The following is a 72089-nucleotide window of genomic DNA, read 5'->3' on the forward strand; positions in this document are numbered from 1 at the left end:
CTTAATGTAAGCTCCAAGCCAATGGAGTCTAATTGAGGAGCCATGAAACTATATACTGCATTGCACCAGTTAAACCTAGATATGTTGTCAAAATCATCTACACAGTCAATGAGGGAGAGCACAGGTATTCTAAGAACACTGCTGCTACCACAAAACAGAATAGTTGTAAAAAAATATAGGATATACAGCTGACAGTACAACTTCTCATTTGATCTCGACTCCATAATCAGTTTCTCCAAATGTTTAGCAGAACAATCCGAATCTTGGAAAAATTCCATGTACAGTGCGCTGGAGGCCTCATTTAAATCGAGACGAACTATCTCTCCAGAGTTTGGTAGGCCAAGAATCAGTGCCACATCTTGCTTTGTAAATTTCAGTTTCTTTCCATGGAAGATAAAGTTTTGTTCCTGGTGATCCCAATTATCAAACATATTTTGGACCTGAGTGTTAGAGTGTATACTAAAAGCCTAGCTTTTGTATAAACATTTATTTAGAAATAAAGAATCACAGTAGTCAATATCTACATTTATTTGTTAAATGTAATTTGTTCAATTAATTTATATAGTAGACAACATGGTGTGTGGTGTCACACACAGAAGATCATGTTGTCGGTTCTTTATAAATTATAAACAGTTGCTCGCGGCTAAGATGGAAAGGAACAAACCGTTGAAGTAGTCGTAGTGTAATTAAGTATTAGTTTATCTTAACTAATAAATTACACTGATACACTCCAAGTGTATTGAGTAGGACCGTTTTAGGTAAGTTCTTTTTGTACTGACTTTATAAAAGAACTAGACCTTAGTTATTATGGAAGTGTGTGCTCTTAATCCTAAAATAATAACAAACACATATATTTAGTATTTATTTCTTTGACTTATCAATGGGTGAGATTTAACTCGATAAGTCAATAAGCCCGATAAGTTGGGAAATGATATTACTTATAGTGTGTGTTGTTGATTATAGAAGGAATCTGTGTCCTAGTTATCTAAGTTGAGAATGCCCCCAAGAGGAGCTCATAAGGATTGTCATGTTAAACTCTACAGGTGGACTTAGTCTGACATGACAATGAAGTTGAGTGGTACTACTCTTGGAGCTAGATATTAATTAAGTGAGTTGTCAGTAACTTACTTAATTAGTGAACATTCATTATCTTAAACACAGAGAGACTAACACACTCATGATAAGAAGGAGCCCATAATGTAATTTGGGATTGGTGCGGTAGTGCGATAATAACTCTCTAGTGGAATGAGTTATTATCGATGAACTTGAGTTGTGTGTTCGGGGTGAACACGGGATACTCAAGCTCATCAGAAGGTCAAAACCAATTTCTCCTCTAGGTCCCTGTCGTAGCCTCATTAAACCCTCAAGTCCATCCAAAGAAAGGCCTATCTTGGTGTCCAAGAAGGGGGCCGGTCCATTGCTAGGTGACCAAGCAATGGCCGGCCACATCTCCTCTCAAGAGGGCCAGCCCTATGCTTGGTGTCCAAGCATAGGAAGGGCCGACCACAATATTTCAAATAGGAAGGGGTGTTTTGAATTTTTTTAAAAAAACTTCTCTTTGTAGAAAACTATAAGTTTTAAAAGAGAGATTTAAAATTTAAAAACTTTCCTTATTTGAATTAGGCCACATGTTTTAAAAGAAAGTTTAAAAGATTTAAAACTTTCATTTTTTAACCATCCTCATGGTTTAGGAAAAAAGGAAGAGAGATTTTAAAATTTAAATTTTCTATCACCATGTTAAAAAAGAAAATTTTATAAGAGAAGTTTTAAATTTTAAAACATGGTTTTAATTTTTAAAACTTTCCTTTTTTAACTCCTACTTTAGCAAATTGAAAGAGAGCTTGTAAAATTTTATAAGAGGATTTCTTCTTGTAAAATTTTATAAAAAAAAATATATTTTCCTTCCTTATAGGGGCCGACCACCCTTGCTTGGTACCCAATCAAGGGGCCAGCCAATAGGATTAAATCATCATCCAATCAAATTAAAACTAATCTATGATTGGTGATTGATTCAATCAAGAGGAAGGAAAAAGGAAAAATTAAAAGGGAAAAGGAAAAACATAAGGAAGATTTTAATTTTTGTAAAAAGTTTTTCCTTATTTGCCTTGGGCAAGTATTATAAAAGAAGGGGAGGAGAGACTTCATGTGTTAATGAATTCTTTTTCTCTCTTCTCTCTAGTCTCCTTCTTAAGGCCGACCCCTAGCTCTTTATCATGCTGGGGCTAGCCACATGTTGCTTGTGGTTCTTTTAAGTGGTCGGATACAAGAAGGTGGAGAAGGAGAAGAAGAAGAAGAAGAAGAAGGAGGAGGAGGAGGAGGAGAAGGAGGAGGAGGAGGCATCTAATTCTAGTCTCTTGCTTGTGCTCTCTCATGATGGCCGGATCTCTTCCTTTCCCTTTCCCTTGCTCTCTTTGGTTCCTAAATTGGTGGTGGTGGCCGGATTTTAGAGGAGGAAGAAGAAAGCTCTTTGGGTGGTGTTCATCTTGGAGGATCGTCGCCTACACGATGTCCAAGGTGAGGCGAGGAATACGACAGAAGATCTCGAGGTCATTAGCATACAAAAAGAAGGTATAATTAGTAATTATTTTCTGCATCATGCTAGTTATTTTTCTTTGTAAGAATTCCAAACACGCATTAGATCTAGTTTTTCAAATTTATTTTTCGAGTTTGTGTTTTCTTTGTTTTTTGATTTTGTGATTCGATTGTTCCTTTTGGTTAACCTAGAGTTATTTAAGGAAATTAAATATTAGCTTTCCTTAAAAGGCTTTGTCTAGGCGGTGGTGGTTGCTCCCAGATCCAAGAAGGCCATGTGCCTCGCCATGCAGTCCTGGAAGCCAATTTTGAAAATTAATATTTAATGGAATTAATAACATAGGTGGATTTGAATCAATAGTGTTAAGTTCCGTTTGCGATTCAAATCTAAACCATTAAGAACAGATAAGTTAAATTTGGAATCAATGATGTTAAGTTCCGTCTGCGATTCCTAATTTAACTTTTAAAGAACACAATAGGTTATTTAAGGAAAGGTTCGACACTTGTACAAAATTTTTATACAGTGAAATTGGTACGATTTTCCTAGGACTAACCAACAATGAGCTCTTACAAAAGAACTATTAGGGAGGTCGAGTATCCATGAAAAAGGTGTGCCTCGAAGCCTCTGTTCTTGTTCTATTGTCGGTTTAACGGTGGAAATAAACTTTTTGAAGTGACATATGGTACTTTTCCAGTTCATTCTCTTAGTTCTTCCTTTGTTTACATAACTTGGATAACTTGGTCGATCAGCAGTCACGCTTGTCAACGCACCTTTGTTAGTCATTTCGTACCTAGCTACAGTATAACCACACCCAGCAAAACAACTCTTAGCTTCTGTAATAACGATTAAACACTTATTCTAACATGGCCATAACAATAACACAAACCCTAGGTGAAACCCTATTAGAAAGAACCACTAACTAAGGAACGGAGCTACGTACGAAACTGTAGAACACCGGTGATGGTAGAGTCACGCCTCGAACGGAGCTACGTAGAATGCCTTCGAGAAGAAGATGACGGACGGAGGTGGAGAGTGTGCGCTTTTGCAGTGATTGAACCCTAGGCCTGATATCCCATATTTATAAATTTATTCGACTCGATATTTATTTGTATGATTAAGTATTATTATTTTTTATTATAATAGTCTTTAGTATCAGGCCCCACATTGGGCCTGATATGCTCGCATATCAGGCCCAACGGAGGATGATTTTATGTTTTTTTCCAACAACTACAGAGGTTTAAATCAGGATACAATTATCAGCATTGGAGTCCTTGCAACTCCAGAATCCGAATCGAACTGAAATGTGTCCAATCAGAGGTGTCTAGGTCCATCAGTGGGTTTTGACCAAAATCCACTGATGTCCCTCCCCTACTTGGATTTACCTGAAATCACGTTCCCTGTGAAGGTCTGAATGGAGATAAGGTATATCTGGTGTCCAAATGTATTTAGACACTATGGGAAAGAAGTTATTGCCTCGTGCCAGTTGACACGAAACAGTGCACAGCTTCTCTTTTCAACCCTATGGAAGCACCTTTTAAAATTAATCTTATTTTATTTTTTTGATCAGGCCCCTTTTAGTATATTTGGAGTTTATATTGGTGGGAGATAGGATCAATCTTTATGAAATGATACGATACCAGGCCCACGTTGGGCCTGATATGCACTCATATCAGGCCCACGTTGAGCCTGATATGAGAGCACATCAGGCCCAACGGAGGCTGATTATATTTTATTTTTTCTCCAACACCTAAAGAGCTTTAAATAAGGATTTGCCAGCAGATTTGGAGTCCTTGCAACTCCAGAATCTCAGTCGAACTAAAATGGGTCCAATCAGAGGTGTCTAGGTCCATCAATGGATTTTGACCAAAACCCACTAATGGCCCTCCCCTACTTGGATTTACCTGAAATCACGTTCCCTGTGAAGGTCTGAATGGGGATTAGGAATATCTGGTGTCCAAACGTATTTAGACACCATGGGAAAGAAGTTATTGCCCCGTGCTAGTTGGCACAGAACAGTGCACAGCTTTTCTTTTCAACCCTATAGAAGCACCTTTTAAAATTGATCTTATTTTATTTTTTTAATCAGGCCCCTTTTAGCATGTTTGGAGTTTATATTGGTGGGAGATAGAATCAAGTTTTATGAAACGATACCATACCAGGCCCACGTTGGGCCTGATATGAGAGCATATCAGACCCAACGGAGGCTGATTATATTTTATTTTCCCCAACACCTAAAGAGCTTTAAATAAGGATTTGCCAGTAGATTTGGAGTCCTTGCAACTCCAGAATCCCAGTCGAACTGAAATGGGTCCAATCAGAGGTGTCTAGGTCCATCAGTAGGTTTTGACCCCACTGATGACCCTCCCCTACTTGGATTTACCTAAAATCACGTTCCTTGTGAAGGTCTGAATGGGGATAAGGTATATCTGGTGTCCAAACGTATTTAGACACCACGGGAAAGAAGTTATTGCCCCGTGCCAGTTGGCACAGAACAGTACACAACTTTTCTTTTCAACCCTATGGAAGCACCTTTTAAAATTGATCTTATTTTATTTTTTTAATCAGGCCCCTTTTAGCATGTTTGGAGTTTATATTGGTGGGAGATAGAATCAAGCTTTATGAAACGATACCATACCAGGCTCACGTTGGGCCTGATATGCACTCATATCAGGCCCAACGGAGGCTGATTATATTTTATTTTTTTCCCAACACCTTTGGAGCTTTAAATAAGGATTTGCCATCAGCGTTGGAGTCCTTGCAACTCCAGAATCTCAGTCGAACTGAAATGGGTTCAATCAGAGGTGTCTAGGTCCATCAGTGGGTTTTGACCAAAACCCACTGATGACCCTCCCCTACTTGGATTTACCTGAAATCACTTTCCTTGTGAGGGTTTGATTGGGGAGAAGGTATATCTGGTGTCAAAACGTATTTATACCCCCTGTCTAAGAAGGTATTGCTCCGTGCCAGTTGGCACGGAACAGTGCACCTCTTTTACTTTTCAATGACCGAGAACTATTGTCCTATCTTATTTTGCAAGGATTACTACAATCCCTTTGTGCGAGTTTTAACTCTTTTATATTTCACAACATATTTACGTGACTTTGAAATTACTAACCCCTTTCTGTTGAATTGAAATGTATCACTTTTTTATTTTAAACAATGGAGATATAGTGTGAAGTATTATTTCTGCCTTGCAGGTGATGGTTTACATTTCTCATACCTACAATAACACTGTAACACAAAATAAATACTCCATAAAGCTATATAACAGAAACATCACTTTCCACAACTGTTTTTCTTACAACCCTATATATGTACTTCATACAAAACATATGCCTCAACTCCTCCAATTTACAATTCAGTCAAGAACCAGGGGCTGGCGACATTCTACAGGTCCTCCGATTATGGCCCAGTTGTTTGCACCTGCTACATTTGATTTTGACCTTCCCATTATGTTTTGACTCGATCCTTGCCTTCTTTCACCTACCAGGCTGCACAAGGCTATGGGGACATAGCACTATAATGTTGTTTACTCCCCTAGGCCAAAATTCCTTGCTTCGATAGGGGTAAATACGATCCATGTATGTCGTTTTCCAATTCTATGAATGAAAATAATGCTCACAATATGGGAGTGTATCCATGTTCCGGTGAATTATGACGTCAATTGTATGTGAGCAAGGCAATCCTGAAATTTGAAACTCCCCACAGTTACAATATTTTCTCTCCAAATCAACAATGTATGAAGCACCCCATGTCTCTACTTCGATTTTGGATTGAGAGTAGGGGTGGACTTTATATTGTCTAGCTTTCTCCCTCTTTGATTCCATTTCTTTGGTAGCATGAGGTGTCAACGCAACATACCATTTCGAAGCTTCGTCCATACGGTTAAAGAACCATTGAGCTACTTTTCTTCTGGTATTATCAATTAACCTATTTTTGGGAAGTTCACACGTCTCCTTGAACAAAGCATTTAAACTCTCTACACAATTAGTGGTTAGCATTGTGTACCTTCTGCCACTAAAGTGTGCATTAGCCCATCTTTTAAGGTCAATGTTCTGAAGCCACTTATGAGCATCTGGATTTTTCAAGTATAGACTGCATTATGAGATCATATTGTAGTGTTGTGTTTTCTCGAGCTGCTGTCCAAAACAACCCTAAACCTGACCTACTGCCAGTATCTGTTACTATATTGCAAGACATGTGGTGGCAACAAAAAGCATGATGGGTAGTAGGGTAGACTTTCCTAACTGCTGATATAATGCCACGATGTCTATCTGATACTATACTCATTGACTCTGGATCAACATTAAAGAATCTCTTCGTATGATCCAGAAACCACTCCCATGAAGACACACATTCAACTTCAGCGATTCCAAAGGCTACTTGGAGGACATTGTCATTAGCATCTATTGATGTAGCCATCAACAACACACCCAGATATTTGCCTCTTAGGTGTGTGGCATCAATTCCAATTATTTTATGAAGATAAGACCTGAATACTCTTCTACAAGCTCCAAAACCCCCAAAACAGCATTGGAACTGATTATCCCCATTCCTGTGTAGTGCCACATAGGTTTCAGGATCCCTTACTCTTAACTCACGCAGATATAGTGGAAGATCTCTATATGCTTGGTCATAATCTCCAATAACTTTCTTCATCGCTTTCTCTCGAGCTATGTATGCTTTTCTGTAGGATATGGCCACTCCAAACCTAGCTTTTATATCTGCTATAATCATACTTGACTTGTATTGTTTATTAGCAAGAAATTGCTCTTCAACAAAAGAAGCTACAAAGGATGAAGAACATGCTTGATGATCAACACTTTCCCTAATGATGCCACATTGGTGTTCCTTTATATATTTCGTAACAATGAACTCTACATCCCTCCGGGCAACTACTCTCCACTTACACGGTGGATTAAAACAGACAACTTTTACTTTATTTTTCTGAGTGTCAACTGAGTTATATCTCATATGTTTAACCATGACATGCTTCACAAGTTCATTCTTGAACTCTTGTTGAGACGAAAATATCCGTCCTACAAAAAATTCATGCTGATCTGTTGCCTCTTCAATTGCCCTTTGGAGCAATCGAGAATTTAGAATATATGGATCATCAGCTATTGGGAACTCCTCCTCTAAGTCACTGTACTGCTCTTGAGATATTTCATATTATTCAATTTGCATATCATCAGCAAAGAATTCTTGTACATTTGTATTGCATTGCATTTCCTCTCCATTTCAGTTATAATACCCTTCCTCCTCACTCTAAGTAGCCTCATAGTAATCACCAAGTGTTGTACACGGGTTCAGAACTTCATCTTCTTGAATACTAGCTTCTTCATTTAGATCAAATGTGAAATTACTGCTTGTATTTTTATTTGTGTTAGGCACACAACTGTACTACGAATATGATGGAATATTTGTTCTGGCTACTCCTACATTAGCTCCATGTCCAATGCTAGAATTTGCATCAAGAGTATTTCATATCTCAGAGAGAATTTCTTCAATTATATGATCATCCCTGATAAATAAATTACAAACTAATTTAGTAAATTTGCAACTACATAATCTATTGTTGTAGTTAAATTATAATTTTGCTCAAATGAAACCACTAGGAAGGGTTGAGCGAGGAAAAGAACAATCTGATGTACAAGTAAAGTTTTAACCACATACCATGTTGGGCCTCATATCGATGATATCAGGCCCAATGTAGGCCTGATATCTATGATATCATGCCTCTTTTGAAGCAGATACTTCTTGTAAACTAGGACCACCACTGACTAAACCCTAAACCATAAATAAAAAATGTTTAGCCCAACTTAACTATCAACGTCAGAAAATAACAAGACTTAAATCAATTAAGTCTTCTATTACATCATATTTCAGATGTTGTTGAATATTTATTCCCCACACTACCAAAATAAACCATAACAACACTTTTTGCCGCCACCCTTCCCACCAATACTGTAATTTTTATTTACCATCACTACCCTAATTTACAGTAACGAAATCAATACATACATGTCTGAATCTTTAAATGTGTGTTTCTACTAATTTCCCTCTTGCAAGAAGTTTGTCCTTCTCGGCTAACGTTCTTAACTTAATTTGTCCTTGGTCTCCTCTATCAACTCTTACACCATTATGCCATAAACCGAACTGGTCTATTGCAATCCCGCCAATCAGCACGAGCAGTAATGGCAAGCGCAGGGTTCATATTTCTTTCAAATTTATAACACCACGCAGAGGAATGGAGGGAGAGAGACGGTGAGAAGATGTGCATCCGAACCACAAAATATTTTTCAATTCGAATTTCGGCTTGGATGCTTGGAAAATTGTGTTTCAAAAAGGCGATTGCCAGGTTAGCCAGAGGGATAATCTGAGAATTGATTTTCGTAAACTACGTCTTTTAGTAAATATCAAACGGTGATGCACCTTTTGATAAATATAATATATCACGTACATCTTTTGGTAAATTACCGTTTATTCTTCAATTTAAAGCTTTTTCAAAGTAACACTCTTATCGCTAAGCAACGAATTAGATTCGATGGTGTCTGACTCAATTATCTTCTTGGTTCCTCTACTCGTCTTCTTGGTTCCTCTGCACATCTAACAGGATAGCATTCCAGCTCTGAGTTCAGCTTCAACAGTTAATTAAACCATCTTTCTTTTCTTTAGCAATTCTTCTGCTCTGGTCGTCGCTTCTTCTTTATTCATTATTCTCTGGCCAAACAGACGTGATATTTTCCTCTTTATTGCTCTGTTTCTTTTTTTTTTTAAAATATATATATATACAAATCCTCTAACTAACTCGACTAGCTAGATCTAATTAATTAGCCAAACAAACTGAAAAAATCCAAGTTATTAACAACTTTTACGAACCCAGAACCCCACCATTTTTGCCCACAATACCAACGATACTTTCATCCTCTTCTCCTCATCATCTTCCTCCCCGTTATCATCTTTGTCGCCATTGTCATCATCATCATCATCCATCTCTCTGCAACTCTCTCGATCCACAGCCAACAGATGGGGAGGAGGAATACTGTTGGACTCCTGGTCATCCAAATCTATGCCACTCTCCAAATAATCAACGCCAGCCATGGCCAGAGCTTCAATCGAAGAACCCATAGATCAGCTAGCCTTAATTAGACTTTATATATATATTCTCTAGCTCGCTTTATGGAATCAATGCAACTCCACCGATCGATCGATGATCGAAGAATCAAGGTGTTAAAAATTTTGCTCAATGAAACCAACTGATCACGAGGTAGGATTATTTATAGGCAAGGGTATTGATTAGTTGCATGCATGCATGGCTGACCAAAAAATACATATAAATTTGTTCGCGGAGCTGAAGACATGTTTGACTTGACGATTGTCTAGTGTAGTATTTTTTTTTTCAAATTCCAAGTCATCGTTCAATTGGAAAGTGCAAATTGTATAAAATGGGTATGTGAATCATGTGAACTTGTGGATAATATTAGTTGATCGATTATGTCATTAACGATGCACGAATGGAATCAAGTAGAATTTTGTGTGAACGTGGTGAAAAGATGCACTTAGAGGGAGACGCATCGACACAACTCGATCTCTCTCTCGTGTGCAGTATTTCAATGTAATTTACCTTTATGCCCTTGGAAATTAAGTAAAAATTGATTCTGAATAAAATCAAGCGAAATATTTTCTCACCGTTTCATGATTTAGACTTTTTAAAATCTGGGTATGTGACTCCTTACCTGTTCTTGATGCATCAAGTATTTTGAAGAAAATTCTGGATTCAACCTGCCAATCAGATGACTCCTCAACTAATCTCGATGCATCAAGTCTTATGAAGAAAATGTTGGATTTAACCCATCAATCTGAGCCATCTGAGCTAATACCGGTGAAGCTCAAGGAGAAGTTAAGTTCCACAAAATTTTTACTTGTCCTAGATGATGCTTGGGATGACAAAAACCAGACAGCGTGGAAGAGACTATGTGATCCACTGCTACACGGTCAAAAGGGTAGTTGAATACTATTAACAACTAGAATGGAATCAGTTGCGAAGATGGTTTCAAAAGTAATCAAAGGCACAATGAAATCAATGATGTTGCAGGGCTTGTCAAAAGATGAATGCCGTCCACTCCTCTATGAGCATGCATTTGATGGTCAAGACCCGATAAATTTCCGCAGCTTAAAGAAATTGGAGAAGAAATATTGGAGAAATTGAAAGGTGTACCTCTTCTAGCAAAGTCAATTGGGGGAGCGTTAAACAGTAAATTGACAGAAGATCATTGGACTAGCATTTCGATAAGTGAATTATGGAAAACACCACTTGAATCAAAATATGAATTTAGGCCAATTCTAGTACTCAGTTACTTGATGCTTCCACCACGCTTGAAGCGGTGCTTTTCTTACTGTTGCATATTCCCTCAAGATTATCAATTCAAAAAACAACAGCTAGTCTGCATGTGGGTGGCAGCAGGCCTAAGTTACTCAGAAGGATCAGAGGAGGGCTCAGATGAGGACATAGCTAATCGTTGCTTTGATACGTTATGCAACAAATCTTTCTTTAACAATTGGAATATGTCTTGGATGAAGAAAATATTGTTCTATGATACAACAGAAGAGATTTACACCATGCATGATATGCTAAACAGTCTTGCTTGTCATGTCTCACGCTATGAATGTTGTAGAATTGTGCATGGTACTCCAAGTCGTATTTTGGATTCTAATGCCATCCGCCATATATCTATTACTTGCAGTACCAATGCTCAACTCCTTGATATAGCTAAAATGGTGTGCAAACTCAAGCACTTGCGAACCCTCTGGAGACAGTATAATGGGGATCCTCAAAAACTTGATTTTATTTGAGATGCGTGTAAATCACCGAGAAAAATTCGAGTATTGATTGTTCGGTCTGATGATTTCAAAGTATCTAATCAGTGTTTGAAAAGTATTAGTGACTTTGTTAAAATACGATTTCTTGAAATTCCGACAATCCTACCATCGCTATCAAAGCGTAAGTTCTACTTTTTACAATTTGTAATTAGTGCCCCACATCGTTCCTGTATGGGCTGTCTATCAAAAGACGCAAACAAGTTAACCAACTTAAGACATTTATACGGAGTACAAGAGGATGCACTTCTATCAGTTGCTGAAGTAGGAAAGTTAACATCCCTCCAGGAATTATGCTTCACTGTGAGCACAAAGCCCAGATATAGAATTGATGAGTTGATGAATATGGATAATCTTCGTGAATTAAAGATTAAAAAACTTTCCAATGTGCGGAGTCTTGAAGAGGCTAATATGGTCAAACTTGGTCAAGAAACATCATCTCATCGGGTTGGAGCTGCACTGGACTGGAGTAAGTAATCCTGACCTTGATCAACAGGAGATTCTGGCGGCTCTACAACCCTCTACTACAATTAAAAAACTCATCATTAGATGGTACAAAGGTGGTAGGCCTGCACCATGGATGGATACTCCATGTCTTTCTCGGCTCGAATTTCTTGAATTATATGTTTGTACAAGTTTGGAAGAGCTGCCTCCTCTATGGAAGTTGCCCTGCCTTAAATTTCTAAAATTGAAATACATGGAAGCTATAAGAAGTTTGGGTGGTCACTTCTCCAATTGGATGGACATACAATTTCCAGTTTTAGAGGAACTTGAATTTCGTGACCTTCCCCTCTTGGAGGAATGGAATGGTGCGGATGATTATGTATGGTTCCCTCTTCTTAAAAGTTTTCGAATTGAAAAGTGTCCCAGACTAAAGAAAATTCTTGACCTTCCATTGTCTATAGAGAATCTCATAATAAAAGATTTGGGGTTAGAAGCTCTTCCATGGTTCTACAAGTGTTCTAATGGTTCTAGGACATTTGGAGGATTTCAGCGGCTGATATTTCTCAAATTCCTTGAAATTTATAAGTGCCCGGGGATTGTACAGCTTGGATCAATTGGTGAAGAGGATGATAATCTCCTACTATCGTCACTGGAAACACTTGAACTTGAAAATATTGACGAACACAAAGATTGGGCAAGTTATCTACGAGGTCTCACTTTGCTCACTAAATTCCATTTACATTGTTCTCCCGGCTTGGAATCATTTCCTTTAGCAAGTGAGCTGGAACATCTGACTGTACTCCAAGACTTGCGTATTTCGGATGGTGAATCTTTGACTTCACTTGGAGACTTATATATTTTAAAATCTCTTAAATCTCTAGAGATTTTTGATTGTCCAAAATTCCTCGTTGCTGAGGTTAAGTCAGAGGAATTTTTAAAAGACACGACAAGGAAGCATGCATGCAGTATCATTTTCCTCAATTTTTGATAAGTCTGCAAGTAATAAAGCTGCTAGAATCCTTCCCTCCTCCCTTGAATCCCTGGAATTTAAAAACTCAGACATTTCACAAGAACCATTGGGTCGATGCCTTCAAGGCCTTACCTCCCTCGAAAGGTTGATAGTATCAGGTTGCCATCATTTGGTGTCTCTTCCCAACATAGAGTGTCTGCATAATCTGACAGCGTTGCAGACATTAGATATTTCTGATTGTAAAGAATTATGTGAATTGGAGTCCTTGACGACAATTGCCTCACTCAGATATTTGCGTATTGAGCGCTGCCCCAAATTACTCGCTACAACATTTTCCGCTCTACAAAATCCCTCAACAGCAACAGAACATAGCGCCACAAAGAAAAAGAAGGGAACATTACCTTCACTTGAAGAGATTGATATCGATGATATCTTCTATCTACCAATTTTGCCGATTTCAGAAAAGCTAAAGACCCTTTCTATCAAAAGTAGTGACAAAGAGTTCACTTGTTTCCCTTCTGAGATAGAGGAGTGGTTGTTGCAATATCGGAAATCTCTGGAAAATTTAGGTTTGGACGGAATGCCTCATCTGCAATATTTACCCGCAATTTTGGAGAGCTTGTTGGTGCAGCGGAGGCCGGCAAGAGGGGGGTGAATTGCTGAAAACACAAAATAAAAATACCCTCCTCGGATTTCAACTCAGAAAAGCAATAGTAAAATAATAACAATTAAATTAACAGAAGTAAAAAGAAACTCAGCAATTAACCTGGTTACAACCATGGAGGTTGTTAATCCAGGGTGATGAAAAAACGCACTAGAAGAATCTCCTTTGCTGAAGGCGGAGAAGCCTTTTACACACTAACGGCTCAGAACTATTGCTAGGAATTAAGTACAGAGTTGATTGTCAAAGTTGTTATTTAATTCCTAGCTCCAGGGGCCTTTAAATAGCCTTTGGAAATTCTATCCCGAGGGTCCAAGGCGCCTCCAACAAGGTTCAAGGCGCCTCCAAGGCTCGGTCAGCGGATAGAACTCTATACGAACGAAAACGGTCATTTTGACCTGTTGAAGGCGCCTCCAATCAGGCTGAAGGCGCCTCCAGCCTGGCTGAAGGCGCCTCCAGCCTGGCTGAAGGCGCCTTCAACCTGGTTGAAGGCGCCTTCAAGCTGGAGGCGCCTCCAGTCAGGTTGGAGGCGCCTCCAAGCTGGCAGCTCAGCTCTTTTGAGTTCGTTTCCAGCTTGTAGCGACTTCCGATGCTCCGATCTTTTGGGTGATTGTGGCCAACCGAAATAGGGCTCACCCGAACCCAATTTCCGGCCTTCCTCGAGCAGCCTTCCGTCCCGGCTTAACGTCCCTCGAACGTCGCGCACGCTCTTCACGCCCATCGGAGTACTCTTCCGCAGCTCTCTCGTCGACGCACCGAGCCCGTCGGCTCCCTTCCCGTGCCGTCCTTCTCGCTAGCTGCGTCTTCCGCTCGACTTCCTGTGTTCCTAAGCTCCTGCACACTCAGACACAGGGATCAAACACAGCAGGACCTAACTAACTTGGTTGATCACATCAAAACTACCATGGGGTCCAACAACCTCCCCCTTTTTGATGTGCATCAACCCAAGTTCAAGTTAGGGTTAAACTAGACATAAAAAGTAATTTTAAAGAAAAATTACTAAACTAACAAGTTATGCATAATTTTTGCAATTAGTAAAATTACAACACTTTTTATAAAAATAATAACAGAAATTGTAAATTTTTTTAACTCCCCCTAAACTTGTACTTTTCTCTCCCCCTTTGATCACAGCAAAAAAATGGGGTTAAGAAAATATGAAACAAATAAGTTAAAAAAAATCTAAGAAAAAAATGAATTCAAAAAAAAATCCTAAGTTATAAAAAAAAATAATCTTGTAGGTTCAATTTTTGAATTTTCAGAAAAAAATTTTCTGGGGAAAAAAAATTTCTCAGTCAAATTGAATTTTTCTAAAAAAAATTTTAAGTCAAATTTTTGAATTTCCAGAAAAAAATTTCTAAGTCAATAAAAATTTCTAAGTCAATAAATAATTTTTTTTTATTTTCACAATCTGACGTTTTAGAATTTAAAAAGATTTAAAAACTTTTAAAGCATTATTTGATTCTAGTTTAATGCTTTTTCAAAAACGTTAATTAAACATTTTCTTCTAATATTTTAGCTTCCAGGTCGTGGCGAGGCACTAGGCCTTCTTGGTTATTGGAGCAATAACCACTTCCTTAGACAAAGCTTCCATAAAGAATTTCAATGTTTAATTCTCTCATTATAAGCTTTTAATTTTTGAAAAATTAGTTAAGCACAGATTTTGGAACCCAATAGAGGTTCCTTCCTACAGGATTATTCAAAAATCTAGGGGGTACATAGTTTCTTGGTATTTTTCTAAGTTGACCTTGATGTTTCCTTATATACCAATTTAATTTACCATAAGTCCTAATTTTTGACTTTGGAAATTTCTTTAAGTATGCATCATTTTTCAATTTTTCAATTTCTAATTTTAAATTTTCATTTTCTGATTTTAGATGATCATACATTTCTAAAAGGCATGCTCTTGCTAAGTTCAATTTTAGTTTAGCATTCTCTTTTTCTAAGTGATCTAAATCTTTAGAAAGAGACTTGATAAATTTGAAAGATTGAGTTGAGGTTAGATTGCGTACCTTACTTACCTGGTTTGGTGACGCTCCCCCTTCACTGCTGCTTTCTTCTTCTGATGTTCCTCCCCCTTCATCAATGCTCATCTCTGAGCTGGACGTTTCTTCTTTCTGATGGTTGGCCATCAGTGCTAGTCCCGAGAATTCTTCGACTTCCGATTCGGAGGATGACGAATCTGACCAAGTAGCCTTCAGATTCTTGTGCTTGGAGGGTTCTGGTTTCTTGTATTTTGGCTTTTCCTTTTCTTTCTCCTTTCTCTTCAATTTTGGGCAGTCCTCCTTGATGTGCCCTTCTTAGTTGCAGTTGTAGCAACGAACTGTCCTCTTCTTTCGGTGATGCCTCTGCGATTTAAATTTATTAGAATTGAAAATTTTATTGAAGCGTCTTACTAGTAGTGCCGCTTCGGATTCGTCGACTAAGGCTTCGGAGTCAGAACTGTTCATCTTTGCCTTTAAGGCAATGTTCTGACTTGTCTTCTTTGCTCCGTTGGGTTCTGAAACTCGAGACTCGTGAAGTTGGAAAGTGGAAAATAATTGTTCTAACGTACTTACCTCTAGGTCCTTAGAGATGTAATATGCATCTACTAAGGAAGCCCACTCTGGAGTTCTGGGGAAGGCGTTGAGCGCGTACCGGATTGAGTCCCGGTTGGTTACCTCTACTCCAAGGTTTGTTAGTTGCGTTATCAGCTCCTTGATTCTCGCTTGGAGTTGCGCTACCTTCTCGCCTTGGTTCATCCGGAGGTTCGTTAACTGGTTCCGGAGGATGTCGCGCTTTGCTAGCTTTGCTAGCTTCGCTTCGGAAGTACCTTCGTGAAGCTCCAGGAATTTCTCCCAGAGATCTTTCGCTGAGTCATAGCTTCCGATCCGATTTACCTCCTGCGGTGGCAGCACGCTAAGCAGGTGGAACTCCGCCTTTCCGTTGGCGACGAAATCCGCTTGCTCCTTCTTGCTCCATGTGTTTTCTTCTTTATCTTTCGGCGCTGCAAAACCATATTTCATTGTAATAAGAATATCAAAATCCGTTTTAAAAAATACTTCCATTTTGCGCTTCCAAGTGGCGAAGTCTCCGTCGAACTTCGGGGGATGGATGTTCGCTCCGGCCATCGTCTTGATCGTAGTGCTTCAGTTGGTGGTTAGTCCTTCTGAGGCGATCAGGCTCTGATACCACTTGTTGGTGCAGCGGAGGCCGGCAAGGGGGGGGGGGGGGGGAATTGCTGAAAACACAAAATAAAAATACCCTCCTCGGATTTCAACTCAGAAAAGCAATAGTAAAATAATAACAATTAAATTAACAGAAGTAAAAAGAAACTCAGCAATTAACCTGGTTACAACCAAGGAGGTTGTTAATCCAGGGCGATGAAAAAGCGCACTAGAAGAATCTCCTTTGCTGAAGGCGGAGAAGCCTTTTACACACTAACGGCTCAGAACTATTGCTAGGAATTAAGTACAGAGTTGATTGTCAAAGTTGTTATTTAATTCCTAGCTCCAGGGGCCTTTAAATAGCCTCTGGAAATTCTATCCCGAGGGTCCAAGGCGCCTCCAACAAGGTTCAAGGCGCCTCCAAGGCTCGGTCAGCGGATAGAACTCTATCCGAACGAAAACGGTCATTTTGACCTGTTGAAGGCGCCTCCACTCAGGCTGAAGGCGCCTCCAGCCTGGCTGAAGGCGCCTTCAACCTGGTTGAAGGCGCCTTCAAGCTGGAGGCGCCTCCAGTCAGGTTGGAGGCGCCTCCAAGCTGGCAGCTCAGCTCTTTTGAGTTCGTTTCCAGCTTGTAGCGACTTCCGATGCTCCGATCTTTTGGGTGATTGTGGCCAACCGAAATAGGGTTTACCCGAACCCAATTTCCGGCCTTCCTCGAGCAGCCTTCCGTCTCGGCTTAACGTCCCTCGAACGTCGCGCACGCTCTTCACGGCCACCGGAGTACTCTTCCGCAGCTTTCTCGTCCTTCGGACGCACCGAGCCCGTCGGCTCCCTTCCCGTGCCGTCCTTCTCGCTAGCTGCGTCTTCCGCTCAACTTCCTGTGTTCCTAAGCTCCTGCACACTCAGACACAGGGATCAAACACAGCAGGACCTAACTAACTTGGTTGATCACATCAAAACTACCACGGGGTCCAACAGAGCTTTTCATCGCTCAAGGATCTTAGTATATATTCTGCTCCAGCACTCAAGTCACTGCCCAGGATGCCTGCCTCACTGGAGCAACTGACGATTTTTGGATGCAGTGAAAAACTTAAGAAGCGTTGCCAAGAGAACATCGGTTGGGACTGGCCTAACATCAAGCACATCCCTTACATTCATATTAGAGCTGCCAAAGAGGACAAGGCCGAGGTGTGTTAATGCTAACAAGGAATCGCCACTTTATTCATTGTTTGCTTATTGAATTACCTAATTATCACTTACCATGCCATCGACTAAGTTTTCTCAAATCGCTTGTGTTCATTTTATTCTCTGAGTTATTTAATAATTTTCATATTACTTATTTTGTGTTTTATACGTATCACCTCAGGCTCAAGTCAATTGCAACTGTGTCAGCAGAGGCTATGGAGTTCTAAATGATCATATATATATATATATATATATAAAATACCAAGCACATCACCTTGTCATTCATCAAAAGGGCAAGTTATCAATTTTGAACTCAATCTCATTGTGCTTTAAGTTTTTGCATCCATTCATTTTGAAAATAAACCATGAAGAGAAGAACCCATACCGTGATAATACTTACCTTGGGTGCTGTTTCCACATTTCTAAAACATAAACTGATTTACTTGATGTATTCATTAGAAGGGTCACACTTCTAAAACATAACTGATTTACTTGATGCATCTGTTAAAGTTGCAAAAGAATTATTGAAATTTGATGATGTTCTTGAGAGACTAAGGGCATGTGTGAACAATTTGAATACCACTGCTTCAGATGTTATTAAATTTGAAGAAATATAATCATGGCTAGCTATACATACTATAATCTCAGTTTTTGCTTTTTGATGTTTTCCTTCAAAAATGTCCCGAGTATATTTATCTATTCAGCTTTATATTATTTGTTTTCATGGTAAATTAAACTTCTTGTCCATTTTGGAACTCTTGAAATGTTTGCAGAGTGACTTATAGTCTTGAAAAAAAACAGCATATGCATCATCAATCTCAGAGGTAATATATATCTTCTCATGCTAATTAAGCGAAAACATTCAAATGCTGATCTTTCTTGACTGTTTCTATCAGATATATTGCTGAGCCAAAATCTATAAATGAAATCAGTGATGATCAAGACCACTGGAAACTTGGACTGATCTACCCGATTGAAAAATTGACACCCCCAACCAAACTGTTGAACACAATCAAGCCTAGCAACAAATTTCATTATTTTTCTCTTATACTAGACGCGCTCACTCTAATGTATTGTTTCATTGAAGAGATAAGTCAAAGGGTGGATGGTCTGTTATTGGAAAAAGAAAGAGATGAGTTATTGTGTCATCATACAAGATCTTTCAAAAGACATGCATCTTTGATGTATTGGGATTATCCACTGAATGATGGAAGCCCTTTCATCCAGTCTTTAGATTTATATCATCTCATTCTTTGTATGTTTTAAGAACCAATAAAAGATACATTATCAGCTAGTTGGTGCGGTATGTTTCTGATAAGAACTATGCTTCTTGGTATATGTATTGATGTTCTGATTTTCATTTTCTGAAAGCTTTTTTTTATAGTATGATCAATAGAGGAATGGAGGAAGAAGCAATCGGATGTAATGCGGTTCTTGCAGCGGGTGAGGTGCTGGGAGTATCGCCAGCTGCCATCGATTGTTCGCGTCACCAGGCCAACGCGCCCCGATAAGGCTCGCCGTCTTGGTTACAAAGCTAAGCAGGTAAACTCGAAAAAAGAGGAAATTTGTTTCATTTACTTTTTATTGCACATGAAAATGCTACATATTCTGTTTGTGGTTTTGCATTGATTGGTATAGTTTTTCCTAGGATTTCTACCTTAAGATTGTTTCAGAGGTTGTCCTTGAATAGATGTAAATGAATAAGATGGATTATTATTTTTTTGTATGAACAAGTGATGATCAGCTTTCTATCTAAACTTACAATTTTGAACATATGAGTTACGAATGATCACTGCTTAAATTTATCTTTTCAAATATCCCCTTTATTTTTAGTTGTCAAAGGAACAAGTGATGCAAAAACAACCACTGTCTCTTATATCCTGATTCTTGAAACTGGCTGATGTATTAAGGTTACCTGTTCCTGGAAAATTTTATATATAATCAATAAAGATATAAATATATAGTGTCCACTTGTAGCATCTGTGTCAATATCTAACACGAGTAGTGGTAGTTGAAGAATCCAGGTATCAAAGCATAATAGCTTAATTCAGCATATAACTCATAAAATAAAAATGAGATCACTTTCATTGCGAGTGATAGAAATTTTTTTAGATATGTTGCTGATGCCAAAATCAATAAATGAAATGACAAGTGAGATCAAGACCACTAGTAAGTTGGACACCTAACAAATAGTTCTTAACACCCCAACAAAACTGTTGAACACAATCAAGCCTAGCAACAAATTTCCTTATTTTTCTCTTATACTAGACACGCTCACTCTAATGTATTGTTTCATTGAAGAGATAAGTCAAAGGGTGGATGGTCTGTTATTGGAAAAAGAAAGAGATGAGTTATTGTGTCATCATACAAGATCTTCTTTCAAAAGACATGCATCTTTGATGTATTGGGATTATCCACTGAATGATGGAAGCCCTTTCATCCAGTCTTTAGATTTATATCATCTCATTCTTTGTATGTTTTAAGAACCAATAAAAGATACATTATCAGCTAGTTGGTGCGGTATGTTTCTGATAAGAACTATGCTTCTTGGTATATGTATTGATGTTCTGATTTTCATTTTCTGAAAGCTTTTTTTTTTTTTTTTTTTTTTTTTTTTGTAGTATGATCAATAGAGGAGGCCTGAAGAGCTTGAAACAATAAGATTTTGATTCTCATTACGTGCAGGGATATGTTATCTATCGTTGGGGCAAAAAGGTGAATACGCTCGCCCCCAGTGTCTCCGCCAACCCATCTCAGGGTCAACACGGAGGAGGTAAATCACGGACGGCTACTAGCCTTTGGAATAATGACTAGCACATAAGGGAGGTATTTACCTCGGCTTTTGTCGAGATTCGAACCCCAGACTTCATTGTGACAATAGCTCATGCTCTAGCCGCTAGACGCATTCGAGGGGACAATATGTTATCTATCATGTCCGTGTTAGACGTGGTGGGAGAAAGAGGCCGGTGCCAAAGGTTATTGTATACGGAAAGCCGAAGAATCAAGGTATCACCTAGCTGAAATTCCAAAGAAACAAGAGATCTGTTGCTGAAGAGAGAGCTGGCAGAAAGTTGGGAGGACTGAGGGTGATCAACTCTTACTGGGTCAATGAGGTTCAAATAACTCAGCTCTTTACCTTTATCTTTCCTGCTATGTTCACATCCTCCATATTCTGCATCTTTACCATGTGCTTTGCTCTTCACCGGATTCAACCTACAAGTACTTTGAAGTCATCCTTGTCGATGCCGCTCACACCTTGATCCGAAATGATCCTAGGATCAACTGGCTCTGCAAGGGCGTGCACAAGCACAAGGAGCTCCGGGGACTTACCTCCGCTGGCAAGAAGTATCTGTAGGAAATGGGGAGAGTGGGGATGTGGGAACATACCCACGTTCCCCATTACTCTTGATGGAAAAGACCATCATTCCCCTAGGTCATTTCCCCTATAAATAGTATGTCAAAACATCATTCAAGGTGTGTGCAAAAGCATGCAAGTGCGTGCTGTGAGCGAAACGTAGAGAGAAGAAGGAGATCATCTGAGGCGGTGGGATTTGGTTCGTGGAATCGTGGAGGGCTTTCTGATCCTGCGATCGCTCTTCCGACAGTGAGTTTCACCATTGCCGATTGCGGATCTGCGGGAGATCGCTTTAAGTTATTATCGCTTTAATTTAATTTCTCTTTTCATACATTTAGAATTATCTACATTGGTATCAGAGCTATGTTCGTTCTAAATGCATGATAAATCATAAACATTACCTCTTCGTTGAATCAAAATTATGACTTGGTTCTGTTCGTTTTTTATGGGTGAAATCATGACTGAGTCGTGATCAGCGATTATCATCGCTGCCCTGAATAGAGTTTGTCTCCGTCTAGTTTTGTCATAGCCGAGTGAAATTGTGATGTCGTATACCTCGAGGAACATCCACGGAGTTTGTCTCCGATGGTGGATGGCGGCAACGATCCAAGTCCGGCGACAACATCAAGGTTGGCTGGCGGAGTGCTCATGGACACCTCTGCGACCCGTGTTCGTCGCGGGTAAGGTGGCATGCACAGCGTGCACGACGTGCGCAGCGTACGTGCAGAAGATTGAGGTGGCCTCTTGTAGTTTCTGCCTAGCGTTTGTCACTGTGAGGCTTGCTGCAGCGGGTGAGACGACATGCGGCATGATCTGGTGCGGTCTACAGCGTGTAACGTGCAACGTGGAATCGTGCAACAAAGAAAAACGGAAAAGATAAATATTACGGGTGTGTTTGGTTTGTATGTTTTTCATTTTCATTTTCTGGAAAACGCAAGTTTTCTAGAAAAGAGAAAATGACTTTTTGTCATTCTCTATTTTTCTAGAAAATGCAAGCTATTTTTTTAGAAAACAGACACGAAAAATGTAAACTAAACATCATTTTTTAGAAACGCGCATTTTTCAGAAAATGAAAATGAAAAACACACAAACCAAACGCACCCTAAGTTTTTATTTTGACTTTTTCAAATTAAAAATGAACTGTGATATATTCACAGAATGAGGTGGAAGGAAATAGGATTAAGTTTTTTTTTAAAAAAAAACAAAAGATTGCATGAAATAATTTAAAATTTCTCATTAATTCATGCATGGTTTAAATGCGTACATGCATGTTTAGTTAATTTTATTTAATGCAATTAATTGTATTTGCCTGTGTTAATTAATTAAAAATTGAGTATAATTAATTTACCAATGATCTAGAGTAATTTTGGTCCATTTAGATTCGATTCAGGTTTAAATCATTAGTTGGTTTAACCGAACCAATTTGATCCAAACCCGAAATCAATTTGGGTTGATTAATTGGATTTGGACCAAATATAATCAAATGACCAGATTTATTCTAATGGGTCAGATTTGATCAAAACAATTAGATTTGTTCTAATTGGTTGGACTTAAACCAATGGGCATTGGTTTGATCAAATGGACCTGAGTTTGATCAATAAGTCTGAAATTGGTATAAATGGACTTAGATTAAAAGTAATAGAACATAGGTATAAAAATCTCTGTCCAATTAGATTAGTTCTAATTAAGGACAATGGACCGAGCTTAGGATCCGGATCCATAATCAATCGATCCAATGGGTCTGACCAATTAGATTAGTTCTAATTGTCGACTTAAACTCCTGAAAATCGAGAAGATTTGTTTTTCTTGATTTATTATGTTGGTACTATGCCTGTATAAATTGAAATAAGCCGATTTTGTACGATTAGTCAGTTTTGTACTGACTTATTTATTTTCAATTTTTCAGATAGCACAGACGATTACCATGTTGGTGCAATATTCCCTAGGTCAAGGTTGACCTGGTTGACTAAGCTTAAGTTGGCTCAAGTTTGAGTCTTGTTGTTTGGGTTTCGATGTTTAACAATACATGGAGACAATACATGATGATTGCAAGTGTGATTGTTCATGTAGGGAGACTGTGAAGGAGAGTCAAGTAGGTCAAGGTTGACTGGATACTTGATTGGAAAATCCTGGTGAGTGAAGCCAGGTGAAAGTCTTGGTGAGTGAGGCAGGCAATTATGGGAAGTCCTGGTGAGTGAAGCCAGACAGATGAAAAGTCCCGGTGAGTGAAGTCGGGCAGTTGGGAAATCCTGGTGAGTGAAGCCAGGTGAAAGACATAGTGAGTGAAGCTAGGCAGTAAGGGAAGTCCTGGTGAGTGAAGCCAGGCATAGGAAATCCAGATGGATCAAGGCTGATCGGATATCTGGTGTTGGGAAGTCCAAGTAGGTCAAAGGTATTGACCGGATACTTGGCACGAGAAAATCCAGATGGATCAAGGTTGATCGGACATCTGGTGTTAGGAAGTCCAAGTAGGTCAAAGGGATTGACCGGATACTTGGCACGAGGAAATCGAGATGGGTCAAGGTTAACCAGACATCTAGTGGAAGTCCAAGTGGGTCAAAGGGATTGACCGGACACTTGGTAAGGGAGTCCTAGCAGGTCAAGGGTGACCAGATGCTAGGCATGATGTATCGATAGGTCATGGATGATCGTATGTTGGTTTGAGGGACGTTTGGACTTGATTTGGCAAGTCTCACATGGGTTGGATCGATCAACCGATCGATTGGTTCATGCCCAATCGATCGGTTGATCGATTGGGTGAGTCCCGCGGAAGGAGAACCTCCCAATCGATCAGTGGATCGATTGGGAGAATCGCTGATCGAACAGAATGCCTCCCAATCGATCGGTCGATCAATTGGGAGCCTCCAATCGATCGGCCGATCGATTGGGAGCCTCCAATCGATCGACTGATCAATTGGGAGCTGCGATTTCGCGCGATGAACCCTGGATCGATCAGCCGATCGATCCAGGCAATTCCAGAGAGCACAGAGGCGCTCTGGATCGATCCGCCGATCGATCCAAAGTCTTCCCAATTGATTGGGAGCAATCCAATCAATTGGGATTCGACCGTTGGCGCAAATAAAGCTGTTGGCGAGTGTTCTTCTGCGCACTTCTTCGATTCCACTCCATGGGCGATCACGACAAAGCTCCACAGCAATCTTTTCTTCCTCACCGCCAGTTCTTGAAGGTTCTTGGAGGCTCATCCAAGTCAAGAGGCGAGTTGCAACAAGAAGAAGAAGAAGCTAGAGTTTTCATTGTAATCTTGTAAGATTCATTTGTATTTTACTTCTTTCTTTCTCATTATTGTATTGTAAGGTTGTAAGGCTTCTCCGCCTTCGGTAGTTACCGAGAAGGAGTGTTTTTATAGTGGAGGGTGCGTGAGTGTGTGGATCCTTGAACTAGTCACCTCTTCTTGAGGTGGATACCAAGTAAATCCCTAGAGTTAGCGTTGTGTGTTTGTTTTCTTGTATTTCCGCTGCACATCATCGCAAGAGGCAAGCAACGACGAGCACGAGATAGTGCCTAGCTATTCACCCCCCCCCCCTCTAGCTACATTGACTCGTCATGAAGTGCGACGAAATCAGCTCAGGGAGGAGATTCAGGAGATAGAGTATAACTCTACTTATGGAGTCAACGGACACATTGGACGGCTTGATGATCTATTTTGGAAACTTGAGCGAGAAGAGTTTCCAGTCCTAGACAGTTATAGGATTTGAACTTTGATGCATTCATTGCCAGAAAATCCAAGGATGATTACAAACTATATTTGGGGGTGTCATCAAAGACGCGTATTCTGTATTATGTGAGGAACTACTTCATCATATGACTGAAGAGGATCCGGAAGAGTTCGAAGAGGACCCGGAAATGATTGAGGAGGAACCAGAAAAGGATCCAGTTGAGGGCCCTATAGAGAATCTTGAAGCTGTCCTGCCCGAGGTTACCCCAACTGAGTCCAGGTTGAGATGGATTATTTTGGCCACTGCACTAGTGTCTGTCCTAGTGGGAGTGGTAGTTGCCTATCTAGTTTTCTAGGGTTCTGCTATTTTCATTATGTATGAACAATGTTAGTCTATTTCATTCATGTTAGTTAGTTATATGTTAACAATATGCAACATAATTTTATATTAATGATATGTTCATTTATTTATGTTGTTTGCTTGACATGATGCATGATTAGTTCATGATGCATTAAATGATTAGTTCATTTAATTAAAAAAATCATGATATATTAATTGATTAGTTCATTTAATTAAAGAATTCATGATATTAAAAATGATCAGTTCATTTGTTGGGATGTATGTAATAGAATTGATTAATATTAATTTGACTGATCACATAGTTGTCACTTGATTTTGTAAACCAACTCAAAGTAATATTGAGTCAATCATAAATTGCATGCATATGATATACACTGAATACTAAATAATGTGTTTATTTATGATAGATTATGACAACCAAAAATATTATAGCTGAACTCAACAAAGGTGAAAACTTAATGGAGATAACTATAAGATTTGGCACATCAAGATACAATATGTACTTGAGGAACAAGAAGTTCTAGAGGCTGTAAATCAGGTTATGGAAGTACCTGTAGATAGTCCCACTGCACAACACAGACGAGATCTTGATGCCTATAAGGCATGGAAGAAAAAGGACTCCACTGCAAAGGGCATATTGATAAGTTCAATGGTAGATGACCTAGCTTTTAAGTATGAGTCATATCTTACGGCTCATAAAGTTTGGGTAGCCCTTAAAGAAAAATAAAGTGGAGTAAGTCTGAGCAAGCTTCGACAGCTGACAATCAAGTTTGACAGCTACAAAAAGCGTCTGAATGTGTCAATGGTTCAACACCTCAGGGAGATGTCGAACATTATTCGGGAGCTTAAAACTGCTGGTCATGAGTTGACTGATGAACAACAGGTTCAAGCAGTTATTCGTTCACTTCCAGATTCTTGGGAGACCATGAAGCAGAGCTTAACTCACAGTAAGAGTATTAAGACTTTCACTGACGTCTCACGCCATGTAGAATTGGAGGCGGAGAGAGTTGAATCCGCAAGAATTTCTGGAAAAGCTTATGTGGTTGTAGGTTCTGCTGGATCATATGGATCTAAGAAAAAGAAATGGTTCAAGAAAGGGAAGGGAAAGAAGAGGGAAGTTGCTGGTGTGGGATAGGGTCCAATCAAGAAGATAGTCAAGAAGACTGGAAAGAAACTTAAAAACAAGTTGACTTGTTTTAACTGCGGCAAGAAGGGTCACTTCGCTCGGGAGTGCACTGAGCCGAAAAAGGTAAATCCAAGTGTGTCTTCTTTTTAAGAACATTTGTTGCTAGTTCAATGTTGTTAGCTGATTCTTAGCCTTTGTGGATTATAGATTCGGGAGCAACCAACCATGTAGCTTGGGAACGAGTTACATTTGTTGAGTTGAGTACCGTCGGGTACTAGCTGGCAACAAGTGGATCTATGTGGGAAACAATGCAAGAGTTGAAGTCAAAGGAGTCGGCACTTGCAAACTCAACCTCCGTGGTGGTAGATAGAGCCGTCAATTTGGATTAGGCCCGTCGGGTTGGTCCGCCCCGCCAAATAATTTAAGTGGGTTGGGTTGAAAATTTATCAACCCATCATCTGGCGGGCCTAAATGGGTTAGCCCGCGCGGGTCGCGGGTCCAGGCGGGCCAACCCGTGGCGGGCTCGGGTTGGCCCGCGGGCTGGATAAAAAAGCAAGCAGTATTTAAAAATTAAAACTAGATATCCAATGGTTGAGATTTCAACCATTACTGTAGCTACAGTGAACATAAAGCTAAAGAACTAAAATCCTAAACCCTATTTCTCACCGGCACCGCTTTGAGATCGATTTGAGCCTTCGACTGTTAGAGAGACTTCATCGAATCGCCGCCGCCTACCTCCACAGCTCTATCGCCGCTGCCTACCTCCACAGCTCCACTGTTGTCTCATGTCTGTCGTCGGCTCGCCGCCTACCTCCACAGCTCCACTGTCGTCTCACGTCTGTCGCCGGCTCGCCGCCTACCTCCACAGTTCCACTTGCAAAGTCGCAGCCGGAGGCACACACGCTGCAACCTGCAAGCACCTACCGTCGAATCGTCGCCTACCTCGTGCTAGCACAGTCGCACGCATCACTCATCAACGCCCACCTCCCAGCGCCTCCCCGTGGGCCATGTCTGTGGTCCGTGCCTCCGTGGAGTAGAACGAGTGACATTTCACCTCGTGCGTGTCTGCGTCAACATCTCCCCGTAGCTGCGTGAGAGTGCAGAGAGCAGAGTGCTTAAAGAAGGCAGTCCAATTTCAAATTTTCAATAGACGATAAGCTTGAATCCAAGTTCGGCAATCTCCGACTCTCCAAGCTCTTGTTTGAGACTTTGAGGTAAGATTTTTAGCTTCCTTTCCTAATTTCTTTCTATTTGCCAGTAATCTGCAGTCCCTATTCTGGTATTCTCTAATGTTTTAGCATTTGTTGATTGTTCTTCTGCAATAGCAATACTAGTTTTCTCTTTTGATACGCAACATATCTTTTGTTCTGCTGTTCTACATTTGTTGATTGTTTTAACATTATCTGGTGTGTTGATAACATTTCTTTTGTTCTGCTATTCTGCATTTGTTGATTGTTTTAACATTTCTTTTGATTGATTTGTTCTGTAGACTGTAGTCCAGAGGGCTAACACAAAAATGAATTTATGCTATTCTTCTATTGACATTTAGAGTTTTGTTTGATTGGTTTTATTAGAAACTAAATTTATTTATTGTATTTCAGATTAATTTTGTAATGGACTCTACTTCTCAAAAGCAAACTGTTATTTTAGATGATGAATTGGAAAGTGCTAAGCATGACAAGGGGTCAATTAAAAGGTCCAAAGAAACTTCTGATATTTGGGTGCATTTTAAGAAAATCAAAGGGGTTGATAGTATAGATAAAGCTGAATGTATTGGATGTAAAAAACAGTACAAGTGTGGGGGTAAACAATATGGAACTTCTACGTTGTGGCATCATCTTAAAACTTGTGACAAATTAAAGTTTAATGATGTAGGACAAATGGTTCTTGATCAAGATGGGAAGATGAGATCTAAGAAAATAAATCAAAAGCTTTCACGTGAGTTACTGGCTTGTGCAATCATCAGACATGATTTACCATTTTCATTTGTTGAGTATGATGGTATTAGAACTTGGATGAAGTACATAAATCCTGATATTGCTTGCATTTCTAGAAATACTCTTGTTTCTGATATTAACCGAATCTATTTGAAGGAGAAAGAAAAACTCAAGTATGTTTTAACTACTATTCAGAATAGAGTTTGTTTAACTTCAGATTTGTGGACAGCGTGCACTAGTGAGGGTTATATTTGTTTGACTGCCCATTTTGTTGATAATGACTGGAAATTGAATAGTAAAATACTTAGTTTTTCTCATATGCCCCCTCCACACTCAGGAGTTGAATTAGCTGCAAAATTGTTTGAATATTTGAAGGAATGGGGAATTGAGAAAAAGGTTTTCTATTTGACATTGGATAATGCATCTAGTAACGATAACATGCAAGTTCATTTGAAAGAGCAACTCTCTTTGTATGATAGTTTGTTATGTGACGGTGAATTTTTTCATGTTCGTTGTTTTGCTCATATATTGAATCTCATTGTCCAAGAAGGTTTGAAAGTGGCTACTGTGGCTTTGAATAAAATTAGAGAGTCGGTGAAGTATGTTAAAGGTTCAGAGACTAGGATGAAGAAATTTGGAGAGTGTGTACAAGCAGTTGGTAACATTGATACTAGTACTGGCTTGCGATTGGATGTGTCTACTCGTTGGAACTCAACATATTTAATGCTGGATAGTGCCATCAAATATAAAAAAGCTTTTGCTTCTCTTCAATTCAATGACAAGAATTATAAATATTGTCCTTCAAGTGAAGGGTGGAAAAGAGGAGAGAAAATATGTGAGTTCCTTGAGCCATTTTATGACACTACTAATTTAATCTCTGGTTCTTCTTATCCTACATCAAATTTATTTTTTATGCAAGTCTGGAAAATTGAAGTTTTGTTAAAGGAAAACTTATCGAATGAAGATGAGGTGATAAGTTGTATGTGTAAAAAAATGATGGAGAAGTTTGACAAGTATTGGACTCAATATAGCATGATGCTTGCATTTGGAGCTATTCTTGACCCATGAATAAAGCTTTCGATGTTGGAGTTTTTTTATTCAAAGGTTGAAAGTGATGCTCTTAAATGCCAAAAGAAGATGGATCTTGTGAAGACAAAATTGTATAAGCTTTTTGACCAGTATTCTAATACGAACAATACAAGTTCTTCACAACCACAATCTTCTACCACACATACACTTTCACAAAGTGTAGGAGGAGTTAAGGGAAAGAACAAAAGAATGTTTGATGTAAGTACTCTAATATTTTTTTTCCTTGTATTCTCTGATTGATTTATAATTTTTTTTCACTACTATTTCAATTAATGCAGAAAATGATGGCATATGAGAGCCAAACAATTACAAGTGCTGGAAAATCTCAATTGAATCTCTATTTGGAGGAGCCAAAACTTGAATTTGCTTATTATCAAGATTTGGATATTTTAGAGCATGGGAAGAATCAAAAGCATCGATATCCAACCCTTGCACTAATGGCATGTGATGTTTTAGCTATTCCTATAACTACTGTTGCATCAGAATAAACTTTTTCCATTGGTGCTCGTGTACTTACCAAGTATAGAAGTTGCACCCTTCCTGAAAAAGTGCAAGCTCTTATTTGCACTCGCAATTGGTTACATGGTTATGCTATTGGTAATTTTATTTATTTTAGTTATGTTTTTAACTTAGTTGATATACTATTTTATTATTATTTTATTTTTTAATTATCTTCATCCTTGTATATTTTATATGCAGATAAAGATAATGAAGATAATGCAAATATCAAAACAACATTCTCTAAGCAAGAATCAAATACTCTAGAAGAGGATATCAATGAAGAGAAAGGAGGTGAAGGAAGATCAGAAGAAATTGATGTGGATGATGTTATTGATAAAATTTAAAAAATGTTGTGTTAGAGTTATTGAATTTTTTGTTTCAGTTTTATTTTATGTTTTGGCAGTATTGTGGACTTGCTGATTGCTGTGGTCTGTGGACCTGCAGACTGTGACTGTGGTGTAGTAGTGCTTACTTGCTGAGTTGCTGTAAATCAGTAAATGTAATGTTGTTATGTTTTGGCAGTATGTTGACTTGCTGATTGCTGATTTGCTGTGGTCTGTGGACTATGGACAGTGGACCTGCGGACTGTGGCTGTGGTGGAGTAGTGCTTACTTGCTGAGTTGCTGAAAATGTAATGTTGTTATGTTTTGGCAGTATTGTTGACTTGCTGATTGTTGTGGTTTGTGGACCTGCAGACTGTGGTTGTGGTGTAGTAGTGCTTACTTGTTGTAAATGTAATGTTGTTGTGTAATCTCTTTAAGTGGTATCTCTTAGTTAGTTAATTATTTTATGTTGTAGATTTGTAGTTTTGTAAGTTGTAGACTGTAGTTGGAAATTAGAATCTGGATTCTGGAATTCTGGTCTTTTGGATTGAAATTTGGAGTCTGCATTAGAATTTAGAATTTGTAGTCTACACCATGGAATATGAAAATATAAAATAAGTAACCACTGCAGTTTTGCATTTTAGTCTGATGGATTTGGATTTTGCAGTCTTCAAATAGCCACTGCAGTTTTGTAATGAAGTAAACAGTGCTGGATGAGAATAATTATCACTTATCAGTGATGGTTTTTCATATTGATTAGTTTATTTTTTTATTATTTTTATTTTTTACAGGCCCGCGGGTTGGCCCGCCTAACCCGCAGCCCGCCTTGAATTGGGTTGGGTTGAAGATTTTGTAGTCCGCCGGGATGGTGGGTCGGCCCGCCCCGCCCGCCAAATGTTGGGTTTTTGGTGGGTTGGCCTGCCCCGCCACGGGTTGGCCCGTTTGACGGCTCTAGTGGTAGAGTTTTATTTCTACATGATGTCCTGTATGCTCCTGAAATTCGACGGAATTTTGTTTCCGTTACGTGTCTTCTTGATTTAGGGTATTGTATTAATTTTTACAATCGGTCTGTTGAACTTAAGATTGACTCAGTATCAATCGGATATGGTTTTTTAACAAATGATTTTATGGTTCTTGATGTAGAACCATATGTCAATTATGCTATTGATGGTTGTTTTTCAAACATTGCTTTAACTAGTGATGCAGATATAACTGATGAGCTTTGACATGCTAGATTAGGACACATAGGACAAGAACGTATGAATCGGTTGGCTAGAGAGGGTCTATTGGGCACTCGGGCTAAGATTCAATTATCTATATGTGAGCATTGTCTTGCTGGAAAAGCAACTAGGAAACCATTTGGTAAGACTATTTGATCTGAATCAACATTGCAGTTAATTCATTCGGATATTTGTGGTCCAATGAATGTGAAGGCTAGACATGGAACTTCCTATTTCATTACATTTATTGATGATTTCTCTAGGTTCGGTCATGTGTATTTGATTTCTCACAAATATGAAGCATTAGATTGCTTCATTCGTTATATGAACGAAGTTGAGAATCGAACGGAACGTAAAGTTAAGACTTTATGCACTGACCATGGAGGGGAGTATTTGTCTGATATGTTCAAGATAATATGTAATGATAGAGGGATTATTAGACAGCTAACAATCCCTGAAACTCCACAGCAAAATGGGGTAGCTGAAAGAAGAAATAGGACTTTTCTTGAAATGATTAGGTCTATGATGGCGCAAGCTAATTTGCCAATCTCCTATTGGGGAGATGCATTATTAACTACAACCTATATACTTAACCAAGTGCATTCAAAGTCAGTTCATTTATCCCATATAAACGTTGGACAGACAGAAAACCAGATTTGAGTAATCTGAGACCCTGGGGTCAGCTGCTTATGTTCATGATAATTCTCACAAGTATGGAAAACTAGGGCCTAAAGGTAAGAAATGTATCTTTATAAGATATCATGAGACCTCCAAAGGTTATGTTTTCATAGGTGAGCAACTAGATAGAACCATCTCCGAAATAGATTCGAGAGATGCGACTTTTCTCGAAATAGAGTTCTCAATCAGAGATGATGTTGATAAAAATGTTCCTCTATTTGAGGAGGATGAGATATTATCAACAAGAGAGTTGTCAAAAGGGATACCTGAGTCTAGTCGACCGAGTGGAAGTGATATGCCAAGTCATGAGTTGACTTCTCAACAACCCAACTTACGGAAAAGTGTTCGTAAGATCAAACCTAAGAAGAGGTTTGATATTGAGAATGAGGCATTGGTTACACTTCCAATTGACGACGACGAACCTCAATCTATTGAGGAAGCATTGGGATGTAGAGTTAGAGAAAAATGGAAAGCTACAATGGTTGAAGAGATGAAGTCCATGATTCATAATCATGTTTGGGACTTAGTCGATCTTCCTCTGGGTCGAAGGGCTATTGGGAATAAGTGGATTCTCAAAATAAAGTGAAAAGCAAATGGATCGATTAACAAATACAAAGCTCGTTTAGTTGCAAAAGGATATACTCAAATGGAGGGTATTGACTTTGAAGAGACATTTTCTCCCGTAGTGAAATTTGTATCAATAAGAGTTATTTTGGCCTTTGTGACACATTATGACTTAGAATTATATCAAATGGATGTAAAAACCGCTTTCCTTAGCGGTGATCTTGACAAAGAAATCTATATGGTTCAACCAGAATATTTCATTGTTGAAGGTCAAGAGCAGAAAGTATGTAGACTTAAAAAGTCTATATATGGGCTAAAGCAAGCATCAAGACAATGGAACATAAGATTTAATGAAGTTGTTTTATCTTATGATTTCGAGATGATCAATGAGGATCATTGTGTTTTCCTGAAAAGGGAAAAAGGAAAGTATGTCATTTTATTATTATATGTTGATGATATACTGATAGCTGAAAATGACATAATATATGTGAATGAAGTCAAGAAGTAGTTATCATCACAATTTGATACAACAGATATGGGAGAAGCTGAATACATCTTAGGAGTGAAGATCATAAGAGATCACCCTAAAAGACTTTTGAGTCTATCACAAGAGTCTTATATAAATAAAATGTTACATCATTTTAGCATGTCTAATTGCACATAGAACATACACCTATTGTGAAAGGTGCTATTTTGAGCAAGAGTATGTATCCTAAAACTCCAGAGGAAATAGCTGAGATGAATAAAAAATCATATGCCAGTGCTATTGGTAGTTTGATGTACACTATGTTGTGTACACGTCCCGATATCAGCTATGTTGTGGGCTTGGTCAGTCGCTTCCAGTCAAACTCAGGATTGAGACACTGAAGGCAGTAAAAAGGATATTCAGATATCTAAAGGCGACAACAGATTATTATCTCTGTTTTCAAGGATCAGATATGAGTCTGAAAGGTTATTCAGATGTAGATTGGGCTGGAGACCTGGATGATAGAAAATCCACATCAGGCTATGCATTCTTGCTGAATGGTGGCGCTATCTCCTGGAACAGCAAGAAACAAGCTTGTGTAGCTTTGTCGACTATGAAAGCTGAATATGTGGCATGTTCAGCAGCTGTGCAAGAAGCAGTCTGGTTGAGAAGGTTTCTGAAGCATCTGAAAATTGCTGAGGATAGTGGAAGTCCAGTAACTGTCTACTGTGACAATCAAGCTGCAATAGCTTTTTCCAAGGATCCCAAATATCATAGCAAATGCAAGCATTTAGAAACTAAATATAATTTTATAAGGGATATTATAGCTAAAAGAAAAGTCATCCTTGAGTATGTCCCTACACGTGTTATGCTTGCAGATCCTTTTACTAAGCCAATGACTAAAGAGTCATTTAAAGAACATGTAAAGTCTTTGGGACTTCGTAGAATGTAACACCATTGAAATAACAATCAGACTTTGTGTTTTGATTGTGTCATTTGCCATAATTTATTCAGTGTATATGTTGTATTTGTTACATTCATATAAGATCCCGGTGAGCATATTGGTAGGTGGAGATTGGTCCACTCACATGGACAATCATCTCTGTTTGTTATGTACAAATAGGGGTAAGACCGTTACTTGTGGAACAACTTATGTAGCTAAAATTAGAGACAGATCCATAAGTTAAGGTCGCCTTGATAATTGTGTCAAGATGAGATCATTTATGTGTTAATAATGATCGAAGTAAATGAACCCACCATTTACTGAACCTGTTGAAAGCCAGATTAGAATTCATATGTTGAATTCTGGATTAGACATTATGTATGTCTAGATCAAAATCTATACGATGTTAAAATTGAGAAAAACATGCGTTCTTTTTAGTAAAGAGAATAACATCGTAATATGTGATACATACCATATATGTTATTGCGACATTAAAGGTAGTAGAAAAATGGATCCCTGTTTCTCTACTATGTGAGACCTTTTGAGATTATATGTTAATCTTAATTTTTACCTTAGTGACTATTTAGCTGTTTACTTGAAGTTTTAATCAGTGTCTACTACTTTAGCATGTATCCTATGGTTATGTATGATTCGGTCTATGGAGCATAATTAGGAAAACGACTGATTAAAATGAATAGATTCTAGCTAAAAAGGAAGATTAAATATATTTACATCTTTTGTTGTTATTCACTGGTCGATCCATTTCTGTTTTGTACGGAAATGAATGTGAATATAGGATATGGAACATGCTCTTGACATAATGGTCATTATAAGGGATTAGAGATGTTCATATCGATGTAAATGAAAATTATTTAATCTGGGTAAATAGCAAGACATGAATATCTCCAAGATAATGGTTGTGTGTCACTTGAAAATTGGATGGATCCTGGATAAAGGCTACGTGTAACCAGGAAAATGGCTAGGTGCCATGAAGAGTAGTGTGTCTCTAATTTTTTTGAGCAGCTAAGCAAAGTGTAACAACTTTCTTAGCATTGATTGCTCAATGAGCGGCTAAGTCAAGATGTAACAATCTTCTTAGCAACTATCGCTCAGTGTGTTTGCTGTCGCACGAACCATTTTCTCTAAGTATGGATTGAATGTTCTCATATGTTCTATGTGACCAAACTCTCTAATAGTCTATGTGACTTATTAAGTCTTTGTGACTTACCTGAATGAATTAGTCTTAGTGACTTATCTTGGACGAGTGAGAGATGTAGGAAATGGGGAGAGTGGGGATGTGGGAGCATGCCCACGTTCCCCACTACTCTTGATGGAAAAGACCATCATGTCCCTAGGTCATGTCCCCTATAAATAATACGTCCAAGCATCATTCAAGGTGTGTGAAAAAGCGTGCAAGTGCGTGCTGTGAGCGAGACGTAGAGAGAAGAAGGAGATCATCTGAGGCGGTGGGATTTGGTTCGTAGAATCGTGGAGGACTTTCCGATCCTATGATCGCTCTTCCGACAGCGAGTTTCGCCATTGCCGATTACGGATCTGCGAGAGATCGCTGTAAGTTATTATCGCTTTAATTTAATTCTTCTTTTCATGCATTTAGAATTATCTACAGTATTGCGGCCTTCGTGGCAAAGGACATCGCCAACACAAGGCGCGGCCATCTCGCAGAGCAACCTGGAAGAGGAACCAGATGTTGTCTCTCCGACGTTATCGTTAGGTTCTTTAGCTGGCTGTCATTAACAACCTTGAAGTGGAACTGTTACCGGCTCTATCTTCGTCCGAACTGAGAAAGTTGAGTTGTTAATTTGATCAGGTTGTTTGGAAGTCTCAGACTTGGAAGCTTTGTTCTAGTAATTTTTTAAGAATCGTGTAAGTTATTTCATGAATTTGGTTTTGATCAATACTTTTTGGGTCGATATACAAAATACAATAGATAAAGATTAAAAGGTATTATTAATTAACTATTTTTAAAAAATTAATATAGAATGTTTTTTATTTTAAAATTTTTAAAATAATTTTTTTTCAGTATTATTGTAGCAGTTTCTAATTTTATATTAAAATATTGTTTTATTATTTTAGTTTAAATTCTTTAAATTTAATTACAATTGTTTTAATTGTGTTCAAATCAGCTTAAAATTTGTGTGCTATTTTATTTTTTTTAGCAATTTATCAAATAATGCACTTAAATTTTTAAATTTACTAAAAGACATACGTTACTTTACAATTTATCAAAGAAACATATATTTTTAAGTGTCATTCCTATTTTACTCTATGGACAATCTGACTTTTTTTTTTTTATCATTTTTTATTTTCTTCACTATTTATCTCTCTTCACTTTTTAACTTACATTCAGAATATATGAATATTTAGTCAAATTTTTAATAATATTTTAATATATTTGAAGAAGTCAAAATCAACAATGGATAGTATATTTGAACTCCTTGCAATTTTAGAAATCTACTGAAACTGAAATGAGTGTAATCGGGAGTTCTCTAGGTCTATCAGTGGGTTTTGGTCAAAACTCACTGATAGACCTAGATAGAGATGTAAACGAGCCGAACCGAGCCGAACGGTATTAGGCTCGAGCTCGGCTCGTTTAAGTTATATTCGGGCTCGAGCTCGGCTCGAGCTCGAATCGAACTTTTATTACAAGGCTTGAGTTCGGCTCGTTTTGGAATTATCAAGCTCACGAACAGTTCGAGCTCGGCTCGTTATTAGCTCGATTATCATAGTTAATGAGCTTAATTCGTTAAGTGAGCTCGGACTCATTTTCGTGCTCATTTTAGAGCTTATTTTTTTTGGCTCGTTTTAAAACTTGTTTTAAGGTTCGTTTTAGAACTCGTTTTTTTGGCTTGTATTAGAGTTCGTTTTTTGGCTCGATTTAAGGCTCGTTTTAAGACTCATTTTTTTGGCTCGTGAGACTACAAACGAACATGTTTGCGAGCTCACAAGCCGAATATCCTTAAGTTCGAGCTCGGCTCGATAAAACTATTGAGCTTGAAATTGAGCTCGAGCTCAACTCGATAAGATAAACAAACAAATTCGAACGAGCTTTTTATCAAACCAAGCTCCAAATAACTCGCGAACCGTTTGGTTTATTTACATCCCTAGACCTAGAAAGCTCTGATTACACTCATTTCAGTTTTTATGGATTTATGATATTGCAAGGAGTTCAAATATGGTGTTTATTATTTATTTCGACTTTTCATAGATGTTAACATGTAAAATAAAATAATCATAAAAAACGTCTACGTTGGGCCTGATATGGAATCATATCAGGTCCGACGTGGGCCTGATATGAAATCATATCAGGTCCAATGCGAACATGATATGGAATGATATCAGACACAATTCCATATCAGGCCCGATGTGGGCCTGATATGAAATCATATCACACCCAATGTAGGGTTTTTTTTTTACGATTCTTTTACTTTACATGTTAACATCTATGAAAAGTTGAAATAAATAATGGACACTATATTTGAAATCCTTGCAACCTTAGATATCCATAGGAACTGAAATGGGTGCAATCGGAGCTCTCTAGGTCCATCAGTGAATTTCGAGGAACTGAAATGGGTGCAATCGGAGCTCTCTAGGTCCATCAGTGAATTTCGAGGAACTGAAATGGGTGCAATCGGAGCTCTCTAGGTCCATCAGTGAATTTCGAGGAACTGAAATGGGTGCAATCGGAGCTCTCTAGGTCCATCAGTGGGTTTCGGTTGAAACCAACCGAAACCCACTGATGGACCTAGAGAGCTCCGATTGTACTTATTTCAGTTCCTATGGATTTCTGATATTGCAAGGAGTTCAAATATGGTGTCTATTATTTATTTCAGCTTTTCATAGATGTTAACATGTAAAATCAAAGAATCATCAAAAATGCCCATATTAGACTTGATATAATTCTATATCGGGCTCAACATGGGCCTTTTTAATTATTCTTTGATTTTACATGTTAACATTTATGAAAAATTAAAATAAATAATGGACAACATATTTGAACTAATTGCAACATCAGAAATCCATAGGAACTGAAATGAGTACAATCAGATCTCTCTAGGTCCATCAATGAATTTTGGTCCTGATGTGGGCCTGAGTAAACATATGTTGCCTACTCTGAACTTCAAGATATTGTTGGCACAAGAGCTTCAGATTTATCACGACACATTGAAGAAGGTCGCAAAAACTTTAGTCGAGCAGCATGTTAAAAGAGATAGAAGTTTTGGATAGTTTGGAGGACTAGTAATTTTGGGTATCGATAATTTATTGGAGTAGTAATTTTTATTGATATAAAATTAAAAGAACCTCCAGTTTATTTATGTTGTCAAAAAGGCACTTCTATTTTACTAGTCCCAATTTTTATTTATGATTCCATATCAAATCTACTTTGAGTCTGATATGATTCCATATCATACCCAATATGAACTTTTTTAATGATTCTTTAATTTTACATATTAATATCTATGAAAAGCCGAAATAAATAATGGACAATATTTTTGAACTCCTTGCAACATCAGAAATCCATAGGAATTGAAATGGGTGCAATCGGAGCTCTCTAAGTCCATGAGTGAGTTTCGGTCAAAATTCACTGATGGACCTAGATAACTCCGATTGCACATATTCGGTTTCTATGGATTTCTAAGGTTGCAAGGAGTTTAAATATGATGTTCATTATTTATTTCGGTTTTTCATAGATGTTAACATGTAAAGTGAAAAACACATAAAAAAAACACATATTGTGCATGATATGGAATCATATCAGGCCCAACGTGAGTCTGATATCATTCCATATCAGGGCCACATTGGGCCTGATATAATTTCATATCAGACCCACGTCGGGCTTGATATGCTTTCATATCAGGCTCACGTCGGACTTAATATGATTACATATCAAGTCCAACATGGGTATTTTTTTATGATTCCTTTGTTTTACATGTTAACATCTATTAAAAGATAAAATAAATAATAGACAACATATTTGAAGTCCTTGCAATATCATAAATCCATATTTGAAATGAGTGCAATCGGAGCTCTCTAGATCCATCAGTGGATTTTGACCGAAACTCACTGATAGACCTAGAGAGCTCTGATTACACTTATTTCAGTTTCAGAGAATTTCTGAGATTGCAATGAGTTCAAATATGCTATCCATTGTTGATTTTGGCTTCTTCAAATGTAATAAAATGTTATTAAAAATTTGACTATATCTTATGTAATATTATTCATATATTCTGTATGCTAGTTAAAAAGTGAAGAGAGAGAAAAATAATAGAGAATATAAAAATAGTAGAAAAAGTTAGATTGTCAGGAGGATAAAACAGGAATGACACTTGAAAATATGCGCTTTTTGGTAAATTATAAAGTAATGTATGTTTTTTAATAAATTTAAAAATTTAGGTGCGTTGTTTGATAAATTATCGTATTTTTTTTTAAAAAAAAGGTGTTCTCTTGATAATTACGTTTTTTTTAAATATAATTCATTAAATATATAACATTTACCATTTATTTAATTTTTTATTATGTTGGCATTAAAAGTATTAATCTTGGGAGGATGAATTTTGTCCTATGTAAATTTTTTATCCGTCATCAACAACCTATCAATCTAACGTTAGATTAACGTCAATTAAAAAAAAAATTTATTCGTTAATTCATCGTCCAAGTTGAGACTCATTCTTAAGCCTTCTCCATTTTCATGCCCCCAGACAATATTATCCGACAGTAGACAAAAGATTTGTTGGAGCTTCAAGTCAATTCCCAGTACACATTCAGCAAATGAGGTCTCTACTCAATACTGTGCTAACAATCTCTTGATAGTGCATTGTATAAATTAAAATACATTAAATATATATATTTCAAATATAAGCTCGATAGTGTATTATTAAATGTTTTTAAAATTTTACAAATATTACTATATATTTTATTATTAATGTGAAAACAAATTCATTAATATTTTGTAAAAAAAATAAATACAATAATTTTTTATATTGAAATATGTTTTGTAATAATTTATATGTTAGATTCCAACTTATTAATATATTAGGTGAAAAAAAATTAGATCTCATTTTATTAATTTTATAAAATCTATTTTATTATTCCATTATTATATATACGGGCAAAGGCAAGAATTTATTCTTCAATTTAAAGCTTTTTCAAAGTAACACTCTTATCCCTAAGCAACGAATTAGATTCGGTGGTGTCTGACTCAATTACTTGCCAGGAAAGTTGCTGCAACATCGTCTTCTTTGTTCCTCTGCACATCTAACAGGATAGCATTCGAGCTCTGTGTTCAGCTTCAACCAGGTAATTAAACCATCTTTCTTCTTCTTTAGTAACTTTAGCAATTCTTCTGCTCTAGTTAATTGTCGCTTCTTCTTGATTTTTATTCTACGGCAAAACAGATATTCCTCTTTGTTGCTCCTTTTTTTTTTAAAAAAAAAAATATCTCAGGTGTACTCTATGCTTTCGTTCCTATTACAGATTTGTTTCAGAGATCTCATGCTACTATGTGTTTTTTAATAGACGAAAGATGATTATGAATACCGTCTAATTTATCTAAAATCATTGATCAATAGCAGCAGCTATGGACATAGTCTCGCCAATACTGGAGATTTCTGGTGTAAATCATGTCATCAATAAACTAGTTGATAAAACCACTAATTATTTGCAAGATCAGTGCTACTGGGAAACCTACTTGCAAGAAGAATTGAAAAGCCTCCAAGACTTACTTCCTCAGATCGAAGCAGTTGTTTACTTTGCCGAACATAGATTAACTTCGTATGAATCTTCTGATCGAGCATTAATTAAGTGGCTGTGGAAGTTCAGGGATGTGATCGACGAGGCTGAGGATGTGCTGGATGAGCTGGAATATCTTGAACTGGAGAGGAAAGCTAATAGTGACAAAAGTTGGCTTTCTAGAAGGGTTGATGCTTCTGTTAATGCTGCAAAAAGATTACTGAAATTTGATGATGTTCTTGGGAGATTAAGGACATGCGTTAAGAACTTGAACACCTCTGCTTCAGATGTTGAGAAGTTTTTGGCACTGGTGACTCCGACAGGTGGCGTCGGCACTGGACAAATGCAGCAAGGGATTCTACCATTGTCTCATCAAAGTAGGATCACCTTTTCTTTACCTGTATCATCATTCAAAGGGCGTGTGGAAGAAAAAGAGAAAATCATTAAGTATTTGCTAGGAGAAGAATCCGAAATTCAAATCAGTGAGAATGTGCATTGCCTTCCTTTGGTAGCGTTGGGTGGTATGGGGAAAACTGCACTCGCTCAAGAAGTCTTTGATCATTTTAAAAATGTGAAAAAGGAACACTTCGACATCAAAATCTGGGTATGTGACTCCTTACCTGATCTCAATTCATCAAATCTTACGAAGAAAATTCTAGAGTATTCAACTGGCAGATCTGAATCTGGGCCATTGGAATTAATACCAGAGAAACTCAAGGAAAAGTTACATTCCAAAAGATTTTTACTTGTCCTAGATGATGCTTGGGATGACAAAAATCAGAGAGAGTGGGAGAAACTATGTGCTCCATTGTTATATGGCCAAAAGGGTAGTTGGGTACTATTAACAACTAGATCAAAATCAGTTGCAAATATGGTTGCAAGAGAAATCAAAGGTACAATGATGCCAATGATGTTGCAGGGATTGTCAGAGGATGAATGTCTTTCACTCCTATACGAGCATGCATTTGCTGGTCAAGACCCAAATGGATTTCCACTGCTTAAAGAAATTGGCAGAGAAATAGTAAAGAAATTGAAAGGTGTACCTCTTCTAGCAAAGTCAATTGGAGGAGCGTTGAATAGTAAACTAGAAGCAGATCACTGGACAAGCATTTTAAGAAGTGAATTATGGAAAAGGTCACAAGATTCAACATACAATTTCATTCCAGTTCTAACACTGAGTTACGTGATGCTTCCACCACGCTTGAAGCGGTGCTTTGCCTACTGCAGTATGAACTCAAGATTACAAATTTAACAAGCAAAAGTTGGTGTGCATGTGGGTGGCAGCAGGCCTAATTTACTCGGATGGATTAGAGGAGGGCTCGGATGAGGAGGACATAGCTAACTGTTGCTTTGATATGTTGTGCAACAAATCTTTCTTTGACTACAATCGGAGTCCATTTTTCTATAACAAGTCACCTTATGGTTTAGAAAATGATTATTACACCATGCATGATATGCTGAACTGTCTTGCTTGCCATATCTCACACTATGAATGTTGTTGAATTGTGGATGGCACAACTCCAAGTCTCATTTTGGATAATAATACTATCCGTCATATATCTATTACTTGTTCCCATGCTCAACTCCATGATCTAGCTAACATAGTGAGCAAATTCAAGCACTTGCGAACCCTTTGTATATCACGTCAACAATTTGAGGAGTTTATTCAAGATGCATGTAAATCACCGAGAAGAATTCGAGTATTGATTATGGATTCTAATTTATCTGATCGGTGTTTGAAAAGCATTAGTGACTTTGTAAAAATACGGTTTCTTCAAATTCGGAATAATTTTCTACAATCACTATCAATGCGTAAGTTCTATTTCTTACAAGTTCTAATGGGAGAAGATGACGCTTTGGCAAAAGACGCAAACAAGTTGACCAATTTAAGACATTTATACGAAGTGCATGAGTATGCACTTTTCTCAGTGGCTAAAGTAGGAAAGTTAACATCTCTCCAGGAATTATGCTTCCCTATCAGCACAAAACCCGGGCATAGAATTGAGGAGCTGATGAATATGGATAATCTCCGTAAATTAACCATTAAACAACTTTCCAATGTGCGAAGTCTTGAAAAGGCCAATATGGTCAACTTGGTCCAGAAACGTTATCTCATAAGCCTGGAACTGGACTGGAATGTTGCAAATAATCCTGAAGATGATGCAAGTAATCCGGACCTTGATCAACCTGTTCTGGCAGCTCTACAACCCTATCCTACAATTAGAGAACTCACCATTAGAGGGTACAAAGGGGGTAGGCCTGCACCATGGATGGATACTTCTCTTTCTCTCCTTGGAAATCTTCAACTTAATGCTTGTACAAGTTTGGAAGAGCTGCCCTCTCTATGGAAGTTGCCCTGCCTTAAGTTTCTGAAATTGAATGAAATGAATGCAATAAGAAGTTTGGGTTGTCACTTCTCTAGCCAGATCGACATACAATTTCCAGTTTTAGAGCAACTTGGATTTTATGACCTTCCCCTCTTGGAGGAATGGAAAGGTGCGGATGACTATATATGGTTCCCTCATCTCAAAAGCTTCAAAATTTGTGACTGTCCCAAACTAAAGAAAATTCCTGACCTCCCGTTGTCTATAAAGAATCTCACACTGGAAAATTTGGGTTTAGAAGCTCTTCCACGATCCTACAACTACAAGTGTTCCAATGGTTCTAGGACATTTGGAGGATTTCAGCGGCTGATGATGTCCCTATTAAAGATTTGCTTCTGAGATCTCAGGTATGCTATATGCTTTCGTTCCTATTACAGATTTGTTTCAGAGATCTCATGCTACTATGTGTTTTTTAATAGATGAAAGATGATTATGAATACCGTCTAATTTATCTAAAATCATTGGCAATAGCAGCAGCTATGGACATAGTCTCGCCAATACTGGAGATTTCTGGTGTAAATCATGTCATCAATAAACTAGTTGATAAAACCACTAATTATTTGCAAGATCAGTGCTACTGGGAAACCTACTTGCAAGAAGAATTGAAAAGCCTCCAAGACTTACTTCCTCAGATCGAAGCAGTTGTTTCCTTTGCCGAACATAGATTAACTTCGTATGAATCTTCTGATCGAGCATTAATTAAGTGGCTGTGGAAGTTCAGGGATGTGATCGACGAGGCTGAGGATGTGCTGGATGAGCTGGAATATCTTGAACTGGAGAGGAAAGCTAATAGTGACAAAAGTTGGCTTTCTAGAAGGGTTGATGCTTCTGTTAATGCTGCAAAAAGATTACTGAAATTTGATGATGTTCTTGGGAGATTAAGGACATGCGTTAAGAACTTGAACACCTCTGCTTCAGATGTTGAGAAGTTTTTGGCACTGGTGACTCCGACAGGTGGCGTCGGCACTGGACAAATGCAGCAAGGGATTCTACCATTGTCTCATCAAAGTAGGATCACCTTTTCTTTACCTGTATCATCATTCAAAGGGCGTGTGGAAGAAAAAGAGAAAATCATTAAGTATTTGCTAGGAGAATAATCCGAAATTCAAATCAGTGAGAATGTGCATTGCCTTCCTTTGGTAGCGTTGGGTGGTATGGGGAAAACTGCACTCGCTCAAGAAGTCTTTGATCATTTTAAAAATGTGAAAAAGGAACACTTCGACATCAAAATCTGGGTATGTGACTCCTTACCTGATCTCAATTCATCAAATCTTACGAAGAAAATTCTAGAGTATTCAACTGGCAGATCTGAATCTGGGCCATTGGAATTAATACCAGAGAAACTCAAGGAAAAATTACATTCCAAAAGATTTTTACTTGTCCTAGATGATGCTTGGGATGACAAAAATCAGAGAGAGTGGGAGAAACTATGTGCTCCATTGTTATATGGCCAAAAGGGTAGTTGGGTACTATTAACAACTAGATCAAAATCAGTTGCAAATATGGTTGCAAGAGAAATCAAAGGTACAATGATGCCAATGATGTTGCAAGGATTGTCAGAGGATGAATGTCTTTCACTCCTATACCAGCATGCATTTGCTGGTCAAGACCCAAATGGATTTCCACTGCTTAAAGAAATTGGCAGAGAAATAGTAAAGAAATTGAAAGGTGTACCTCTTCTAGCAAAGTCAATTGGAGGAGCGTTGAATAGTAAACTAGAAGCAGATCACTGGACAAACATTTTAAGAAGTGAATTATGGAAAAGGTCACAAGATTCAACATACAATTTCATTCCAGTTCTAACACTGAGTTACGTGATGCTTCCACCACGCTTGAAGCGGTGCTTTGCCTACTGCAGTATATTCCCTCAAGATTACAAATTTAACAAGTAAAAGTTGGTGTGCATGTGGGTGGCAGTAGGCCTAATTTACTCGGATGGATTAGAGGAGGGCTCGGATGAGGAGGACATAGCTAACTGTTGCTTTGATATGTTGTGCAACAAATCTTTCTTTGACTACAATCGGAGTCCATTTTTCTATAACAAGTCACCTTATGGTTTAGAAAATGATTATTACACCATGCATGATATGCTGAACTGTCTTGCTTGCCATATTTCACACTATGAATGTTGTAGAATTGTGGATGGCACAACTCCAAGTCTCATTTTGGATAATAATACTATCCGTCATATATCTATTACTTGTTCCCATGCTCAACTCCATGATCTAGCTAACATAGTGAGCAAATTCAAGCACTTGCGAACCCTTTGTATATCACGTCAACAATTTGAGGAGTTTATTCAAGATGCATGTAAATCACCGAGAAGAATTCGAGTATTGATTATGGATTCTAATTTATCTGATCGGTGTTTGAAAAGCATTAGTGACTTTGTAAAAATACGGTTTCTTCAAATTCGGAATAATTTTCTACAATCACTATCAATGCGTAAGTTCTATTTCTTACAAGTTCTAATGGGAGAAGATGACGCTTTGGCAAAAGACGCAAACAAGTTGACCAATTTAAGACATTTATACGAAGTGCATGAGTATACACTTTTCTCAGTGGCTAAAGTAGGAAAGTTAACATCTCTCCAGGAATTATGCTTCCCTATCAGCACAAAACCCGGGCATAGAATTGAGGAGCTGATGAATATGGATAATCTCCGTAAATTAACCATTAAACAACTTTCCAATGTGCGAAGTCTTGAAAAGGCCAATATGGTCAACTTGGTCAAGAAACGTTATCTCATAAGCCTGGAACTGGACTGGAATGTTGCAAATAATCCTGATGATGATGCAAGTAATCCGGACCTTGATCAACCTGTTCTGGCAGCTCTACAACCCTATCCTACAATTAGAGAACTCACCATTAGAGGGTACAAAGGGGGTAGGCCTGCACCATGGATGGATACTTCTCTTTCTCTCCTTGGAAATCTTCAACTTAATGCTTGTACAAGTTTGGAAGAGCTGCCCTCTCTATGGAAGTTGCCCTGCCTTAAGTTTCTGAAATTGAATGAAATGAATGCAATAAGAAGTTTGGGTTGTCACTTCTCTAGCCAGATCGACATACAATTTCCAGTTTTAGAGCAACTTGGATTTTATGACCTTCCCCTCTTGGAGGAATGGAATGGTGCGGATGACTATATATGGTTCCCTCATCTCAAAAGCTTCAAAATTTGTGACTGTCCCAAACTAAAGAAAATTCCTGACCTCCCGTTGTCTATAAAGAATCTCACACTGGAAAATTTGGGTTTAGAAGCTCTTCCACGATCCTACAACTACAAGTGTTCCAATGGTTCTAGGACATTTGGAGGATTTCAGCGGCTGATGATGTCCCTCGAGACCCTTCAAATTTCTGAGTGTCCAAAAATTGTGCAGATTGGATTAATCGACGAAGATGATGATCATCTCCTTCCGTCGTCACTGAAAGAACTTACACTTTCAATTCTTTTCAAAGATGATGATTTGGCAAGTTATCTACAAGGTCTTACTTTGCTCACTGGCTTATCTTTATATTTTTCTCCGGGCGTGGAATCACTTCCTTTAGCAAATGAGCTGGAACATCTGACTGCACTTCAAAGGTTGTATATCAAGAGTGGTGAAACCTTGACTTCACCAGGAGGCTTATATATTATAAAATCTCTTACATCTTTGAGCATTTCTGATTGTCCGAAATTCCTCTCTGCTGCTGAGGTTGAGTCAGAGGAATTTTTAAAAGACAAGACAAGGAAGCATGCGGTATCATCTTCCTCAGTTTTTGATCACTCTGCAAGTGATAAGGTTACTAGCATCCTTCCCTCCTCCCTTGAATATCTATCTTTTACAGACTCTGGCATTTCGCAAGAGTCATTGGGTCGATGTCTTCAAGGTCTTTCCTCACTGAAAGATTTGAAAGTATCAGGTTGCCATCGTTTGGTGTCTCTTCCCAACATAGAGTATCTGCATAATCTGACAGCGTTGCAGAAATTGAGGATTTATGATTGTAAAGAATTATGTGAATTGGAGTCATTGACGGGACTTGCCTCCCTCAGAATATTGGAGATTAAGCGCTGCTCCAAATTAGCAACAACAACAGAACAAAGTGCCACAAAGAAAAAGAAGGGAGCATTACCTTCACTTGAAGACATTGATATCGACGACATCTTCTATCTACCCATGATACCGATTTCAGAAAAGCTAAAGACCCTTTATATCATAAGTAGTGACAAAGAGCTCACTTGTTTCCCTTCTGAGATAGAGGAGTCGTTGTTGCAATATCGGAAGTCTCTGGAAAATTTACATTTGTATCGGATGTCTCATCTGCAATCTTTACCCGCAAGTTTGGAGAGCTTTTCATCGCTCAAGTTTCTTCGTATACATTCTGCTCCAGAACTCAAGTCACTGCCCAGGATGCCTGCCTCCTTGGAGAGACTGACAATTTATGGATGCAGTGCAAAGCTTGAGAAGCGTTACCAAAAGAACATCGGTCGGGACTGCCCTAACATCAAGTACATTGAAATTACAGCTGACAAAGAGGACAAGGCCGAGGTGTGTTAATGCTAACAAGGAATCGTCACTTTGTTCATACTGCATCTTGTGTTTGCTTATTGAATTATCTCATTGTCACTTACAATGCCATAGACCAAGTTTTCTCAAAATTGCTCGTGTCCATTTTATTCTCTGAGCTGTTTAATAATCTCCGTGTTACTTATTTTGTGTTCTATACGTATCACCTCAGGCTCAAGTCAATTGCAACTGGGTCAGCAGCAGACTTTGGCGTTCCGCATGATCATATATATGTAATACCAACTGCAGGAGCTGGTCATTCATCAAAAGGGCAAGTTATCATTTTTGAACCAAATCTCTTTGTGCTTTAAGCTTTTCTTTCCATTCATTTTGAAAATAAACCATAGAGAGATTAAATAACCCATTCCCCGATAATCCTCTCCTTGGGTGTTGTTTTCCACACTTCTATAAAACACAACTAATTGCTAAAGAGATTGATGCTTCTGTTAAAGTTGCAAAAGTATTACAGAAATTTGATGATGTTCTTGGGAGACTAAGGGCGTGTGTGAAGAATTGGAATCCCACTGCTTCGGATGTTATTAAATTTGAAGAGAAGCAATCATGACTGGCTATACATAATATAGTCTCATCTTCAGAATTGAAATGCTTTCAATATTTTCATTTTACACTTATTTTTATCATTCTAAATTACATCCGCATTTTGATTGTAAAATAACAATCTTGGATGAAGACTTATAATCGAGTAAATATATATTTTTATGTTAATAGCATATCAGATGGACTGAAGCGCAAGGTAAGCTAGAAGGACTTGATCCGTGGATACCTGATCAAATGTGGAAGCACTTTACCATTGCATTGTAGACACTCTATACTTGGTAATACATATAGTGTATATATCATCTATTGATTAACCTTTTTTTTCTGCTTGAATTTAATTCTTATCGATTAATCCTTACTACAACAGATCGAACTTGACGAGGAAGAACCAATCAAATACACAAGAGGAGGATAGTGTCTGGTTTAACCAAATTGGAGATCATCACAAACAAGCAAACTCATTCATTTGGAGAGGGGAATGGTGAAAGTATTAGTTTCAAGTCTCCGATTTGGAAGCTTAATTTGTTCTAGTATTTTTTTTTTTAGGGAATCGTGTAAGTTATTCCATGAACACGGTTCATTTACTCTATTTTAGATCTTGGGACGTGTTGCCATGTTTATTAAAATATAATGGGTAAAAATAAATCTCTAATTACCCATTTTTATCTTAAGGTTATCTTTCTTTAAAGTTAAAAAAGCATATTTTTTATTTTAAAAAATTTTAAAAATATTTTTATTTCAACATTACTATAGCAGATGTAATATAAAATAAAATTATTTTAATTTAGATAAAATAATTAAACATACAATATTTTTATATTAAATTTTATTATTTTATTAATTTAATTAAAACTATTTTAATTTTTTTCAAATCAGTTTTAAATTGTTATACCACTTATTATATAGTTAAAATATGTTGGAGAGCTATTTTAATTTTTTTTAAATGCTCTTTGGATGAAAACAGATTTTTTTTTATCATTACCCAAATATAATTCATTAATATATATATATAGCGTCTGCAATTTGTTTTAAAAAAATACAGTAAATTTATGCATTGAAAATCTTAGATTTTTTAATGAGAGTTAAATTTACCTTATGCAGATTCTTCTTTTTAGTGAGATTTTTTTACTGAATTGTAATGAGAGTTGTTTTTTTTAAAAGTCAGTGAGTGCCATTGTTAAAATCTACCTGATTTGAGTGCTTAAATTATAACATTTCATATATGCTAATTGCTAAGGAAGCCTCTTACATTTTCATGACGCCAGACAATTTTATCAGATGGTAATAACATATTTGTCGGAGTTCCAAGTCTAACTCCCAAGACATCCGAGGCGCCTCCAACTTCACAGGAGGCGTCTCGAGCACTATTCATCTGACTTATTCTTTTTGCATTTCAACTCTTGCAAAATATGTTTGTCAAAATACCAACGATATCCTATAAAATAAAATTAGCATAATATAAAATAGTATTTATTAATTAATTTGACTGTCTTGGGGTTGTAGTATTTATTAATTAATTTGACAGTCTTGGGATTGTCGGGTTCTAACTTTGAATTTCACGTGAAATCCTAATACGAACTGACATCTATGTTCCTTCAACGAGAAATGCATCATCACATACTCCTCTCAAAAGAGTTTACCTAATGTCAAACCGGTCTTCCATATCATTTGGACTTTTGCTCAGCATCTGAAATTTCAGGACTTTCAGCTGGACATCCGATCTGTTAGTTTTTGAGAGATGTCCTAAAATAATCGCCTTATAATTTTTACTATTTATTTGATAAATATAAATTCGCTATTTGAGTGCATATTATATATTTGATTGTCTTAAACTCATTTACTAAATGTCCGCGATACAATTCATAGCATGAGAGAATTTGTGATTGGATTACAACTTGTGATTATTTCTACATGTGCAATTATCAACGTATTAGAATTTTCCTAGTCGTCGATTGATGCATTCGAACATCATCAATTCTGTAAGGCTAGCATAGGTTATACTCCTTGGTTCGGTTAAGCAACTATTTTCTCACTAACTGGAGACACTGGGATATCGAGAGTTAAACATGGATACTAGTTTTGGTAACTAGTTCATTAAAATGACCTGCTGTAAGATTTTATATGGTTCTCTAATATATAGATATGTCAACGAAACTCTTACTATAGCTCAAGTGCAAGTTTCGTTCGACTCGAGATATTCAAGTCATCTTGATCATGGAGGCTTACATTTTGACATCTTATGTAAGCATCTCCTTGGAGATGTAGACCTTGGATGATTGGGTATAAGTCAAAATATCCGAAGGTGTTTGGATAGCCTATAGAGGATTCACCGCTTCTTGCGAGTAGACGTATACCTTATGACCACTTATTAAGATTATTACTCAAAGTTTTTAGCCAAAGTATCACATGTTAAGAGCACGAGACTCTTAGATACATGTCAGGGTAATTTGAATATGCAGAATGAGGAAGTATTACTTGGGGTCAGGTGTGATGTAGTCAGTCTAATGGGGACTGACACATAGACTATGTCCTAAACCAAGTGGGTATAAGACGAGTAAAAGAAACGAGGAATGACTTACTATAGCTGCTGAAGGGTTTAGAAGTGGTTCCGAGATAACTTAGGATTTTCCAGTTAATTGGGGATCATGATGTACTACTAGGTGTCACTCATGATCGTTCTATAATTGATGGTTAATTATGGACGACCAACATAACCGGAAACCTATAAAGTCACATGCATTACAAGTTTATCTAAGAGACATAAAACAAGTTTGAGAATTAGATTCTCAGATCTAAAGAGATTAAGTCTAGTTGAACCAGATGAAAGGTAAATATAGAATCAAATTGGTGCAACGAAAGCACGGATGAGCCACGTCTTTTGAAGACAAGTTGAATTTTCTTTGGTTTAATTATAAATCAAATTGGTTTGGTTTTAATTAAAAGGGGTTCTTTGTTTTGAATCAAGATTGATTTTCAACCAAATCTAATTTGGTCTTAAATCAAATTAAGGTTACTGATATGGATTGCAAATATGATTTGGTCTTAAAACAAATATGATTTACTGCTGATCGTCGACAAGAAGTTTTTCCGATCTCCGAATAGCAACAATCGTTGTTACCGCTCATCACGTTTCGTGTCATGTTGCTTCATCTGTCGGACACGAATTGTGTCGTGATCCTTCTCTTGGATCGCTCCATCTTCGGACGCAGCTATTATCCTTCGCAAAGATGGAACTCAGCACTACAACAAAAATATTAAAAGACAATGGTTAAAAACCGTTGTCGTATGCCCTTTAAAACCGTTGTAATTGACAGTGTTGTTAAAAGTGGGGGCTATGACAACGGTTTAAAACCGTTGTCTTTGAATGAAAAGATAATAGTTTTGCAACGGTTTTAAACCGTTGTCTTTGATGAAAAGACAACGGTTTAAAACCGTTGTTATTTAGAGCATTTTTCCGCCGGTACAACCGTTTTTGGGGCTACGACAACGGTTTTTAACCGTTGTCTTTGAGGGTGATAGACAACAATAACGATTTTAAACCGTTGTCTTTTAAATTATTATCTTTTAATACCAATAGATCATATTTTAATTTTAAATATAATAAAGAATCATAATCAAGAAAGAATATTCCCCACATTAATATCATTCAAAATGTTAGTTATACAAGAATTACAATCACAAAAGAAGAAACATATCTCATGTTCAAATAAAATTTATCCCAATACAAATAAACAAATAAACTCTATTTACAACTAATGAACAATAGCCAAAAGACTATTTCATGATGATTCAGCCACTGCCTATTTCATGATATGAACCGTTGCGGCAAAGTTCTTCTAGTTGAGTTAGATCTCTACCCTGCTGGTTGTTGGAGCTACAGGATGTTGATCACCTATCAAGTGCTACCTTAGTTTGAGTACAACTCATGGTGGCCTGGCTGGAAGATTCCTCTAATCTGAGAGTCTGCATGGGGTGAATGACTGAATCATCATGGTTCAATGTCAAGTGAGGCGTGGAACCATGACCATTTGGATTTTCCATCGAGGGCAGTAACTATCTAATCCAATCCTCTTGTCTTCTAATTTTCTTTGCTTGTAGATGATTGCAGGAACAGGTTTTGAAGAAAAATACCAAGATGAATTATTTAAGAAACATAGCTGATAAGAGTAGAATCAAGAGGGGAAAAGATGGGGGTGAAGTACCTGTATTTCAAGTTCTATTGAATCTCTTAGAGCATTCAATATCACCGCTGTGCTCGTGGTCACCCTTTTGACCTACATATATTGTGATGTGTTAGGAAGTAGAGGCGTTAAATTTTTTGAACAGGGAATTACTCCTCATATCAATAATCACATGGATTACTCACCATGTTGAAGGTAGCAATCAATGAGACGGGAACCCAACCTTGATCATCCATCTTGCCACGAAGAAAAATGTCCTTACAGAGATTATCCACGTTGTAGCAGAAACAATTTAAATTATTAACTGCCTAAAAAAAATACCTTACAGATATTAAGGTACCTAAAATAGTATTCAATCTGCTGCTTCAATCTCAGTTTCTGATTGTCAACCAGAGAACGAAGCCTGATTATGGAAGGATAAAATCCGTTGTCTTTTAACAGTTTTTAACAGTGGGGAAATTAATAATACCTTAATCCAATGATAGGCTTGCTGAACTAGTTTTTCACTTTTGTTCTAAACACCAAGAAAAGTTGGAGACTATAAATGCAAGAAGAATGAAGTTTTAAAATGAAAGATTTCATTTTGGTATTTTGTTTCTCTTCTTCCAAAACCATCGGATAGCATGAGCTACTCCAATAGAAAAATCAAGCAAAAAACATTATGCCATGCAAGAGAAATCAAAAATAAAAACAAGAAATAAATTTCAGACTTAAAACTAGAAGACATTATTTCCTTTATTTATTTATGTTATGGAGAAAAGGAAGCCACATAATATATATTACTTGACTTGTTCTTGATCAGTCAACCATTCCCCTGCAAGAAAAATGCCCATTACACATCTAATGGGAAACTATATCCATCACATTTGGCTGCAGATTATTACCTTTAACTTATAATAATCGAGCTTGATTTGATCCATCAAAGGGGAGCATTGCAAGCTTTCCAACACAAGTTGGTAATTTTAAGATTATCATTTTGTTTTAACCTTTAATAATAGTAGTACATTTGCACTACATCACTGTAGAACTGTCTTATGTTAATATGTATTTCCCTTTTCATTGTGCTTCTTGTGCAAGTAGGTCATCAGTATTACTTCGCCCACAACTACAGAGCGTCCAATTCTTTAAGAAGAAGGCTGTTGAACAGAATCTTAGAAGCAGTTGCAAAAGTCATGACCAATTCAAAAGTTATCGAATGGAAAGGGAAAACAAAATTTAATCCTTTTTCTAATCGATCTTGATAAAATAAAGTAATTGAACGAAACATGATGGTAAAAGGAAGTTAGCATAGTAAAGGCAGATACATCAAACACAAACTAATTACCTGACAGGGATATTGGCTCTCGTGTCAGGGGATTGATCCTTTCTCTGCCCAGTGATCCACTCGCGGAGGCCTTTCAACATTCTCCTTAGAGGTCTCACTTTCCTCATCTGGCAGCATTCCTGGTACCCATCTTCGGAAAAGGAGAAGAGGCCTTTGCTTCTAACAAGGGTGTGTACTTCCCTTGCATCAGGAAACATGTGCTTGATGTTGATCCCATAGTGCTTCTCTACAGTATCAAAGAACCTATATGTCTCAGGATTTAGCCTCCCAGTATCAAGGTTGAAGGCTCTAAATGGCCGACCAGTTAATTTTGCATATTCTATCAAAGCTACATCCTTTGCTCCGCTGTTCCCAAAAACTCCCGTGTCAGTTACAATCTTCTGTCTAAAGGTTTCGAAAGACGAGAATAATCTATGCTTCACACAAGAGCATAACAATCAAAAGCATAGGATTAACCTTCTTAGGCTTATCCAACAAATTGTTATCTTGAATCACCTTAAATCATAAATAAACAAATCATACTCTTTTACAGTGACAGATCTTAAATCATAAATATATGCATCAAACTTTAAAACTTTCATACTATAGTCTTCAGCAAGACAACTAAGGAAGGGGACTGATTGAAAAAGTCGCCTCTATGCATTCTCTTAACCAAGGTGATCTGAATCTAAGAGTTCTTTTATACTGCCTATTTATCTCTCAAGGTGTTTGATTTGTGGGTTTATAGACATTCTCACCCTTGCCTTAAAACTTAAATTGCAGTATCATAGTTTATCAAAAAAAAAAAAAGAATTAGAAGGGAAAATAATGTTGTACTAGACAGAAATGACATATGTTGGTGCAAACTACAAACAATCAAACAAACACTTGTGTTGTATTGAATTTCATAAATAGTACCGTTTGTGTAATTTGTGGTATATTCAAACACAATCAATATCCAAAACAAAACAAAATCAGCATATGACAAAACAGAGAGGAGAAAATCTGGCCAAAATAATAATAGATAAGAAATAACGCCTTTTAACCTAAAAGTAATGACGATTTCATTGTCGAACATCTCCAGAGCCCGATCTATGATCTCCAGTGGCGAAGCGATCTCGAGCTCCTTACCCAGCTTCTCATAATTGACGGTGTCTTCCTCTCCCATCGTGGTGTCGGACGCTTCCACCGCCATTGCGGCGTGGACGGTCGAATCATCTCTCTTGGTAGGCTCCAAGGCACGACACGACCGTGCCAGCATTAGTCTCCCCCGGGGACAAACGGGAGCTGCCACTGCAGCCGCCACAACCGGTGCATCCTGTCGCTTGACGGATCCAACTACATAGATCCGACAAAAAAAATCAAGAGTTTGAGAAGAAAAGAGGGAATCCACAAAAGCAGAGAGGCGCTTGTACCTGACTATTCTCATCCATACAAATCTATTATCATTTCATTTCTTGGATTGTTTAGAAATTTACTTGAAGCAAAACAATAAAAATATATTTTCATAATGCACATGGAACTTGCCTCTAGTTGTTCTTGAAGTTGTTTTTGCACCTCCATCTGTATTTTGAATGTTTAGGTAATTTGTATTCCACTGAAATAAGAATATGATAGTCAAAGAGAAGAATTTTTATTTTTCAAAAAAATAGATAAAATGAGATTTTGCACAAGTTGTCATTAATCTGTTGACATGATTAGATGTGTAACAAAACAAAACATGTTAATAACACAACAATAAGAATATTCACTCAAAAAAGAGTGAAGGTAAAAAAAGGAGAAGAAGAAAAAAAGATGAAGGCATAAACTACGTAGTTATGATGGACATAAGAAAAAATATGAAAGAAAAATACTCCTTTTTTTTTGCATATTTTTCCATTCTCAAGTTATGAAGGACTAGTTCTCATATCATATATTCAACTAATGGTTTAGAATATAAGAAGGAATATCAAGATGACTTCCTCACGCGCTGCAAAAGATCAAATGGTCACAATTAATTTTCATGAGAACAACAAATTAATATACAACAAAGAAAAATAAGAAAGCAAAAGATCCATTTTTTTCTCCTTTGTCACTAACATGTTTTTGGAGATTCTTACATTGGAGTAAGCAACAGATTGGAACTTATTGATTCCTCCATGTTGTAGAAAGTCTTCAATGCAATAGCCGAGGGGGAGGGGAGCTTCGTAATGTGTAACAAACTACTACTACTGGACTTTTTCCCACCTTTTGACTCCATTAATTCATGAAAAATATTTAAAAAAGAAGAGACTAAACCACAAGTAGATAAATCAAATGAGAACAAAAAAAATGAAGATACAAAATAAAATTTTTTTTATAAGCAAACATAAATGTTAATCAATTACTACGTCATCAGAAAAAAACAGCCACATCAAACGACGATCCAAGATGAAGGATAATACATCGATGCAAGTTTACAAAACTAAACAAACAAATATATTTACATATAACAAAAGCAGCAACATAGAAGGAAACTGTAGAAATCCCCAAAATAAATAAAATCCTACATGCTGTAATACACTCAAAATAAACCATTGCACAAGAAAAAAAGATCACCACAAATTCAGATTAACCAATAACACATCAAGTGAAGAAAAAAAACTCAGAAAATAACAAGTTGAGGATTCGTGATGTTAATCGAAGAACAAAAGAATGGGTTAGAAAACAACAGAAGAAGATCGGAAGACGAACAAAAGAGCATTGCTTAACTCAAATTTATCACAAGTAAACATACGAGGCCTTATGAGTCTGATGCTGCTTCGCCTATATGTTCATGATCCTCTCGCCTCTAAAGCCATGGAAGAGCCTTTTTGGTAGAAGACTCTTGAAGAAAGAACACAGATAGACCCTAGAGGCGGATGGATGTTGTGGGAGAAGAGGCCACGAGGCCCCTTGCTGTAGTAGGAAACGCCGAGGAAGGTGATGTCATAGAGGAAGAGGTTGACGGGGGTGATTGTGTCACGGATGATGGACCGGGAGAAGGCAATGGGAGCCCATCCTTGATGACGCCGACAACGTTCATAGTGAGAGAAGTGGTCTTCACGACTAGCAAGAAGATGGTGAGGTTGAGGGTGAAGGTGTAGAAGGAGTTTGTACCAAAGATGAGAAGATCGGGGTGGAAGTCAGTCCGATCGTGGAGGAGGGGCAACTCGATCAGAGACCAAGGAAGGAGGAGGAAGAAAAAATAGCAAGGGTTCATTGCGTGAAGAGATTGTATAAGGAGAGAGAAAGAAAAATAGGTTAGGGTTCGAGAAGGCTAAGGGGGGAAAACATGGCGCTAAAAGTTTTTGGCAGAAAGGGAAAGTAAAACACGGTTGCAATAAAAAATGTGAAGGGGAAAACAATGAAAAATAAAGTCAAAGACAACGGTTTATTAAAACCGTTGTCTTTGACTATATAAAACAATATAAAAACACAACGGTTTATAAAACTGTTGTCTTAACCCCTAAAAGTATTAAAAGACAACGGTTTTAGATAACCATTGTAAAATGTATCATTGATTTAAAATAAAATCGCTCAACAACAACAGTTTTAACAAAACTGTTGTCTTTTATATTTTATGGGAGCTCAAAGATAGCGGTTTTGTCAAAAACCGTGTCTTTTATCAAATTCATAACAGTTTCTTCCAAAATCATTATCTTTGTGGTGTTGTCTTTTGACATTTTTGTTGTAGTGCAAACTTATTGATGTCATCTTGAAGATAACTCAACGTGGATATGAGTAGAGGCGAGATTTCAGAGTGTCGCTTGGTCGATCTCCTTCCCACTCCAGATCATTTGATAGAATCTTCTAAGCATCATTCGTTAAGTATACTTAACGAAAATTTACTTTTCGTAAAAATTTTAATTATGCGATCATGTCTGACATATTATATCCTTGTATGCGTGTGGTGTGTGTAATGTAATAATTAGGAATTATTATTGTTTTATTTTCTGATGTGCATGTTTACGAAATGTGTTTTAACATGCACCCGCATCGGGTTACCCAACACGATCCGCTACCCGTCCAATCATCTGCTTAGTGTATGTGATCTCCAAGACTTTCACTTACTGTCCTCGACTCGTAGGATTTTCCGTCTGATATCCTCGACCTACTAAAATTTCCACTTAGTCTCTCGGATCAGGACTTCCTTACCTAACCATAACTAGGGTTTTTCACATGTCCAATATTTACTAGGACTTTTACCTTGCCTAAACTCACTTAGGATTTTCCTGCACACTCAGTTAGCCTTAGTAGAACCACAATAATACTTAACTTTGAATCCTTTGTCATTATCAAAACATAGGTTCGATCATCTGGTTTTTCTGGCATTAACAATCTCTCTCTTTTGAATTATGACAATAAAATTTAAAGCTAAATAAAGCCTAACTAAAGACTTATACAAGTAAGAATTTTTAACTCCTTTTTTTCAAAGTTAAATTTCTAATGATAGAAATAGAACTTAGAAAAGGTTTATGCTTTCAAAGTTAAAATACCAAAAAAAAAATTAACTTTAATCTCCCCTGAGAATTAGCAATAACTTCTTTTCTTTTAAAAAAAACAGCTTTTGAAAACTAGCAACTTAACTTTTAATCTTTTTCTCTCCTTTGACATATATCAAAAATAATTTTTAAAAGAAATATAAAGAACTCGCCCTCAATTAATGCCTTGGTTGAAAAGAGATTTGAAAAATTAAAAATTTTGAAGATACAAGTGCTTAAATAATTATTTTGTTTAACGAGGAAAACTTGCAAAAATGAAAAATTAAGTAAAGTTAATAGCATGAGTATAACCCTAGAGTCCAAGCATAAATGTAATTTGGAAAAATTAATTAGATTTTGAAAAATTAATTTGGTTAAGTAATAATTAATTTAAGTTTTAAAATTTTAATTAAATTTTAAAATCAATTTAAGTTTTAAAATTTTAATTAATAATTTAAAATTTTAATTAATAATTTAAAATTTTAAAATTAATTTAAAATTTTAAAATTAATTAAATTTAAATTTTGAAAAAATAATTAAATTTAAGATTTTGAAAAATAATTAAATTTAAAATTTTGAGAAATATTTAAATTTGAATTTTGAAAAATATTTAAGTTTGAATTTGAAAAATATTTAAGTTTGAATTAGATCAATTGAATTAATTAGATTTTAGGTTAAATTGAGCAAAGTGATTAATTAAATTAATTAGTTTGAGTTATGTTAAGTAATTGATTAGTTTGAGTTAGGTTAAGTAAGTCTAAATTGATTAATCTTAACATCCCATTCATTTCTAGATTTTTAATTAGGGAGCCTTACAGGTCTTTATGAGATGTTTGATATATATGTATGTATGTATATATATATATATATTTATATATATATATATATATACACACACACACACATTGAGTTTGACTTAGGTTTAACAGTTAGTCGGTTAAATATTCTTTTCGATAATTGGCTTCCAGGTTGTGGTGAGACACAGGCGCCTTCTTGTGTATCAGAGCAACAACCACTTCTAGACAAAGTCTTTTAAAAAATTGAATGTTTAACTTTCTTTGAGAAAATCCTTGGTCAAGCTAGTTAAGTGTCAATCAAGGTTAATTCCTTGTCTAACCATTATAATCTAAGCAGAAATAAGGAAAGCAGTTAATTAAGCAATCAAGAAAATCTATCTAACAATAAATATGGTGTTTCTATTGGGTCCTCCTGGATCATAACCTCAATAAGATATGTCAAGGTAATAGATTTGATCCTTGGGGATCTAATATTGATTAAGTCCAACTTGATAAGTCAAGTTAGACTGAGGAATCCATGCTTGGACTAGATTTCTATTAGTTCAATTTACCAAAGACAAGTAATAATATCTGAATCGATGTATAGCCTTGTATCTAAGTTCGGATCGGTTGTATACGACGCTTTGTTTTCCAAGAATCATATCAAGGTTCTTGGAACCCAAAGTGAATTGTTCCAATGTGTCTTTAAGTTCTACTTGAGTTTTCAAATTTGAATTTTCTTCCTCAAGTTGTTAGACTTGAGTTGAAGTTCTAATTTAAATTGGCTCAGTCAAAGGACTTGGATTAGTCTTCTCCTTGAGGGCTTTGACCTCCTTTTAGAGTGACTTAACCTAGATATTAGAATTGACTAATTTTCTAGATAATAAATTAAATTGTGCAATCTAGCTCACTACAAGAAAAACCCTCATAGACATCGGTGGAACAACAACAGTTTTAAACAAAAACCAATGTCTTTGAGTATTTTATACCGGTTTTTATAAAAACCGGTGTCTATAAGCACAGATTTTCGCTCATAGACATCGGTTTTTTAGCCTGTCCTAACGACGAACTTACAATGGAGTTGGTATCATATGAACTGGATACAGATCTGTGGCTCACTCAGACTCAGCTTTTGATTTGTTCTTCGACTCAGTTTTAGTAACTTGTTCTCAAGTTGGAAGCACGAGGAAACTTGCTTGCTCATGTTCTTTGTCGAAGTCTTCTGATGAAGATTCATTCCGCATTGCTAGTAGCGCCTTCTTTTTTCGATGCTTCTTAACTTCCTTCAAATTCGTACAGTTTGACTTGATGTGTCCTTTCTTGTTGCATCTGTAATATGTCACTTTTGATTTGGGCTTCGTGGTCGAATTTGGACTCGATTGCTTCGTCTTTGTTTGAATTACCTTCTTGATCTCTCATTTGGTGAACCCCTGCTTCCTTTTGTACAATTTTCAAACTAGGTTCACGAGCTCGACAGTGATTTTGTCTTCGTCTTCTAAATCTGACTTACCTTCAGACTCGAGTTTAGTTCAATACTTGTTCTTTGATTCCTTCGTCTTGCTTGTACATGCAACCAAAGTAATATTTTTTTCGACTGGAAGTGCATTAGTTTGTTTATTTAATTAGAATTCAGAAAATATTTTGTCTAGTATAATATTCAAAAGATTCTTGGAAACCTTGTAAGCATCTACTATAGATGCCCATAAAGTTTTCCTTGGAAATGCATTAAGGGCATACCTTATAATATCGTGATTCTCCAGTTTATGTCCGATCGAGTGGAGTCCATTGAGCAGATCTTGGATCTGCACGTGTAGTTGACTTGATGATTCTCCATTCTACATTTTAATGTTATATAATTTATTTAAAAATAGATCTTTCTTACATACTTTAGCGTCGGAGGTTCCTTCGTGAAGATTGATCAATTTTTGCCAGAGATCCTTTTTGCCATTGAATGGTCCAACTCGGTTTAGCTCATCTTTAGTCAAGCCACATTGTAAGGTTTGAGTGGCCTTTGCATCCGCCTTGATCTTCCTTTTTATTGGTTCATCCAATTTGTCTCAAGTAAGAGGTACTACATCTTTGGTGGGGAGTGTAAATCCTATTTGGATTACAATCCACATCTCCACTTAGGTCTTGAGATGGTACTCCATTCGACCCTTCCAATAATCGAAGTCCTCTCTAGAGAAAAGAGGTAGGAGTACGGTACTGTAGCCTTCTTGATAAGTCATTTCAAATAAACCTCACAAAAGGAAAATGAAGAGAAGAGTGTACCAAGATTTGGTCTTGGATTAGTAGTGTGAAAGAAAAAAAGAAATATCGCTCAAATGATGTTGCACCAACTTTAATTTTTTTTTAAAATATATATATGAGAAATTTGTTAAAAGAGGTTATTATAACAATTCTAACTTATGACTAAAATTTGGAAATGTAAAATTGAAAAAAAGTGTAAGAATAATTTAGAATTATATTTTTTGCTTAAAAATAAGTTGCACCAATTCAGAGCTCCTCCACTCTGATATCAATTATTGGATCAAAAAGTACTAGGGGTGAATATTGCTTTTCACTTTTTTGTAAAAAAAACTCGAAGTAATAAAAGCAGTGGAAATAAAAGACAATGTTAACACTTTTGGTTTTATTTGGTTCAGAGCCTGAGACAACTCCTACTCCAAGGTTCGTGATCGACGACCGCTTCCGTTGGATAATTAACTAGAAATTCGATAATTACAAAGAACATACAAAAAGATGATTACAAGTTTGCGTAAAATAAATTATACTAACAGTATGAAAATTCGGTGTAGAGCGCAGTTATCGAAGTAGCGTTGTAATGTTGTAGTCGGAAGTCAGAGTAGCGCGACAAGTGTTTAAGCTTTGAATTGAAATCAGAAGTTGTAGCTTGTTGATTTTGAAGTGTTGTTCTGGATTTGGCCGAACAATGATTTTATGGAGCGTTGAGGGTGCTTCCATCCTTGTTCGAGGTGCCTCCAACTGCAAGAGTTATCTCCTCAGCTTCAGACTCAATAAACCCCATAAATTTTGGTTTCTATCCACTGGAGAGCGCCTTTCAAGTGCTCCAAGCTGTCTCCATGCTAAGCTCCAGGGCACCTCCAGCTAACATGGGAGGCACCGCTTTGCCTTTCCGCTCGGGGTCTTCAACCAAAGCATCCGAAGTGCCTCCAACAACACAAGAGATACCTTAGGACTTGTTCACTTGAGCTATTCTTTATGCATTTCAGCTCTTGCAAAACATGTTAATCAAAATACCAACAATACCTTACAAAATAAAGTTAGCATAATATAAAATAGTATTTATTAATTAATTTGACAGTGTCGGAACTATCTGGTTTTGACTTTGAATTTCACGTGAAACCCTAGGTCGAACCGACGCCGACTGTTTCTTCAACGGGGAGTGCATCCTCACATGCTCCTCTCAGAAGAGTTTATCTGATTCTAAACTGGTCTTCCAAAGTGTTTAGATTTTTAATCAACTTTCAAGAATTCAGGACTTTCTGATTGACATCCGATCCCTGATCCGTCCAGTCTTCCGCCTAGCATCCGCGACCCTCCAGGACTTTCACCTAATGTCCTTGACCCGTAGGATTTTCAACTTGATATCCTCGACCTATTAATACTTCCGCCCAGTCCTTCAGATCAGGACTTACTTGCCTAGCTACAAGTAGGGTTTTTCACTTATCTAGTATTCATTAGGACTTTTACCTTGCCTAAACTCACTTAGGACTTTCCTACACACTCAGTTAGACTTATTAGAACTACAATAACCCTTAACTTTGAACCCTTTGTCATTATAAAAACTTCGGTTCGATCATCTGGTGCTTCCTGCACCAACACCTCCTGCATCAATTATTGGAACCCCAAGGTTGTTTTGATGTGATCAAACAAGTTAAGTTAGGTCCTGCGGTGTTTTAACCTTGTGTTTAAGTGTGCAGGAGCTTAGGCGCATAGGAAGTCGAGCAAAAGGCGCAGCTAGAGAGAAGGACGACACGGAAGAGAGCCGACGGGCTCGGTACGTCTGAGGGACAAGATGCTACCACTACAAGAAATTTTAGATTTAACCACACCTAATGGACAACAGTTTTTCGAGAAACTATTGTCTTTTTGCCATTTAACAACGGTTTTATTGAAAACCGTTGTTGTTCGCCATAATTTTTTTTTAAAATGACAACAATTTTTAAAAAACTGTTGTCTAATGTATGTCAAAGACAATGGTTTTAAAAAATTGTTGTCTTTTAGCGTTGCTTACATGATAATATACAACAGTTTTATTAAACTGTTGTCTATTGAATATTGTTGAATCCAAAAAAAATAATAGTTTTTTTTAACTTCACGAAAAAAAACTCACGAACAAAAACCTAAAACCCATTTCTCTGGGACTCTTCCACGAACAAAAACCTAGCTCCGACTCCTCCTTCGAGACTCCTCTATGAAAGACGCTCCTCGTTGCTCTCGCTGCTTTGCTCGTAAAGTGTCAGTGCATTGATAAGAAATTTAAGATTCAACCACACTCAATAGACAATAGTTTTTCAAAAAATTGTTGTCTTATTTCATTTAACTATGGTTTTATTGAAAACTATTATTGTTGGGCTTTTTTTTTAAAGAATGGTTTTTAAAAAATCATTATCACTACAAGAAAATTGGGATTCTACAACACTTAAACGACAACGCTTTTTATAAAAAGCGTTGTCTATTTTTTTTCAACAACGCTTTTAGTGAAAATCGTTGTCTATTTCATTATTTTCTTATTAACAGACATCGCTTTTCTAAAAACCGTTGTCTATTTGTGATTTTTACGGGTCAAAGACAACACTTTATAAAAAGCGTTGTCTATTAGACTGATTTTTTGTGTCTACAATAACGTTTTATAAAAAGTGTTGTCTATGTTTAAAATCTCATCTAAATCTTGATTAATACAAACCGTTGGATCTAGGTAAGGAGTAGAAAACCCGAACCCTTCTTCCAACTTCTATCTTCCGATCATTTTTGATCCCGAACCCTTCTCCCAACTCCTCATCTCACGCGGCCTTCTCCATCCAACTCCTCTCCAGCAAACTCCTCTTCGGCCTCCAGATCCGGGGCGTCGGCGGACTCCTACATCGGGAGCCTCGTAAGCTTGACCTCCAAGAGCGAGATCAGATACAAGGGCATCCTCTACAGCATCAACACCGAGGAATCCAGCATAGGCTTGCGCAACGGTATAGTTTGCTTTATGCCCAATTCATCTTGTAAACACATGTTAATACTTGATCCTCTCGTTTCCCTCCCAGTGATTCCAGCAATTTGGAGGATGGACAAAGACGATTCAGTTTTGCCTCGATTGATTTATCTCTTCGGCGTGCTCGATATTCCCCACAAGCTATTTAAAACTTTGACGCTTTGATTTTTCTACTGGAATCGAAGGGTGAAAGACTATTTTGTTTCTACAATTTTGCCCTAAATCAACTTCCGCCATTAAATGCGTAAAAGTTGCAGCTTTTCTTATTTTCTTCTAAATCTCGACATCTGATCCTACTAATGTTGCAACAAATCATGGTTCATGCTACTTTGCCTTTTGTGAGTTTCTCATCCTTTGCCATTGATTTGAAGCAACAACTTTGCCGAATTCAAGTATGGCTATTCGGTTCATCCTTTTTGGTGTATTTATTAGGAGACGATCCAGATGAAGTTAAAGCAAGACTCAAGTATTGGGCACAAACAGTAGCATGTACTCTACGGTTATGCAGCTGAAGTTGTGCCTATCCTTTAAAGTTCATCTACATCCGGAAGAAGCAAGATCCATGCAATCCGCTGTAAGAGCTATCCTCTAGTGTTTACAATCAATGCTGAAGATGGCAACTAAAGTCCCTTCACAATAAACAGAGACGAATAAAAGTAATGGTTCATTATAACCTTTGAGGAAGAATAACTCTACAAGTTCATGTACTATACATGCCGAATAAATGATTCTTCTTCTTATAAATATTGTCCATGTACCTCAGTGGTGATCCATTGGTAATTTGTGTTCATGTCGATGAATCTGTAGACTAGTTTTGGTTCATGGTCTTGTTTTATCATGACTATCATAGTTCAGTTAGCAGGTGCCTGAACTCTGAAGCTTGGGAACTCCCAATTCTATACTGGTCGGGATCTAGAAGGAAAGCCATCGGGTTAATTTCTTTCCCAGATCTTCCTCAGGTTGTTAACTCGGAGAATATTATCTTATATGACATTGATATTTTCTAGTCCTCGGATCATTTTTTTTCTCATTCATGGCTATGGAACAGGAAAACTTGATACTCCTCAGCGACTAAGGAAACAGTATCATTGCAGATTCAAGCTTCTGGTTGGCATGATCTAATTGAGACTGAAAGGAGATTTGCATATGTACTCAATGCTGAACCAATCCAGGTTTGATCCAACCACAGAAAGAACCTTGTTGATACTCAAATAATCTTGAAATGGTAGCTTCAATGTTTATACTATTATATAATAAATCACTTAGAGTTGGCGGTGTAAGAGGTAAGGGAGACTGAGTAAAATATAGTTAGCGTAAAAGCAGTATAAAAGATTCGAATATTGTTAGTGATTGCCTTGTGAAGAATTTATTGGAGCGACCCAAATAGTTGGGACTAATGATGATATGTTGTGTTTCAGCCATTAGAGTAGGGTCACTTGTTCTATGAGGATTCAAATCTAAACTCAGATGAATAATCAGCTTACGAACATCTTCAGATTGCTTCCATGGAAATAAAAGGTATTTTTTCGTTTAAGCTATGAGACTATAGAATGAAAGGAACATCTGTGACCAGCAATACTGATGGTTACCTTCCGAAGATGCATGAACAATAAAATTGGCAGATGGAGGAGAATTACGACTTCTTGACAGTTTACAAGATGAAAACAAGATTACTATTTTGTGTCGATACTGGAATATTCTTCCTAACTTGTTTTTAATTATGACCTGCTGCTATTTGTGACCTGCAACTTTTACATTTTAGGGAAAACCAGTTGCATTGACATTGGAATCTAGCACAAATATTGTTGCACATGGTACAATTGTTTGTGGCAATGAATCTGATAAAATGCTTCATCGTGTTTCATTTCCCAATAATTGCATGCGAGTCTCCATTGATGAAGCAGTAGAAAAATCAGCACCTTTGCCATATCCAATTCCAAGTGAATTTGAAGTAATTGGTGATGCAGATGAACCCATGTGGCTTGGCCAAAACACTTGATAGTGAACCAAGATGAGGTATTTGTTAGATTTTATTTCAAATTAAATTGTCACTTGTTTTATTAATCATCCTATCTAACTGTCATGATTTAAAATTATTAGAAGCCTCGAAGGAAGAAGTTTGTGTTGGTGCAATCATACCCTGGAAGTTTCAATGTGTTGACAATTATTTAAGTTTAGGTTAATACGTTGGAACTAACATTCACCGTGAGTTTGCAGGAGGAGTTTCTTGCGGTCGAAGACCAGATGCAAGAGAAGTCCAAGAAGGTCGAGGACTGGATTCTTGGTAAAAAGGGTTCTTGCAAGTTAGAAGACCAAATGCAAGAGAAGTCCGAGAAGGTCGGGGACCGGATTCTTGGCAAAAGAAGCCCTGTAAGTCACAAGGTTATATGTGTGTTAGGTTCACTATCGAGATCAATTGGTGAATCGATTCAGACATGGTTGAGGCGAATGCCTTTGAATCGATCACCGATCGATTGAAGGTAAGTCAATCGATCGGCCGATCGATGGAAAGGATCTGCGTGAAGCACAGAACCCTTCTGAATCGATCGGCCGATCGATTCAAGGTTTTGAATCGATCGGCCGATCGATCCGTGAACATTCTGTGCGAAGCACAGAACCCTTCTGAATCGATCAGCCGATCGATTCAAGGTTTTGAATCAATCGGCCGATCAATCCATGAACATTCTGTGCGAAGCACAAAATCATCCTGAATCAATCAACCGATCGATTCAAGGTGATTGAATCGATCGGCCAATCGATTCACGAAGCTGCGATTTCATGAGCAAGTGGCTGAATCGATTCAAACTCTGCCCCAATCGATCCAAGTCAAATAAAAGAATCTGCACCGTTGATCTTGACACGATGGCTTCCAACAGATACTTGTGAATCGATTGGGACATAATCTCAATCGATCCACGGCGACGGCAGCGTGAGAAATGACTAGTTTTCTTGATGTTTAAAACGCTGGAAGAAAGAGGAACAAGCACTAATCAACAAAAATTACTATTCTATTGCTCTGGTGTGAAGAATCTTTGAAGTGCTCAAGATCTCTCAAGCGTTGGAAGTTAGAGCTCTCAATCTCTCCAAGCTTTCAAATCTCACGCCACAAGGAAGAAGCTATTTCAAGTTTGTAAATCTCTTCTCTTCTTCATTGTAGTGAGTGTGAGTTATTTCCTTTGGGAGAGGAAGTATTGTAAGTGTTGTAAGGTTTCTCCACCTTCGGTGTGATTCCGAGAAGGAGGGTTTTTGGATAGTGAAAGTGTGGTGGGTGGTGTGGATCCTTGCTCTCCTTCCCCTCTAGCTCAACCGATTCTAATAAGTGGTATCAGAGCGTTGGTTTGCTTTTGAGGATTCATTGTCAAGAAAGCACAAGTTAAAGAGCTACAAGATGTCAATGAAGGAGGGACATAGTACTTCACGACCACCATTCTATGAAGGTAGCAATTTTGCTTATTGGAAGAGCCGCATGGAACACTATCTCATGACCGAAATTGATATGTGGTTCTCAATCACGGAGGGATTCATGGCGCCAACTGAAAATGGAAAAATGCTTGAGTCATCAAGGTGGACTGTTGAACAAAAAATGAAGGCTCAAGCAAATGCAAAGGCGATTGTGACTCTTCAATGTGGATTATGCTCGGAACAACTCAACAAAGTTGGACCCTTTAAGAGTGCCAAGGATTTGTTGGATAAGCTTATTGAACTAAATGAAGGCACCAAGGATTCAAGAATTGCAAAGAGGGATTTGTTGATAAATCAACTTCAAAACTTCACCATGAAGGATGGAGAAACGGTAAGCTCACTACATGGGAGATTCAAGGAACTCCTAAATGGTCTTCATTCAGTTAGAGAGAGTGTGGAGAACCGAGATCTCATAAGGTATGCGTTAAAATCTTTCGCAAGAAACTCTTTATGGTCATCCATGGTGGATGCTTATAAGGTTTCAAGGGATTTGCCAATAGTGAAATTGGATGAATTATTTTTTGAACTTGAATTGCATAAGCAAGCTAACACAAGCTATAAGGAGAAAGGTATAGCCTTGGTTGCAGGTGAAAAGAGCAAAAAGAAGCACAAGGAAAAGAAAAAGGAGAAGGAGTCATCTTTAGAATCCGAACAAGATAGTGATGAAGAGCTATCATCAAGTGAAATGGCAAACTTCGTTCGAAGAATGATGAGACATTCAAGGAAGTTTGACAAGAAGGATATTAAGAAAATCTTCAATGATGAGAAAAGAAAAGGTAAATCTCTTGTGGATTCTAAAAATAAGACTGATGTAATTTGCTATGAATGTAAGAAAAAGGGGCATTACAAAACGGAGTGTCCAAAATTGAAGAAGCAAGAGGAAAAGATCAAGAAAAAGAAGAAGGAGTTGAAAGCCACATGGGATGACTCATCATCAAGCTCATCGGAAGAAGATGAAAGGAAGAGCTCAAAGCACATGGCTCTCATGGCCTTAAGTCATGTAGAAGATAGTGAAGATGAAGATAGTCATGAAGAAGATGTAGAGTCTTCAAGTGAGTCATCATCTAGTGATGATGAAGTAATTTCTCCCAAGCTTGATAAGATGTATGCCACCATTGCATGCTTAACCAATGCACTAGCTAAATCAAAAGGGAAGGTTAAAAGATTGCAAAATGAATTGAAATCACTCAAAAATGAAATTGTGCCATGTGAAAGTTGCATGCTTCATGAAAATGACAAAAATGATGTTGATGATCTTGAAAAAGAAAATGTATCATTGAAATCACAAGTTGATGATCTTAGATGTACTCTAGTAAAATTTACTTCAAGCTCAAAATACTTAGACATGATTCTAGGAGCTCAAAGAGGCGTGTACAACAAAGCGGGACTAGGTTTTAAATCTCAAGATAAGGAAGTTAAATTTATGTCCCTAATTAGTAGAAACCATGCTTCAAGGGTTAAGGTTGTTCAAGCTTGGGTACCCAAGCAATTTGTTATTGATGCTACCGGACCCAAAGTGTGGGTACCAAAACATTTGGTTCATCGTGTTTAAACAGGCATGCACGAAGGGGGAGCATCCAACAACATGGTTCGTAGATAGTGGATGCTCTAAGCATATGACGGGGGACTCATCAAAATTTTCATCATTGAGACACAAAAGTAAAGGTACCGTTTCTTTTGGTAATAGTGGTGAGTTAAAAGTTATAGGAATTGGAGATATTAGAATTTCCGAAAAATTTATAATTAAAAATGTGTTATTAGTGAAAGGCATGGTTTTTAATCTTTTGAGTGTTAGTCAACTATGTGATTCGGGTTATGGAGTGGAGTTCAACTCATCTCAATGCCTAATCAAGCATAGTGAACTAAACACCAATATTCTCATAGGCCATAGAAGAGAGAATATTTATCAAGTTGAACTATTTGGTGCTACTAATGTGTTTGCTAAGTGTCTCATGTCCAAAGAAGAGGAGACGTGGCTTTGGCACCGGAGACTCGCTCACACAAACATGAAGAATATCAAAAACCTCTCAAAGAAGGAGTTGGTGCAACGGATTGTCAAAGTTGAAGTTTTAAAGACAAAATATGTGATGCATGTCAAATGGGTAAGCAAACCAAAGCTACTCATAAAGGTAAAAATGTTGTAAGTACCTCAAATGCTTTGGAGCTCATTCACATGGATTTATTTGATAGTAGTAGATATATTTCTTTAAATGGTAGTAGATATTGCTTTGTGATTGTGGATGATTACACTAGATATACATGGGTGTTTTTCTTGAAACATAAGGATCAAACTCTAGATACCTTGATTGCCTTTTGTAATAGAGTAGAAAATGAAAAGGCTCATAAGATAAACAAAATAAGAAGTGATCATGGAGGTGAGTTTGAAAATGATAGATTCACTAATTTTTGTATAGAAAAAGGATATAAACATGAATTTTCAACCCCTAGAACACCTCAACAAAATGGAGTTGTTGAGAGGAAAAATAGGGTTTTGCAAGAGGCCGCTAGGAGCATGTTAAATGAATATTCACTACATAGTTTCCTATGAGCCGAAGCAATTAATACGGCTTGTTATGTCCAAAATCGAACTTTAATACATAAGTTTCTAGGAAAAACACCTCATGAATTGTGGTTTGGTAAACAACCTACAATTAAGCATCTTAGAGTATTTGGGTGTAAGGTCTATATTCTAAACACCAAGGATCACTTAGGAAAGTTTTCCGCTAAGGCGGATGAGGGGATTCTTGTAGGTTACTCAAGTCATAGCAAGACATATCAAATTTACAACAAAAGATCAAAACTAGTTGAAGAATCACTAAATGTTGTATTTGAAGAAAATCCCTCTTTAAACTCTATAAGAACAAACGATGAAGAATTACAATTTGAGTTAGAGAAACTAACACTAAATGAGGTAAATCATCAAGGAGAAGAAAATCAAGAAAGTGATGGTGAGAAAAATGAACCTTTGCCACTTGAACCCGAAATTATAACAAATCAAGACTCAAGACCTACTAGGACTCATGTAAATCATCCCTTAGATCAAGTAGTAGGAGACATTACTCAAGGAGTCAGAACTCGATCTTACTTTAGAAATGAAGGAAGTCAAGTCGCCTTAATATCTCAAATAGAACCAAAAACCATTGATGATACCTTGTTTGATCCGGATTAGATTTTAGCAATGCAAGATGAATTATCTCAATTTGAGAGAAGTCAAGTTTGGGATTTAGTTCCTAGGCCTAACAACAAATCAATTATTGATCTAAAATGGGTCTTTAGGAACAAACTTGATGATAAAGGGATAGTGGTAAGAAACAAAGCTAGATTGGTCGCTAGGGGTTTCAATCAAGTAGAAGGGTTGGACTATGATGAAACTTATGCACCCGTAGCAAGATTGGAGTAAATTAGAATGATGTTGGCCTTTGCCGCCCACAAGGGCTTCAAATTGTACCAAATGGATGTAAAATCAGCATTTTTAAATGGTGTAATAAAAGAAAAAGTATATGTTGAGCAACCACCGGGATTTGAGAATTTGGAATGTCCAACACATATATATAAACTTAAAAAGGCCTTATATGGACTAAAACAAGCTCCTCGGGCTTGATATGAACGATTGTCAACATTTCTTGTATCAAAAGGGTTTCATAGAGGAAAAATTGATCCTACTTTATTCTTGAAAAATAATGGTAATGATTTGTTTGTGGCCCAAGTATATGTAGATGACATTATTTGTGGTTCCACAAATAAAGATTTTTTAAATGAATTCATTAATCACATGGAGAGTGAATTCGAAATGAGTTTGGTTGGTGAGTTGACATTTTTCCTAGGATTACAAATTAAGCAAACAAAAGAAGGCATTTACATTCATCAATCCAAATATGTCACAGAGCTATTTAAGAAATTTGGAATGGAAAATGCAAAGGAAATATCTACCCCCATGGCCACAAATACTAAGTTGGATAAAGACACTGAGGGGAAAGAAGTTGACTCCAAAGTGTATCGTAGTGCTATAGGAAGTCTTCTCTATCTCACGGCTAGTAGACCGGATATACTTTTCGCCGTAGGTATATGTGCTAGGTATCAATCTTGTGCCAAGGAGTCACATTTGAGTGTCGTTAAGCGAATTCTTCGTTATCTCAAGGGGACTCAAAATGTTGGTCTTTGGTATCCTAGAACCGAAACTTTTGACCTAGTGGGCTATACCGATTCCGCTTATGCCGAATGCAAGTTGGATCGCAAAAGCACTAGTGGTAGCTGTCAATTTCTAGGGTCCTCTTTGGTAAGTTGGTCAAGTAGAAAATAACATTGTGTAGCTCTCTCCACAACCGAAGCGGAATATATGCCATGGGAGAGTGTGTATCACAATTATTGTGG

General features: G+C 37.3%; 4 protein-coding genes and 1 long non-coding RNA gene across 8 annotated transcripts; 4 read left to right on the top strand and 1 right to left on the bottom strand.

The window, feature by feature from the left end:
• The first annotated feature begins 40223 nt into the window (after positions 1-40223).
• LOC121970610 lies at positions 40224-48959 on the top strand. 3 transcript variants are annotated; one of them, XM_042521425.1, is made up of 5 exons: positions 40224-40370; positions 40643-47712; positions 47903-48001; positions 48460-48566; positions 48656-48959. In XM_042521425.1, the coding sequence occupies exons 2-3, from the start codon at positions 45091-45093 to the stop codon at positions 47951-47953; spliced, it is 2673 nt and encodes an 890-aa protein (XP_042377359.1). In that variant the 5' UTR covers positions 40224-40370; positions 40643-45090; the 3' UTR covers positions 47954-48001; positions 48460-48566; positions 48656-48959. The 3 variants fall into 3 exon arrangements, with proteins under 3 accessions (XP_042377359.1, XP_042377357.1, XP_042377358.1); XM_042521423.1 differs by having other exon boundaries at positions 47903-48566; XM_042521424.1 differs by having other exon boundaries at positions 40646-47712; positions 47903-48566.
• Positions 40651-42054, top strand: LOC121972635 (putative disease resistance protein RGA3). The gene has a single exon (XM_042524285.1). It carries the CDS (start codon positions 40651-40653, stop codon positions 42052-42054), a length of 1404 nt encoding a protein of 467 aa, XP_042380219.1.
• Positions 44341-45078, top strand: LOC121972636 (putative disease resistance protein RGA3). The gene has a single exon (XM_042524286.1). The coding sequence runs from the start codon at positions 44341-44343 to the stop codon at positions 45076-45078; it is 738 nt and encodes a 245-aa protein (XP_042380220.1).
• A 4566-nt stretch (positions 48960-53525) lies between the features above and the next one.
• Positions 53526-55201, bottom strand: LOC121972637 (probable 5'-adenylylsulfate reductase 1, chloroplastic). The gene is made up of 3 exons (XM_042524287.1): positions 54819-55201; positions 53794-54138; positions 53526-53619 (listed from the first exon to the last, which is right to left on the bottom strand). Exons 1-3 carry the CDS (start codon positions 55199-55201, stop codon positions 53526-53528), a joined length of 822 nt encoding a protein of 273 aa, XP_042380221.1.
• Positions 55202-64037: 8836 nt separating this feature from the next.
• On the top strand, positions 64038-66199 carry LOC121973567. 2 transcript variants are annotated; one of them, XR_006109663.1, is made up of 5 exons: positions 64038-64236; positions 64309-64442; positions 64514-65215; positions 65305-65428; positions 65675-66199. It is a non-coding gene; the product is annotated as an uncharacterized LOC121973567 (long non-coding RNA). The 2 variants fall into 2 exon arrangements; XR_006109662.1 differs by having other exon boundaries at positions 64309-65215.
• The last annotated feature ends 5890 nt before the right edge of the window (positions 66200-72089 follow it).

Source organism: Zingiber officinale, chromosome 4A, assembly GCF_018446385.1.
Source record: "Zingiber officinale cultivar Zhangliang chromosome 4A, Zo_v1.1, whole genome shotgun sequence".
Taxonomy (NCBI): Eukaryota; Viridiplantae; Streptophyta; class Magnoliopsida; order Zingiberales; family Zingiberaceae; genus Zingiber; species Zingiber officinale.

Bases quoted from the DNA above. Each gene is read 5' to 3' on its own strand.
- LOC121972635 (XM_042524285.1), top strand. From the start codon at position 40,651: ATGGACATAGTCTCGCCAATACTGGAGATTTCTGGTGTAAATCATGTC.
- LOC121972636 (XM_042524286.1), top strand. From the start codon at position 44,341: ATGGGGAAAACTGCACTCGCTCAAGAAGTCTTTGATCATTTTAAAAAT.
- LOC121970610 (XM_042521423.1), top strand. From the start codon at position 45,091: ATGTGGGTGGCAGTAGGCCTAATTTACTCGGATGGATTAGAGGAGGGC. The intron at 47,713-47,902 runs GTGTGTTAATGC...GTATCACCTCAG, and splicing joins ACAAAGAGGACAAGGCCGAG to GCTCAAGTCAATTGCAACTG.
- LOC121972637 (XM_042524287.1), bottom strand. From the start codon at position 55,201: ATGAGAATAGTCAGGTACAAGCGCCTCTCTGCTTTTGTGGATTCCCTC. The intron at 54,139-54,818 runs GTTAAAAGGCGT...TTTTGGGAACAG, and splicing joins GAAATCGTCATTACTTTTAG to CGGAGCAAAGGATGTAGCTT. The intron at 53,620-53,793 runs GTAATTAGTTTG...ACTGCTTCTAAG, and splicing joins AGAGCCAATATCCCTGTCAG to ATTCTGTTCAACAGCCTTCT.